This window comes from Monodon monoceros, unplaced genomic scaffold, assembly GCF_005190385.1.
Source record: "Monodon monoceros isolate NGI ecotype Baffin Bay Population unplaced genomic scaffold, NGI_Narwhal_1 Super_Scaffold_12, whole genome shotgun sequence".
Taxonomy (NCBI): Eukaryota; Metazoa; Chordata; class Mammalia; order Artiodactyla; family Monodontidae; genus Monodon; species Monodon monoceros.
This window is the reverse complement of record NW_021703768.1, coordinates 156,033,201-156,092,085: the sequence shown is the minus strand read 5'-3', so window position 1 is coordinate 156,092,085 and position 58,885 is coordinate 156,033,201. Positions and strand designations below refer to the sequence as shown.

Genomic DNA, 58,885 nt, shown 5'->3' with positions numbered 1-58,885 from the left:
TAATCACTAGTGATCTTTTCATGTGCCTGTTGACCATCTGTATTGCCGAAGTGTTTTTAAGTCACACATCAGCCCAGTCACTCGGGAAAGGCCGCCGGGTGTCTGGGACTCTGCAGCCCTGGGTGTGGCCCTGACATGTCTCCACAGAAACCCGGGGCTGCTGTGCCTTTTGCTTTCAGAACTGGTTTTTCTCGTTTGACAAGAACATCTCTTCGGACTGGCACTGTCCGGTCCAGCGGGGCAGGCTGCTTGGTGCCTCGGTTTCCCCACGTGTACAATGGGGTGATCATAGTAATAGTCCCTCCCCCAGGGCGACAGCAGGAGGATTGGATAAGTTAGAGTATTGGAGTGTGTGGGCGCGCAGTGAAGTGAGGTGAGCACAGGTGCCAGCCCTGTCGCTGCCACCCCACCACTCCCTTCCTTTTTCTGCTGTGCTTCTCCCCGTCTCAGCCCATCCTCTCGGCGGCTGGGCCGGGTCAGCACGTGCCTCTCTCAGATCCAGGCTCTTCTGGGGGCAGACGCGGGGCGAGTACACCCCAGGGTCTGGAGTCCCTCGCCTTGGTTCACATTCTGCTGTGCTTTGTGATTCTGGGCTAGAAACGCCACCTCTCTGGGCCTCGGTTTCCCCATCTGTTAATGATGGGGAGTCATGAGAACAACCCCACCTCAGGGGCTGACTTCCCTAATACAGTTAAGAGCTTGATGAAAGGGGATACACACAGGGGAGCATCACTCAGCCCTGAAAAGGAGAGAGACACTGACACTCGCTACAGCGTGGATGGACCCTGAGAACACGATGCTCAGTGAGAGAAGCCAGACACAGAAGGACACACAGGGTGTGATTCCATTGATGGGAAACGTCCAGAACAGGCAGAGGGTTCCTGGTTGTCAGGGGCTGGGGGAGAGCATGAGGGTGAGTGCTCATGGGGACAGGGCTTCTTTTCAGGGTGGTGAGAATGTTCTGGAATTAGAGGTGGTGGTTGCACAACCCCGTGACTGTACTAAACGCCGCTGAATTGTTAAGCTGGTGGGTTGTATGGTAGGAGAAGTACATTTCGATAAAGCTTTAACTGAAAAAGAAAAAGAAACACACACACACAACCTTGCTAGGTAACTGCCCACGGGGTCCTGGCCGAAAGCTCTCACTCCCCAGGGAGCCTCCCGGTGGGTGGGGTGGGGCGTGGGGGGGAGGGGAGTCACAGCATCAGACAAGACAGGGGGATGGCCCGGGGTCCTCCTCTCTGCTCCAGGCCTGGGGTGGGGGCAGGCAGGTGAGTGCAGGGCTGGGGGGCTGCCTGAAGGCAGAGGCTTAGGAAGGCATGGGACTGGGTGGGGAGCTGGGGCCACCGGGAGCCCTGGGGGTTGTAACTGGGAGGGAGGGAACCATCGGGGGCCTCTGGGGGTCGGGCCGGCAGGTGGAGGGGAAGTGGGGCTGGAAGCTGTGGCCTCGGCCCCTTCCCGCTCCAACTGTGGCTGGTGCAACAGGCAACGGCCTCGCCGGGAACGCGGGCTGGGGCGGGGTGAGGGGGCAAGCGGACCCGAGCCGACCCACCCAGGATCGAGGGAAGGAGGGCGGGAGAGGCTCAGCCTCTGTGTCTCTGCCTCTTTTTCCTCTTCTCTCCTGAAAAAGGAAAAACACTCCTTTCTTGAGGGGGCCAGTGTTGGGGGCTCCAAGCTGAGACCATATGCTCTTGGACCCCAACACCCTAGGGCCTCAGTTTCCCCATCTGAACAATCAGCAGGTGGGACCCCTGAGACCATTCTGGGCTCCTGAGCCGCTGACATTCCTCTCTGGGCCTCAGTTTCCCCTTCTATAAAGCAGGGCCCATTGTGAACCCCCAATTCCACTCCTGGGTACAAATCCATAGCATTGAAAATCAATGTTCAAACAAAACATGTACACAAATGTCCACAGCGACGTGATTCACATTAGCCAGGGTGGAACCAACCCAGAGACCATCGACGGACGATGGATATACATCCCTCCACACCCAGGAACATCACTCAGCCGTGAAAAAGTGTGAAGCACTGACACTCACTACAGCGTGGATGGACCCTGAGAACACGATGCTCAGTGAGAGAAGCCGGACACAGAAGGACACACAGGGTGTGATTCCTTTGATGGGAAACGTCCAGAGCAGGCCGATCCACAGACACAGAGAGTTAGTGGTTAGTGGTTGTCAGGGGCTGGGGGAGGGGGAGGAGAGGTGACTGCCGATGGGGACGGAGCTTCTTTTGGGGGTGATGGAAAGCGGTGAGGGTTGCACAACCTAGTGAAATACACTAAAAACCACTGAATTGTTCCCTTTAAAAGAGTGAATTTTATGTTATGTGAATTTCACTGCAATAAATTATGAAAAACAAATAAACAGACCCAGGTCCCACAGACCAGGCCTGTAGGATGGGATGAAGGCCTGGCACACAGCTGGTGCCCAATAAGCGTCAGCAACGCCAGTGGTGATAGGAGCTCCCTGGGCCTCGGGCTCCCCATCTGTAAAACGGCTTAATGGCGACACAACTAACCTTGGTGGCCGGTGAGTGTGGGCCATCGCTGGGGGCTTCTGGGGCAGTGAGGGGGTGGAGGGCACGCGGTCAGGGCAGGGGGCTCGGGACCGCACAGACCCCAACACCACCCGGCTCGGGGCACAGCGCCGCCCCTTCGAGCCCCTCCCCTCCCCTGCGTGTTGGGGCATCAGCAGTGCCTCCAGGAGAAGGGAAGAGCTGGGCATCTCCATTTCGGCCCCGACGCCGGCTGGGCTGAGCCCCTTCCACAGCTGTGTGCTACCCGCCCGCCCCGGCCTTCTGTGGTCTCCCCACCGCCAGCCCGGAACACTGGATCCTTTGCAGCCTCTTTCCCTCGAGCCACGTGGCAGGACCTGTCCCCGTCTGTGCAAGGTGACACGTGGGCAGCCCCCAGGGCGGCACCTGGTTCGGATGCCCGACCCGTCCCTGCCACCCCGTCCCCCCCACCCCAGACGAGACACCGCAGACGGCAGGCTTCGTGATCAACCCCCTGGGTGAAAAGCCCACCTCCCAGAAGGCCAGCAGGCATTTCTCACGCACTGGGTGAGGGGCAGTGTTTCCACATCGTCAAGAGCCTTCTGTGTTTCTTTGCTGTGAACTGCTTACATCCGTGACCCACTTTTTTACTACTGGGCTCTAATTTTTTTCCTTACTGATTTTAGGTGCACATTATATATATTATATTATAAATATATAAGATAAATATATTATAAATATAAATATTAATGTACAATATTTACACAATGGATTTGTTATATTTTATTATGAGTTATTAAGTATATATATATATATATATATATATTATTTTTTTTTTGCAGTACGCGGGCCTCTCACCGTTGTGACCTCTCCTGTTGCGGAGCACAGGCCCCAGACGCGCAGGCTCAGTGGCCATGGCTCACGGGCCCAGCCGCTCCGCGGCATGTGGGATCTTCCCGGACCGGGGCACGAACCCGTGTCCCCTGCATCGGCAGGCGGACTCTCAACCACTGAGCCACCAGGGAAGCCCCTGTGTATTATGTTTTATATATCATTTATATAATTATTTTTATTATGTTTTGTATGTTATTTATACGATTATGTTTGTCACGTTTTATATATCATTTATATAAATATATAAATACATATATATATATAGTTTGGCTGCACTGTGGGGCATGGGGGATCTTATTTCCCCAACTAGGGATCCAACCCGTGCCCCTTGCAGTGGAAGCGTGGAGTCTTAACCCCTGGACCTCCGGGGAAGTCCCTATAAAATTATATTTATTATTTAACATTTATATTTTAGTTTCTTTCACATAAGGCTCTTTAACCGATTCAAGTGGCAAGTAGTCTAAAGCCAGTTTCTCGGATTCAACCAACCGCAGATCAAAAATATTTGGGAAGGGCTTCCCTGGTGGCGCAGTGGTTGAGAGTCTGCCTGCCAATGCAGGGGACACGGGCTCGTGCCCTGGTCCGGGAAGATCCCACATGCCGCGGAGCGGCTAGACCTATGGCCGCTGAGCCTGCGCGTCCGGAGCCTGTGCTCCGCAACGGGAGAGGCCACAACAGCGAGAGGCCCGCGTACCGCAAAAAAAAAAAAAAAAAAGTGGGAAAAAATTTTCCAGAAAGTTCTAAAAAGCGAAACTTGAATTTGCTGTAGGCGGGCAACTATATTTACACAGCATTTACATTTTATTAGGTATTTTAAGTCATCTAGAGATGATTTTAAGTGCACTGAAGGATGTGCGTAGGTTACTTGCAAATATTACGGCGTTTGATATAAGGGACTTGAACATCCGCGGGTTTGGGTATCCACCGGCGTCCTGGAGCCAAGCCCCTGCAGATACTATGGGTGACTGTATTCTCGACCAAAATGAGAGACGGTTAAGGGGGTCTGGAATCTCATAGATGTGGGTTCAGAGCCCACTCTGGCTGTGTGGCCTCAGGGTAGTCACCCAACCTCTCTGAGCCTTGGCGCCACCGCCGTCAGGTGGAGATAACAAGAGTCCCTGGTCCTCAGGGCTGTGAGCGGATTCCGTGAGTGGAGGCCCCTGGGGTGGATGCCACTCTTGCCGGAAGATGTCCCTGCGCTCGGCCCCCAGCCCCTTCCCGCCCCCGCAAAGCAGAAATCAGGTACCGTGGACAGAACGGGAACAGATCCTTTATTAGAGTCACGACTGCGCGGGCCAGGGTGGGGCTGCGGGATGGGACAGAGGCGTGGGGGACTGGCTCCGTGGCGGCTCACGCGCCCCCCACCGGCTGGGCTGGGGGTCCGTCAGGCTGGCGCACATCCGACTGGCTGGTTTATAACCGAGTCGATCCAGTCTCTGAAGAGTGCCACGCGGGCGAAGAAGTCGGGGCCCCTGCCGCAGGGCCCCCGGGACCAGGAGGCCACGCCGTGCGCCAGGCCGTTGCAGACGAGGGGCGTGCCCCCATCCCCCTGCAGGGCGGCAGGAGAGTCAGGGCATCCCAGGCCCAGCCCCCCTACTCTGCTCCCACCCAGAACCACTGCTCACGCCACCCACAACTCCTGTCCCCGCCCCTGGCCCTTGGCACGCGCCGTCCCGCTGCCTGCACGCTTTTCCCTCAACTTTGCTGGGTTAACTCCTACCTGCAACTCAGGTCTCACATGCCCCCAGGAACTCCCTGCTGCCGGGGGCTGGGCCTGTCCCGTGCACGCCCTTGTCTTGACACCTGACTTCCCCACCCACAAGGTCTGGGAGCCCCTGGCTCCAAACGGGCAGACCCTACCCTGTCCTGTTCCCTGTCGTGTTTCCAGCCCCCAGCCCAGAGCTTGGCACTTGTCCTTGCTTTTCCCACCACCTGGAGCCCACCCCAGCTCACACCCAGCCCGTACCTGGCAGATGCCTCCCCGGCGGGTAAGGACGCCGGTGCACACATTGTTGGGGCGACACTGGTCCGACGGGGTCACAGTGACGTTCACGACCCTTGGGACTCGGGAGAGATGCCCCCTATGATGTTGGGCGCCCCAGCCTGCGACCTGACAGTTGGTGCCAGCTTCCACCGTGGCATTCTGTGGGGGCAGTGGTACCACTGCCACGGTGCTGCTGGTGAGGTTGGCCTGACGGTCCAGCTGGGGAGGGAAACTGAGTCAGGACAGGGCGGAGCTGGGGACCAGAGCCTCACGGGGCCCAGCTGGGAGCCAGGGCGGCAGCTACACGAGTTTTGGTCTGTAAAGTGGTTTGGGTCCTGGCCAAGTGACTTTACCTCGCTGGGCCTCTTGTTCCTCCAGAGAAGGAATCAATCGTTCTTATCGCAAAGGTGGTTGAGAGACCCTGAAGGTGAAGAGCTTGCCCAGGAAATGCAGATAAAACAAGGCACCATCCCCCGTCACAACTGACAGAAAATTTTTAAAAATCATATCATGCAGTGTCAGTAATGATGTAGAGAAATGGGCAGTTTTAAATTCTGCTGGTGGGAGGGTAAGTGGGCCCAGCTACTGTGTCCAGGATCCAGAGGATAGCTAAATGGATTGTGCACTTGGCTGTACGATTTAACCACAGGCTCCGTACACGTGGCTCATCCCTCCTGAGCCCCCCAGGCCATCGTCAGCCCCCCCACCCCTCTCCCCACCTGCAGCAGCAGCACGTCGTTCAGGTTCTCTTGGGGGTCATAGCCATTCTCACTGATGCTCCTGATGGAGAAAGTCTGCCGGGACCTCTCCCGCCGCCTCAGGTTGTAGGCCCCCAGCACCACAGTGGCAGTCCCGGTGTTGCTAAGGGCAGGTGGGGGCAGACACCAGGCTGGGGCAGTCCTGGGGGCTTGTGGGGAAGTCCCTAACCTTCCACACCCACCCCAGGGCCCGGGCATTGATGGAGAGCAGGTTTGCAAATAAGGCAGGGAATTACTAGCCCGCTGAACCACAGCCCGGGAGCCAAAGGAAGGACAGCAGTGATGGTCAAGCCTCCTTCCTCCCTTCTGCAGCCGTATCTCCCCTCTGTTTCCAGATCGAGACCCTCCTGGGCCCCCTTTCTATCCTGGGTCCCCCCATTTCCCTCTCCAAGCCCCTCAACCCTTCCTAAGACCCCTCCCCCTCGCCAAGACCCTCTCCTTCTCACCTACCAGGCACCGCTCCCCCAGGAATCCCCCGAGCTCTCTCCCTCTCCGGGTCCCCCTCCCCACCCTGTGGCTCCCTCCTCACCGGCTTTGGAAGCAGCTGGCGGCTGTCAGGATGAAGCCGGGGTGGATCAGGGCGCCCCCGCAGAAGTGCCGCCCTTGGGTCTGAATGGAGGCCAGGAATGGGAATTCCTGCCTCCGGGCCTTCCTGCCACCCACGATGTCCACCAGGGGGGCCGAGCCTGGGGAGAGGGTGCATTGCAGCTCCCCCGGTTTCAGCCCGATCCCTGGGGAGACCCTGGCCTCCCGCCCCCCTGTTCCCTAAAAGGACAGGGGCCCACCCTCCCAGGGCTGGTCAGGGCCAGCCTGGCTGTGCGGCCTGGGCCAGGTCGCTTTCCCTCCCTGAGCCTTGAGTCCAGGGAAGCAGGGGCTGACGCCCGCTGGTCCCTCCCACCAGAGCCTGTCCCCTGCAGCTGGACCCCTGCATGGATGGGGATGTCTGGCCTGGGGCAGGCACTCACCAGCCCTGGAGGTCGCCAGCAGGCCGGCCAGCAGGCCCAGCAGTCTGAGTGCCGTCATGACGGGGGGCCGATGGGGGTGGCTGGGATGGTGGCGCCCTTATACCTGGGGCCTTGGCCATCGGCACACCCCCGACCCAGGGCCCGGCCCCTCCCGTCAGGAACAGGGGAAGTTGCCCAAGGCCTCCAGAGCCAACCGCTCCTGGGGTCTGCCTGGGCCCTCCAACTGCCCACCCTGTGCCCCGTTCTCCCTTCTGTACGGTGGGCGACCCGTCAGATGTGGGTGAGGCTGACACCCAGCCGTGCCACTCACAATGGGGGCTCCGCTTGGCTTTGCAGCCTGAGTGCTGGGGGTTCCACCACTGCCCACCTGTCCTGCTGGCTTTTGCATGTGTGTGTGTTTTACTGCTTTTTATTTTTTTTAAACAGCTTTATTGAGATATAATTCGAGTACCACACAATTCATCTGTTTAAAGCGTGCAATTCCATCGTTTTTAGTATCTTCGCAGAGTTACGCGGCCACCACCCCAATTTTAGAACATTCCATCACCTCAGAAGAAGCCCCGTCCCCATCAGCAGTCACTCCCCCTCCCATCCCCCAGCCCCTGACAATCAGGAACCCACTCTCCATCTGTGGATTTGCCTGTTCTGGACATTTCCCATCAATGGAATCACACACTGTGTGTCTTCTGTGTCCAGCTTTTCACTTACAGGGTTTTTATCTGTGGGCACCTGGCCGGGTCACTCTCCCGCCCTCAGTCTGTGCATCTCTAAAGTGGGCAGGTGCGGCCATGGAGCCCCCAGAGCCAGGTGGTCCTGGAGAGGTTGTCTCCCCTTCTGAAGCAGGGTCTGCAGAGGTTTCAGGCACTCAGAGCCTGGGCAAGAGATGAGGCCAAGGGGAGAGAAAGACAGGGTTGAGTATCCAGAATATATAAAGAACTCTCACAACTCAACAACAAAAAGACAAAGAATCCACTTAAAAATGGACAAAGGATTTGGATAGACATTTCTCCCAAGATACACAAATGGCCAACATGCCGTGAAAAGATGCTCAAAATTATTAGTCATCAGGGAAGTGCACAAATCAAAACCACAGCGAGACACCACTTCACACACCCACTAGGATGGCTGGAATGAAAAGGGCAGAAAAAAATACAGTGTTGGTGAGGAGGTGGGAAATTGGAACCTCAGACAGGCTGGCAGGGATGTAAAGTAGTGCCGCGGCCGGGGAAGGCCTGGCGGCTCCTCAAAACGTTAATCACCGAATTATCGTATTACCCAGCAGTTCCACGCCTAGGTGCGTGCCCAAGAGAACGAAAGACAGGGCCTCAGAAACCTGCACACGTGTGTTCACAGTGGCCAAATGGTGGACGCAACACAAATGCCCTTCAACAGACAGACGTGTCCCTCCACACATGGGAGCATCACTCAGCCGTGAGAAGGGGTGAAGCCCTGACACTCGCTACCACGTGGACGGACCCCGAGAACACGATGCTCAGTGAGAGAAGCCAGACACAGAAGGACACCCAGGGTGCGACTCCATTGACGGGAAGCGTCCAGAACAGGTAGATCCACAGAGTCAGAGAGTGGGTTCCTGGTTGTCAGGGGCCGGGGGGGTTAGGGGGTTAGGGGAATAATAGCTGAAGGAAATGGGGTTTCTTTGGGGGAGATGGAATGTTCTAGAATTAGCTGGCTGTACAACTCTGTGAATGTTCCTTCCAAAAACCAGCGGATGTGATACTTTAAGATGGCTGAACTTATGTCATGTGAATTTCACCTCAATTTTTTATTTTTATTTTTACTTTTACTTATTTTTGACAGCTCAATTTGAAAAAAAAATAGGATTTATTTCCAAGGAGACACCAAGAGGTTGGGGCTGGTGGTGGACCCCACGTCTCAGGACACTAGGACACCAGTTCCTGTCTGGGGCCTTGGGGGGGCTCTTGCAAGGCAGGACTGGGGAGGGTGGCGGGAACGGGGGTCAGGGCGGACTTGCGGTCCTCCACCCAGCCTGAATGGTGGGGTTCTGGGGCTCAGGCCTGGTCCCTGCCGAGTCTCACGGTCCCACCGCCCAGCCGTGTCCCCCGCATGGCCTCTGCCTCAGACCAGTGTCCCCCCAAGTTTGCCTCCCGTCTCCACTCTCCCTGGATCCCACCTGTGCATCCTCCCTCCTGAGGGCCCAACTTGCCACCCACCCTGTCCTTGCCCGTGGACCAGGCTGCTGTCTTGCACAGAGCACAGCCAGAGAGATGGGTGACTCCAGAGCCCACAGGTCCATCCCTTCCTACTTGGGTGACCTCAAGGGCCCCTCTCTGGCCCTGTTTCCCTGTCTGGGTACCAGGACGTGAACAGTTCCTGCCGCACCCCCAGTAGAGCTGTGGTGAGCATCGAGTGGGTTAATACGTGCAAGAGCCTTTGAGCAGCACCTAGCGTGCTCAATACCTCTTCCCTGCTCTAAACTCCACCATGGCTCCCTAGTGCCCCAGAAGCAAGTCCAGGCCCCACTGCTGGGCCATGTGCCATCACAGCCGGGCCTGGCTGCTCCACCACTGGGGATCGACAGGAAGAATACCCCCACCTCCGTTCCTGATACTCCCCCAGACCCTCTCCTGTTGCCCTGAGCTGTCAGGAGGGTCTCCCAGGACACCCCTTCCTGCTCCTGCCCCCCCCCCAGGAGGCCCCCAAGAGCGATTGCCCCATTTTCCCCTCCTCCTGCCTCCTGAGGGCTGTTTGTGGTCACCTTTCAACACCGGGATTCCCAACGGCTGCCCAGCCCAGGCTCCGCCCCTGGCTGGCAGGGAAACCGAGGCCCAGTGGGCATCAGGCCTGGGGAGGCAGGACAGAGAACTCCGGTGTGCCCCATGCGCAAAGCGGCCTTGTTATGCCCATTTCCAGGTGAGCAATGGAGGCCCCGGTGGGATTCAAACCCTCTGGGCCCCACCCTTAACCGCGCATACAGTCGTCTTTGAAGACACATGCAGCTGAGTCTCTTAAAACAAGAAGGGCCACGGCCAGGGCCAGGTTGGAGTGTGAACAGCCGCGTGCGAATAAAGCCCAATGGCTGCACACACCGGGTTAGCCATCCGTGCAGCCCTCACCCCCGACCTTAACTGGACGCTTAACTGCGGGATTGATTTTGGGGGTCTGGTCCAGTTCTCAGCGGGGCCTGGGGACCGTGGACAGAGATTTAAGTTCCCGGAGGCCTCAGCTTCCCCACCTGTCAAATGAAGGTCAGCTGGTCCCACCACGCATGGCTGTGTGTGGAGAAGAGGAAACACCTGCAAAGAGCAAGCGCTGCCTAAGTGAGCCTCACGTGAATTCACCACGAGGGCCCTGCCGCCGCCCGCGCATCCCGGGGCATCCAGGGCCGTGCGTCCTGGATGCTGTGGGCCCGGCGAGGGGCCGGGTTTGGACGAGCGGAGAGAGGACCCCGTCGGGGCGCAGGGGACAGGTGGGCGGTGCGCGGTGCGGGGGCCCGGGAGTGAGGGCGGCCCCCCACCCCCAGCTTCTTTTGTCTCCCGAAGGCTCGGGCGCCCGGGAGCTCGCCATGGAAACGCGCGCCGGGAAAGGGGGGCAGAGAGGCGAGAAACCCGGAGACCAGGACAGTCTCCCAGCGCCCGGCCTCGATAGGGCTCCCCGGGCCCATCCGAGAGGTCCGGGAGGGGAGGAGCCCGCAAACCCCGGCCCATGCCCGCCCCCGCGGGAGACCGAGACCCCGGAGACCCAGAGACTAAGGGCGCGGGAGCAGGGGGCGCGGGGACGGCGACGGACGCGCGCGGCGCCCCCGACGCGTCGAGACAAAGAGCCCCCGCCCCTAGCGCCGCCTCTAGGCCGCCGGGCGCGGGGTCTCGGGCCGGGCGGGGCCCCTCCCTCCCCGCCTCCCCTCCGCCCCCGCGGGGGAGGGGCCGGCTTTGTGCTAGCCGCGCCGCAGCCCCCGTCGCCGCCAGCTCCGCCCACAGAACGCCGGCGCGCCAGGTGAGGGGCCTTCGGGCTGAGCGAGGACCCCACCGCTCCTCGGGTCCCGAAGGCCCCCGCCCTGACGCGCGGGACGGACCCCGGCCCGGTAGGCCCCTTGGCCAGGCCGTCTCCGCCCTCTCTGCCGAGCCCCCTCCCGGCTCCCCATCCGGAGTGGCAGCCGGAGCGTTGGGCAGGGCCGCAGTGCGCGGGGGAGGCCGCGGGCTCCCCTCTCCCCGGCCTCAGTTTCCCTGGGCGGTTCCTGCGCATCCTGGCCCGCCCCTCCTCCGCGGGCGCCGGGCTCCGCGTCCCCCCAGGGCTCAGTCTGCGCCCCTCCCTCCTCCAGCGCGGCTTCGTCCCCTCCCACCACGGCCTGTGGCGCCCCCGGCACCATGATCTCGACCAAGGAGAAGAATAAAAGCCCGAAGGACAGCATGACGCTTCTGCCCTGCTTCTACTTCGTAGAGGTGAGTGGGGGGGGGGGGGGGGTCGCGCTGGTGGGGGAGGGGCAGAGGCCTCAGTTCCGCCGGTCCTCGGGGACCCCCACGCCGAGGGACGGGCACAGCTAGGGTGCCTGGGGGTGGGGGTGCGTCAGAACACTTGGGCTCTGTAGGACGAGTAGGCGTTGCAGAGACGCAGAAGGCTGTCCTGCAGGAGCTGGGCAGATGCTGGGAGGCGGGGCCTGCAGTCTGGGGGTACGGGTCAGCAGCGCAAATGAAGGGGCTGGAGCAAGGTGCTGGGGGCCATGGGTGGCGGGGCGCGGGGTATGGATGCGGTGTCTTCCTCCAGCGTGAGGGCCGGAGGCCTGAAGGTCTGAGTTGAAATCCCTCCTCTGCTAATGATGGAGGCTCCTGCACTTCGCCAAGCTCTGATAGAACAGGCTGGGCACATAGTGAAGGCCTCGTGAGTGTTTAAAAAATAAAAGACGGTAAATGCAGCCACCTGGCACATACTAAGCGCTAATGACCAGACAACGTGTAGCCACACTTAGATGGTTAGCACCTGGGTTACCCACAGTGCACCCTGCTTGCCGTGCCGGGAAACCCAGCTCCAGCGAGGGGCCCAGACAAGGTGTGGGTGGAGGGGGGGGCGGGCCACCAGACCTGAGCAAACAGCATCCCCTGCCACGCTGTGCAGGGTCACCCAGGCTGGTGGGTACCTCCCCAACGGGCAGGAAATCCGATGATTCTTCGGATTTGCATTTGAATCCTCATTACAGTAGGTTGTACCTTCTCAGTGTTCTCCAGGCATCACGGAGACAGCACCCCTACCCCCCAGGCGCCTACCCCCTCCACTTCCCACTACTCTCTCCTGTGTCCCCTCCCAGAAAACCTTTCACACCCATTTAAGTCCACCAGATATGCAACCTCCCCCCACCACCTTTGCAAACACAAGTTCCTGCGCTTGGCTTTTTTCTAGCGGAGATCTTTGCTTACCATCGTCCCAGGAAATGGTGCCCCATCCTTTTTCACTGCCATGTAGTACTCCAGTGCTGGGCCCCAGCCCCAGGGAGTTGGGCACTCGGGTGTTTCCTAGCCTTTGTGTCTCACAGACGTTCCTAGAAGGAGACTCTTTAAGCCCTTTGGCCTGTGTCACCCCACACAAGTGTGCAGAGCTTATCTGCAGGGTACCTCCCTGGGGAGCAGGGTGTGGTCACTCGGGAAAGACCCCAAAGTCCTCCCACGGAGGCGCCCACGTGCGTGCCTGTTTTCCCGCAGTTGCGTCTGCCCCGAGCGTTAGCGGCGTCTGGATTTTGACCGACCCAGTGGGTGAAGAACCATATCCCAGTCCCGGTCTGCATTTCCTTTACGGCCAGTGTTCCATTCCTTTTTTTTTTTTTTTTCTTCTTTGTTTTTAAACACACACGCCCCCAAAGCAAGCAAGTTGGCTCGACATCGTGGGTGTGTGTGAGTGATCTTCCTTTGGTGCAGAGATATGCGCTGAGGGGTTCCTGGTTTTCAGCCGAGGGTCTTGGGAAGCGGTGAGAGGCGGGTGGTGGGATTCCGGAGGCACTTACAGGCCCTCAGGTGGTGGCGGGCTCTGATGGGGGCACCTGCCACGAGGGGCCGCCGGTTCTCCCTCCAGTCTGGTCCGGCGGGCAGATGCGGGCAGAGGCTGGAGGAGAAGCAGGGGAGCCGGCCAGGCGTTATAGCCACACCGCTTGGGACTTGGAAGGTCGTGGGGGGTCTTCAGCACGACCCTGTCGCGGAGAGATTTGGTGATTTTAAGGCGCGTCCCAGTCCCCACGTAAACCCTCTTTGTGGCTTGACGCTGCCTGCCCACCGCGCCAGGTGACCCTGACCGTGATCACGGAGGCAGCCGCTAACTGCTGCTCATACCACTACAGGCTCCACGTGTGCCAGACTCTCAGCGCTTTCAGTGTATTTGCTTATCCAGTCCTGCATTGAAGCCCTGGGTGGTGGCCACTTTATTGGTCCTGTTTTCAGCTGGGGAAACTGAGGCATCGGGAAGAGGTGGAGCCAGGATGCAAGCCCAGGCAGGTGGCTTCATTTAACTGCTTTGGGCCTCATGCCTACATGCAGCAGGCACTCAATAAACGCTCCTTGCACACCAGCCCAGCTCCTGCAATCCCACCTTTGGCACTTCCCCTCTGGGAGCCCCCGGCCAGGGCTGCATGGAGGGCCGAGGCCCCTCTCAAGGCGCCGTACAAATCGAGTGGAGGTGGGGGCTTCCCAAGGCAGCTGGGCGCCGTTAGGGGCCCGCCTACCAGCCCCACCTGGCCCTGGTGGGGGTTTGAGTTTGAGGTCCTTGGACCAGAAGGGGAGGCAGAGGACACCGGGAGGTTCTGCTTCCATAAGAAGGTTCCACTGGAATCTGCTCAGTAGCTTTGCAGCACGAGTGGGTGAGTGAGTGAGGTGTAGATCCTGCCCCCCTGCCCTCCTCGGGCGCCATGTCTGCGACTTGGTCAGACGCAGCTCAGTTTTCCTGAACCTCAGCCTCCTTCCCGTTCATCACGGCTGCTGTGAGCAGGAGTGTCATGTGTGCTGTGTGCCTATCACCTGAGGACACGTGATCAGGGTGTGCAGAAGGACAGTTGCACAAATGAATGGTTCAAAGAATTCGTTCATTTATTCAGCACCTGCCATGGACCAGATGCCCATCTTCTCAGGGCTGAGTGTGAAGTTGCCACATAGAGGTACAGGGTGCAGAGGAGATAAAGCAGTGCAAGGGATGGAGAGGCTGGTGCCAGGAAGGGGGTCTCCGAGGAGGGCCAGACACCCCAGGGGAGTGTCTAAGTGCGTCCTTCTATCCCTGAGAGGAAAGACCCAGAGGCAGGAACCTGTCTGTTGTTTCTAGGTTGTTCAAGACAGCAAGGGTAGCTGGAGGAGAGAGATGAATGAAGTGGTGAGTGGGTGGATGGATGGACTGATGGATGGGTGGGTGGTATGATGGGTGGGTGGGTGGATGGATGGATGGAAGAAAGGAAGGAGGCAAGCATGAGTGGGTGGATGGATGGACTGATGGATGGGTGGGTGGATGATGGAAGATGCTGTATGGAGGATGTATGGAGGATGGGTGCTTGGATGGATGGATGGAAGGAAGGGAGGACGGATGGATGGATGATAGTTGGATGGGGGAAATGGGTGGGTTGATGGATGGATGGGTGGGTGGAAGAAAATGAAGGAAGTATAGGTGGATGGATGGATGATGGGTGGGTAGATAGATGGATGGGTGGGTGGGTGGGTGGGTGGGTGCACTGATGGATGGCTGGATGAATGGAAGGAAGGGTGGGTGGATGAACGGATGGATGGGTGGATGTTGGATGAATGGATTCTTGATGGACGAGTGGATGGGTGGGTTAATGGATGGATGAGTAAGTGGATGGATGGATGGTGGATTTATGGATGGATGATGGCTGGCTGGCTGGGTGGTCGGCTGGATGGGAAATGAATAAATGGATAGAAGCATATTGGAAGTTGATGGACAGAGGGATGGGTGTTTGAATGAATGGATGATTGATGGATGAGTGGATGCTTGGGTTGATAGATGGGTAAGTGGATGGATAGTTGATTTATGGATGGATGGATGGGGGGGTGGATGGAAGGAAGGCTGGGTGGATGGATGAATGGTTGGGTGGAAAGACGAATGGATGCATGGGTGGGTGAGTGGATGGAAGGAAGGAAGGAAACATGAATTGGTGGATAGATGGATAGATGATGGATGGATAGAGGTGGATTGATTGATGGATGATGGAAATTAATGGAGGGATGGATGATGGATGGGTGGATGGAGGAACAGATGGGTGGGTGGGCGAGTGGTCAGATGGATGTAAAATGAATGAATGGTTACATAGATGTTGGAAGTTGATGGATGGAGGGATGGGTGTTTGGATGCATGAATGATTGATGGATGAGTGGATGAATAGATGATCGATGGATAGTGGATTTATGGATGGATGATGGTTGGGAGGAAGGATGGATGAGTGGATGCATGAATGGTGGATTGATGGATGGATAGGTGGGTGGAAGAAAGGAAGGGGGAAAGGAAGGAAGGGTAGATGGATGGATGGATGAATAGGTGATGGATGGATGGGTCGATGGGGGTGTGGGTGGGTGGATTAAAGGATGAAAGGAAGGAAGGATAGGTGAATAGATGGATGGATGGGTGTTGATGGATGGGTGGGTTGATGGATGGATGATGGAAGATGGATCAATGGGTGGTAGATGGATGGGAAAATGGATAGGTGGGGGGGTGGATGGATGGATGATGGGAGGATGGGTGGATGGGTGGACAGATGGGTGGTTGGTTGGATGGATGGAAAAAGAATAAATGGATAGATGGATATTGAAGTTGACGATGGATGGGTGTTTGGATGAATGGATGATTGATGAGTGGATGGCTGATAGACGGATGAGTAAGTGGATGGATGGTGGACTTATGGATGGATAATGGATGAGTGGGTTGATGGATGGATGGATGAATAGGTATGTTGATAGGTGGCTGCAAAGATAGATGGGTGGATGGGAGAGTGGATGGGTGGATGGGTGGGTTGATGGACGGATGGGTGAGTAAGTGAATGGATGTATGGGTAGATAGGTGGAAGGAAGCAAGCAAGCAGGAGTGGATGGATGAATGGATGGATGATGGAAAATGATGGATGGGTGAATTATGAAATGGAAGGAAAGGAGAGGTGGATGGATGGTGGATTGATGGATGGATGATGGAAGATGATGGATAGATGACAGATGGGTGGGTGGATGGATGGAAAGAAGGACGGAAGCAAGCAAACAAGGGTTCATGGATGGGTGGGTGAAAGAGAGGAAGAAGGGAAGGGAGGAAGGAAGTGGAGGTGGGTGGATGGTTGGGTAGGTGGGTGGATGGATGGATAGAAGGAAGGATGGATGAGTGGATGGTAGTTTGATGGATGGATGATGGAAGGTGATAGTTGGATGGTTGATATATGAATGGGTGGGTGGATGGGTGGGTGGGTGAGTGGAAGTAGGAAGTATGGATGAATGGATGATGGAATGGTTAGGTGAGTGGATGGAGGTGGATTGATAGCTGATGGAAGATGACGGAAGGATGGATGAATGGGTGGGTGAGTGATGGACAGATGGGTGGTTGGGTGGATGGACGGGTGGGTGAATCTGTGGATGGGTTGATGGATGGATGAAGGGGAAAAAGGAAGCAAGCATGGGTGGATGGTTGGATGTTGGATAGAAGATTGGGTAGATGGATGGATGGGTGGGTGGATAGATTGTGGATTCATGTATGGATGATGGGAGATGATGGATTGATGGATGACAGATGAATGGTTGGGTAATGAGTGAAAGGAAGGAAAGAAGGAGTGAAGGAAGGAGGGGTAGGTGGATGGATGTATCTATGGGTGGGTGGGTTGTAGGATGGAATGATGGATGGAAGGAAGGAAGGATGCGTGGGCTGGATGGAAGGAAGGAAGCATAAGTAGGTGAATGAATGGTCAGTGGATTGATGAATGAATGATGGAAGAGGATGGATGGATGGATGGAAGGAAGGATGAGTGGATGGATGGATGGTGGTTTGATGTATGGATGATAATGGAAGATGATGGACAGATGATAGATGCGTGGGTAGACGGAAGGAAGCAAGCAAGCATGGGTGGAAAGATTGGTGGGTGGAAGAAAGGAAGAAGGGAAGGGTGGAAGGAAGCGTAGGTGGGTGGACAGGTGATGGATGGGTAGGTGGAGGGAAGGATAGGTAGATGGGTGGGTGGGTGGATGCACAGGTGGATGGGTGGGTTGGAGGAAGAATGAGTAGATGGATGGATGGTGGATTGATGGGTGGATGATGGGAGAGGACGGATGAATGACAAATGAATAGATGGATGAACAAGTGGATGGGAGGGTAGTGTATGGATGGATGGAAGGAAGGAATCAAGCAGCATGAATGGGTGGGTGGACGGATGGGTAGTGTATGGATGGATGGAAGGAAGGAAGCAGCATGAATGGGTGGGTGGATGGATGGGTAGTGTATGGATGGATGGAAGGAAGGAATCAAGCAGCATGAATGGGTGGGTGGGTGGATGTAGGATTGATGCATGATGGATGGGAGGATGGATGCGTGAATAGATGGGTGGGCTGATGGAGGGATGGGCGGATGGTTTGATGGGGGTGTGGGTGGGTGGACGGATGGGTGTGTGGGTGGGTGGATTGATGGCAGGATGGATGTATGATGGGTGGATGGAAGGAAGGGAGGATGGGTGGATGGATGGACAGATGAGTAGGAGGGTGGTCTGATGGAAAATAATAACTGGATAGATGGATGTTGCAAGTTGATGGACGGGATAGGTGTTTGGATGAATGGATGGTTTGATGGGTGTGTGGGTGAGTGGATGGATGGCAGGATGGATGTATGATGGGTGGATGGAAGGAAGGGAGGATGGGTGGATGGATGGTGGATTGATGGATGGATGATGGAAGATGATGGATGGGTGGCTGGAAGGGTGGGTGGAATATGGATAAGTGGGTGGATGTATGATTGATGGGAGGAAAGGTGGGTGGTCAGATGTATAATGAGCAAATGGATGGTTAGATTTTGGAAGGTGATGGACAGAGGGATGGGTGTTTGGATGAAAGGATGATTGATGGATGAGTGGGTGGGTGGGTGGGTGGATGGATGAGTGGGAGGGTGGGCTGGTGGATGAATGGGTAAGTGGATGGATACACAGATAGATGGATGGGTCGATGGAAGGAAGGAAGCAAGCATGAGTAGATGGGTGAATGGATGGTGGATTGATGGGTGGATGTGCATGGATGGATGGATGGATGGGAGAAAGGAAGGACAAGAGGATGGATGGATGGTGTATTGATAGATACTGGAAGATGATGGGTGAATGGAGGGATGATGGGTGGGTGCGTTGCTGAATGGATGGATAGGTGGGTGGAAGGAAGGAAGGAAGTGTAGATGGATGGATGATGGGTGGGTGGGTGGGTGGAGGGGGGATTGATGGGTGGATGATGGATGGGAGGCTGAATGGGTGGGTGGATGGGTGTTCAGATAGATGGATAATGAATAAATGAATGGGTAGATGTTGGAAGCTGATGGATGGGTGTTTGTGGATGAATGGATGATGGGTGGATGAATGGATGGATGGGTGGACGGGTTGATGGGTGTGTGGGTGGGTAGATTGATGGATGGAAGGAAGGATGAAGGGATGGATGGGCGGATCAAAGGAAGGAAGCATGAGTGGATGGATAGATGGATAGAGGTGGATGGATGGATGATGGATGGGTGGGTGGGTAGGTGGATTGATGGATGGATGAGTGGGTTGATGGATAGATGGTTGGGTGGACTGGTGGGTAGATGTATGGATGGGTGAGTAAATGGATGGCTAGATGGATGGAAGGAAGGAAGGAAGCATAAGTGGATGAATGAATGGATGGTTGATTGATGAATTGATTTTGGAAGATGGATGGATGGAAGGAAGAATGAGTGGGTGTATGGATGGTGGATTGATGTATGGATGATGGAAGATGATGGATGCATGGGTGTGTGGGGTTATGGACGGATGGATGGGTGAGTAGGTGGATGGATGTATGAATAAATGGATGGAAGGAAGAAAGGAAGCAAGCAAGCATGAATAGATGTATGGACGGTAGACCGATGGATGGCGGCTAGATGGAAGGATGAGTGGATGGATGGGTGGATGCTGGATGGATGGATGATGGGTGGATGGATGAATGGAAGGAAGGATGAGTTGATGGATGGTTGGTGGATTGATGGAAGATGATGGGTGGTTGATGGATGGGTGGGTTGGTTGATGGTTGTCTGAATAGATGGATGAAAGGAAGGAGGAAAGCAAGGAAACAAGCATGAGTAGATGGATGAGTGGATGGTGGATTGATGGATGGATGAATTGGTTAATGGATAGATGGAAGAAGGAAGGAAGGATAAGTGGATGGATGGATGGTGAATTCATGGCTACATTATGGATGAATGGATGGATGAATGATGGATGGGAGGGATGAATGGATGAATGATGGATGGGGGTGATGGATGGGTATGTGGGTTGATGAATAGATGGGTAAGTGGATGGATGGGTGGGGGGATTGGTAAGTGGAGGGTAGTAAGTGTGGGTGGATGGATGGATGATGGATGGAAGGAAACATGAGTGAATGGATGGATGAATGGAGGTGGATTGATGGATGGATGATGGAAGATAATTGAAGGATCGATGATGAATGGATGGATAATGGATGAATGGGTGGATGGATTATGGATGGATACATGGGTGGGTGGGTGGATGCGTGGTGAGTGAAGCAAGCATGAATGGATAGATGAATGGATGGTGGATTGATGGATGGATAATTGAAGATGATGGATTGATGGATGGGAGGATGGGTGGATGGATGGAAGGGTGGGTTCGGTAGGTGGGTGGGTGGCCAGATAGATTGAAACTGAGTAAATGGATAGATGGATGTTGTAAGTTGATGGATGGAGGGATGGGTGTTTGGATGAATGGATGATTGATGGATGGATGGATGGGAGGATGGATTGGTGGGTGGGTAGGATGGTTAGGTGGAAGGAAGGAAGGGTGGATCAATGTGTGGGTGGATGGGTGGGTGGTTGGGTGGAAGCATGAATGGATGATGGATGAATGGGGGGGTGGGTGGTGGATAGATGGATGGGTGGTTGGGTTGATGGATCGATGGCTGATGGGTAGGTGTGTTGATGGATGGGTGAAAGGAAAAAAGGATGCAAGCATGGGTTGATGGATGATGAATAGATGGGTGGTTGGATTGATGGTGGATTGATGGATGGATGATGGATGGATGGATGGGTGGGTAGGTGAGTGGAAGGGAAGAAGGAGGGAAGGATGGAAATGTAGGTGGATGGACATACCTATGGATGGATGGGTGGGTGGGTGGATGGATGGATGAATGGAAGGAAGGAAGGAAGCATGAGTGGGTGGGTGGTCGGATGGATAATAAATAAATGGATGAATGGATGTTGGAAGTTGGATGGATGGATGGATGGGTGTTTGGATAAATGAATGATGGATGGATGGGGGGATGGGTGGGTGGATGGATGGATGGTTAGATGTATGGATGGGTGAGTAAATGGATGGATAGGTGGATGGAAGGAAGGAAGCTTAAGTGGATGAATGGATGGTGGATTGATGACTGGATGATGGAAGATGATGGATGGATGGATGGGTGGGTGGATGGGTGTGTGGGTTGATTGATGGATGGATGGATGATGGAAGGAAGGAAGGAAGCATGCGTGAACAGATGGATGACGGATGGATGCATGGAAGGAATGTTGACGGATGGGCTGATTAGTGGATCGGTGAGTGAGTTAGGGGTGCAGGAATGGCTGTTGGATGGATGGATCTGTGGATGTTACCCAGATGGGTGGTGGGTCACTGGATTGCTGAATGAGCTGATCCGCGGGTGAACGGCAGCAGCACAGACATGTGGATAGGTGGATGAATCAGTGAAGGGACTGAATTCATGGGCGGATGACTCCGTCAGCGAGTGTGGCGTGACCCTGGCCAGTCCCATTCCTGCAGCTGCCCATAGTGGCGTCCTCTGTCGTGTCTCTCTACTTCCTGGAGCTGACCGACCTCTTCAAGCCGGCCAAGGTGGGCTTCCAGTGCTACGACCGCGCGCTCTCCATGCCCTACGTGGAGACCAGCGAGGAGCTCATCCCACTACTCATGCTCCTCAGCCTGGCCTTCGCTGCGCCTGCGGCCTCGGTGAGTCCTGGTGCGGGGCGGGGCCAGCTGTGGGCACCGCGGCCGGGAGCCCAACTGAGCACCTTCCCCGTCTGGCAGATCATGGTGGGCGAGGGCCTGCTGTACTGCATGCAGTCCCGGCTGTGGGGCCGCAGTGGGGGCCCGGGCGGGCCCGAGGGCAGCATCCACGCCGGCGGCTGCAACTTCAACTCCTTCCTTCGGCGGACGGTGCGCTTTGTAGGTGAGTCCCCCACAGCGTCCGCACGCTGAGGGTGGCGGGTCTGGCCCCAGCTCCCGCGCCCGGCCCTAACCCTCCCACCCCGCAGGCGTCCACGTGTTCGGCCTGTGTGCCACAGCCCTGGTGACCGACGTCATCCAGCTGGCCACGGGCTACCACGCACCCTTCTTCCTGACGGTCTGCAAACCCAACTACACCCTGCTGGGCACATCGTGTGAGGCCAACCCCTACATCACGCAGGACATCTGCTCCGGCCACGACACCCACGCCATCCTGTCTGCACGGTGAGCGTGTCCGGCCCCCGTCCCGTGGAGCATGCAGGGAAACTGAGGCAGGGGCCCAGAGCTGGCGGGGCTCACCGGGGTGCCTCTTGCAGGAAGACCTTCCCATCCCAGCACGCCACTCTGTCCGCCTTCGCTGCTGTCTACGTGTCGGTGAGTCCCGGCCGGCCCAGCCCCATGCCCTGGACACACCCCACCAGGACCGGCTGCCCTGACCACCCGGCCTGCCCCCCTGCAGATGTACTTCAACTCGGTCATCTCGGACGCCACCAAGCTTCTGAAGCCCATTCTGGTGTTCTCCTTCACCATCGCGGCGGGCGTCTGCGGCCTCACCCAGATCACGCAGTACCGCAGCCACCCGGCGGACGTCTACGCCGGCTTCCTCATTGGTGCTGGCATCGCTGCCTACCTGGTGAGGGGCTGAGGGCAGAGGTCCGGGTGCCCAGGGGGAGGTCTGAGGGGGGAGGCCAGCCCCACCCTGGGGGACTCTGCTGAGTTTTGTCCCTTGGTAGCTAGAGGCAGGATATCACGGGCCCAGACCTGCCCCATGTGCAGAGTGAGCGACCTGAGGCTAGAATTTGTCCCATTGGGAGAAAGGCAGACTTCCCCTCTCGGACCCCCAGGGCAAGTCTGTGGCTTGCTGGGGACCCTGGTCTCTGGCTGCCGGCCCCACGCCCAGCCCGTGTCTCATCCTTAGGCCTGCCACGCTGTGGGCAACTTCCAGGCCCTGCCGGCAGAGAGACCAGCGGCCCCGGCACCTGCCAAGGATGCGCTGCGGGCGCTGACCCAGCGGGGCCACGACTCGGTGTACCAGCAGAACAAGTCCGTGAGCACCGACGAGCTGGGCCCCCCCGGGCGGCTGGAGGGCGTGCCCCGGCCTGTGGCCCGCGACAAGACCTCACTGGGCAGCCTGAAGCGGGCCAGCGTGGACGTGGACCTGTTGGCCCCACGCAGCCCCATGGGCAAGGAGAACATGGTGACCTTCAGCCACACGCTGCCCCGCGTCAGCACGCCCTCGCTCGATGACCCCGCCCGCCGCCACATGACCATCCACGTGCCTCTGGACGCCTCGCGATCCAAGCAGCTCATCAGCGAGTGGAAGCAGAAGTCGCTGGAGGGCCGCGGCCTGGGGCTGCCGGACGAGGCCAGCCCTGTGCACCTGCGGGCGCCAGCGGAGCCCATGGCCGAGGAGGAAGAAGAGGAGGAGGATGAGGACGCGGACGCGGACGAGGACGAGGAGGGGGAAGAAGGGGGTCCAGCCCCGCCTTCACTGTACCCCACAGTCCAGGCACGGCCGGGGCTCGGGCCGCGGGTCATCCTCCCGCCGCGGGCTGGCCCGCAGCCACTGGTGCACATCCCCGAGGAGGGGGTCCAGGCTGCGGCAGGCCTGTCCCCCAAGAGCAGCGCAGCCGTGCGGGCCAAGTGGCTCATGATGGCAGAGAAGAGCGGCGCCGTGGTGGCCGCGGCCTCCACGCAGCCCCGCGTGGCCAACCCGCCACGGCTGCTGCAGGTCATCGCCATGTCCAAGGCCTCAGGCGGGCCGGGCCCCAAGGCGGCCGAGACGGCCTCGTCCTCTAGCGCCAGCTCCGACTCCTCCCAGTACAGGTCGCCGTCAGACCGTGACTCCGCCAGCATCGTCACCATCGACGCCCATGCGCCCCACCACCCTGTGGTCCACCTGTCTGCGGGTAACGGGCCCTGGGAGTGGAAGGCGGCGGGCGGCGGGGCCAAGGGGGCTGAGGGGGAGGGCGGCTATGAGCTGGGGGACCTGGCTCGCGGCTTCCGTGGGGGACCGAAGCCCCCGGGCGTGTCCCCAGGCTCCTCTGTTGGTGACGTGGACCAGGAGGAGCCGCGCTTTGGGGCCGTGGCCACCGTCAACCTGGCCACAGGCGAGGGGCTGCCACCGTTGGGTGTGGCCGACGGGGCCCTGGGGCCGGCCAGCCGAGAGTCGACACTGCGGCGCAAAGCGGGCGGCCTGGTGCTGTGCGAGCGGGAGGCCGCGGAGGCAGAGGCGGAGAGCTACTACCGCAAGATGCAGGCGGCCCGCAGGTTCAAGGACTGAGGGCGGGGGCGGGGCCGCGCGGCAGGGGGCGGGGTGGGGGTGGGGTCTGGCCAAACTCAGACGTGGGGCCCCATCAGACAATAAAAGGCGATCGTTGAGCGGCTTTTTGGAGTGTCATTTTGGTCACAGGGCCAAGCAGGCAGACCCGGCCTCCGGGGGCCCTGTGCGCCCAACTGGGGGCGGGGATCTGTCTGGTGGAGTGCAGATGTGGGGCCCCATCTCCAGGCCCCCTGAAACCCCCAAGCGAGAAGTGAGGGGAACAACACGGCTGAGTTCACACAGAGGAGGAAACAGCAGTGAAACAAACAGGCCCAATAAAGAGGGAAATCAAGTGCAGGATACAGAGAATTTATTCAGAGTCCAGTACAGACCGGCCAGACCACCTCCTACATGTGGACAGGAAAAAAGAGCCTACAGAAAAGGTAGGAGTTGTTATAAAATTGCTTTAATTCAGTTCTCTCCGCATTACAAGCCGGCAGCGGGCAGTGGCCTGCCATGCTCCTTACAATACTGAGCCTGTAATTGCTGTTATCAAAATATACATCTGTGTCACCATAAAAAAACCGCAATTGCTGCCCCTCACGTCTTACAACAGGTATAAAAAATTATAAATATTTACACCCTTGTTCCACCCCGACATGGAAACTTGAGGCCCAGGCCCTGAAGGAGGGCCGGCCAGCACAGGGCCTGCGCGGGGAGCCCCTTGGACCCGTGAGTGCAGGACAAGGCTGTAAAGACCAGAAGGTTAGGGCTGCTGTCCCACCTCCTGGGGTCCCAGCATTAGAGGCAGACAAAAAAACAGAAACAAAACTTTGGTCCAAAATTTGCAGGAAAAAAGAAACCCTGAAAGTTTAAGAGCACTTGTCCTCCGGGACAGAGGACAGTTGTGAGTAAGGCATCGGCAGGTCGCAGACGTGCCGGCCCCATTGTGTCTGCCCTGGAAATCAGATCCTGCCCTGCGACTCAATGACAAGGAATAAAATAAAAGTACAGTATACAAAGTCATACCACGAGGAGAAAATTTAGGTTACACTCATACCATTTTTATCATCTTGCTATATAAAACGTTATTTAAAACTATTTTTTGCATATAAATGAAAAAGATTAGAATATTTGGTCAACTGGAAATATTGCTAGGCACAGGTGTCTGCAGCTGCATCGAAGCATAATACAGAGATTACGGTGGAAACAAAGCTGAAGAAGCGACGGGGAGGGGCCCTGGGGCCGGGGGGCAAATGATACAAGGATTGGGGGGCGGCCACACCTGGCCACCCACGGTCTCCCACCGCAGCAGGCACACGATCCCATGGGAGGCTGACCCCCCCCCCCACGAGGCCCCCAAACCCCTACACGTCTGCTACCCCAAGATAGGCCCTGCCAGAGCAGCGGGTTTAAGGCACGAGAAAGCCGAGTGGAGGTTTGGGAGCGCCCGCCACACAGACTACAGAAGGCACGGGCAAGGGGCCGGGCTGGGCCTCCACGGTCACCAAGAGCCTGAGGTTGGCACCCCACCTCCCCCAGGTGAGCAAGTGAATTCGATTTAATTTCTTTTAAAAACAGGTAAACTGATTTCTCTTTAAAAAAATAAAATCTCTGGTCTTTTTTTAAGGTCACTTCAGCTGCTTTTTAAAGTGGCTTTTTTTCTGGAATGATGGAAGTTGTCGCCGGGTGCCCGGCAGGCTGGTCCTTGGTGGCGGCCTAGATGGTGGACTTGGAGAAGGACACCCGCAGGTGGTGGTTCTCACCCAGGTCGTGGTTGTGCAGGTCGATGAGCGCCTGGATGGCCTCCTCCACAGAGCCCATCTGGATCAGCGCCATTTTGCGGTCCTTCCTGCAGGGAAAACGGGGTCGGGGGGGGGGGGGGACACAAGGAGGCGGGAGGGGCCGGCGGGGGCGGGGCAGGCCCGGGGGCGGCGGGGCGAGGGGGTGGGGCTGGGCTCACTGGAAGAACTTGAACCCTTTCACGATCCCGCCGTTGCTGGAGAAGAGAATCTTGAGGTCATCCTCAGAGATGGAAGGCCTGCAGGGAGAGAGAGGGACCTGAGCCACTCCGTGGAAGGTCAAGGCCATTCCCTCAAGACAGCAGCTGAGTGTCCAGGGAGGGTGGGGCCTCCAGGAGCTTTTCAGGGGCCCCAGAAACAGGCTGGTTAGCAGAAAATGACCGTGAGCACCTGAAAGGTGCACGAGAAGCAGAGAACACCCTCGGCTGGGCCTCCAGCAAGGCCTCCCTACGGCCTGTGGAAGCCCCTGGCAGCGGGAGCATCCCAGGAGACCTCTACAGGCACTCACGGGATGTTGGAGAGGTGCAGGGTGGCCGAGGGCGGGAAGATGTTCTGGAAGTTCTTGGAGCCGGGCTTCTTGAAGCGGTGCAGAGGCGAGTTGCCATAGTCCTTGGTCAGGCCCTGGTCCTCCTGGCCCTCACGGGGCAGCTGCACGTTCTGGTGCTTGGAGAGTGTGATGCGCACCGGCTTCCCGTGCAGCTTGTGCCCGTTGAGGTGGCTCATGGCTGGGGGGGAAGACAACACAGAACCCACGTGACCCAAGGCCCCTGGTCGCCGACCCCGCAGCCCCGCAGCCCGGCGGCCCTGCAGCCCTTACTTACCCAGCTGGGCCTGGCTCCCATCGGCCATCTGCACCAGGGCGTTCTCCTTCTTGTTGAACAGGATCTTCACCCGCTGCACGTCGCCGTACACGCCTTCGAGGGCACAGGGACAGACTGCTGAGCCGCCCGGGCCCCGCGGCCCCTCCCCGCCGGCCCCGCGACCCGCACTCCCGCACAGGGCTGGCTCTCCCCGCAGCTCTGCTATTCTGCCTGAGAAGCTGTCTAGTCACAGGGAGCGTTACCGGGAGGGCTGCCTTCAGCAAAGAAGCCCTGAAATCCAGGAAAGGCCAATTGCCAAGAATCATCCTGCGGCTGCTACCGACACATCTACTCTGCCAATAGCATGCGGGGCCGTAAACCATGCTCTGGAGTCCAAATCAGTAGGCAAAGCGCAGCCCAGACAGCACGCTCGGACGTCTCAGAGCGTGACAACCACCTCAATTACACGAAAACAAGATAATAAAAGTGGGAACGATAACATACCGAAAAGAATAAAGAGGCTTTGGGGTGTGACTCTCTTTAGAGGACAGCAGAGCAAGGCAGCGAGGGACAGGGAAAGGGAGAGGTCAGGGGGCGAGTTGGAATCGTCCACCACGAGGAGGCAGCCCCGCAGGCGTGCAGGTTGATGGATGATGAAGTTGTCAGGATGTTAATATTCAAGGGCAGGTTGGTTTCCGGAGAGCAGGGTTTGAGGGGGAATTTTGTTTTTATTTATTTATGGTTTTGTTTTGTTTCAAGCAACAACAGGAAGCAGAAGTACCGTGCAGTCAGTTGGCAAAGAAATTCCGGATCAGGGCAAGAAAAAAAATTGGGAAAGGGGAAGGGGAGAAAAGAAAAAAAGTAGCAAAAACACAGGTCAGTAAATACATAAGAAAACACGCGGTGTCCCATCAGTCAAGACCACACACACTACGAGCCACGCACCGGGCGGACAGCAGGAGCGCCCCCCGCGGGGAGGAGACAGCGCCCGCCCCCCCCCTCACTCCCCCAACAGGCCCTCCAGGAACTGTCTCCCCGGGGCCCGCACCAGGGCCTCCAGTCAGGCTCACTGGGGTGGCTGTTAGCGGAGAGCTTGGCTAGAGGAGCTGGGACAGGGCTCGAGAGGCCGCAAGTCACACATGCTCAGACAGGCAAGAGAGCAGCTCGTTAAAATAAACAGGAACCCCATCTCTCAAGAATCAAAATATCTTGAGCCTTTATCATTTCATCCCAGCTCCCTGAGCTGAACTTGGCCACCGAGACAAGCAAAGGCCTGGCTGCCACCTCAGGGACCGTGGCTGGTGGCCTTGGCTTGCACCCCCTCCCCAGAGGCGCCCCGCAGGCCCCTGCAGACCGAGGTTGGTTGGGCTCGAAATTGCAAAACTGCTCTCATGAACACCAAATACTTCAACCCTCAGCATCATGGAATTAAGAACGTACATTGAGGTATTAAGGAAAACAGGAGGACTCCAAGCGCTGCGGAAAGGACGCAGCAGTGAGTGACGTCAGTGCAGAGAGGAGAACAGCGTGACACCTGCAGGCACTGGCCAGGCCAGGGGACCCGGCTCCAGGGGCCCCAGTGCCTGGGGGGAGGGGCTCAGTCTGCACTAGGACCTGAGAGCAAACTCCCGACTCCTACTTCTGAAGTAGGAGTCCGGAAGGACAGCCTAGAAGAGCCACATACCTCGGGGTTGAGGTTGCTGACCAGCAGGACAGCATTTCCTGCCCCTGCCAGGCCTGGGATGGCGATCCGGCCCGCCGCTGCCGCTGCCGCCGCCGCCGACGGGATGGCCAAAGGAGCCAGGGCCCCGTGCACGTTAGGGACGGAGAGGCCTGGAGGGAAGAGGCGGTCAGATAAGCAGCGGCGCCCACCTTGTCTGAGACAGAAACGCGGGTCCTGCCCATCCTCATGCAAACGGAGACACGTAGGGGGTGGGGTGGGGTGGGGTGGGAGCGGCTGGCCCAGCGGCACGCCTGCGGCTCCTCCACGCTTCTCGTGGCACAGACCGTGCTGGCTTGACCGTCTACATGCGCCAAATAGCACAGAAAGCTCCAGCTCCTCGGATGCAGGATCGAGCCCAGCGGCCTCGGCTGTGCTCGCATGCAGGTGCCCGTCACCATGCAAATGGCACGCCGGGCGGGACAACAGGCTCAGGACTGTCACGTAGGTGGGCGCCTGGCCCCCGGGAGGGATGCTCAGGTGTGCCCACCCAGCTCACGCCGCTCCGCTTACCAGGCCACTTAAACGCACCTACTAGGGGCATATCCCTCCAACCACCGTGCGCTGGTCCTCACCGGGCGCTTGAAGGGAACCAGACCAGAGACTGTGGGGTTAGCGGGCTCTCTGCACAGCCCTGCCCTACGACTGCCCTGTCCAGGCTCCGTGGGGAACCTGGAGGCCTGTGCCCAGGAAGGTGGGCTCCCCCCGTGACTGCGCCACGTCGGCTGCCGTGGAAGCAGAGCTACAGGAGAGGTGTGGGCATGCAGAGTCGGTGGTGGGGACGAGCGTTTGAATACCTGCGGCTTGAGGAATTGCAAAGGTGGGAGGGAAACCAGCTCCTGCATACGGAGAGGCTGACATTATACCAGGCGCACCTAGAAACAAATGAGACACTAATCATCGCACCCACGGGTGCGAGCCGGCTGCCAGCGCCCCACCCGGTGGGTTCTGGGCTGGTGCTGTGTGGGCATCCGGGAGACGGGCGCTGACCTCCCAGGGTGCAGAGCCGGGCGCCTAGGACCGAGCTACACGTCCTGCCCCCCGCCCCGCCCCGCCGCCATCCCACCACCGGGCATCTTACCGAAGGCTGCGGCCATGGTCTGGTCTAGCGAGGGCTGGCTGTCGCCGGATGGCAGATCGGGGCGCGTGTAGTCACGGCTCTTGTCGTTGTTGTACTTGACGTTGAGGCTGGTGAGCTTGGAAAAGTCGATGCGCAGGGTGCAGCAGGCGTTGTAGATGTTCTGGCCGTCCAGCGACTGCGGGGGCAGCAAAAGGGCTGTGAGTGGGGGCCGGCAACCGGCGGCGCGGCTGCCCCGGGGCCACTCACCAGCTTGGCGTGCTGGGCGCTCGCGGGCTCGGCGAACTGCAGCAGCGCCTGGAACTGACTGTTCTTGGTGAAAGTGATGATCTTCAGGACGGTGCCGAACTTGGAGAAGATCTACGGGAAGAGCACGGCGGAGGGATTGGCCTCAGCCCGGAACCAGCCCCTCCCGCAGGCCGGCGCCGCCCCGCCACCCCCCTGCCTCACCTGATGAAGCACGTCCAGGGTCACCGGGTAGAAGAGGTTCTCCACGATGATCCTGAGCACCGGGCTCTGGCCAGCCATTGCCATCCCCGCGTCCACCGCCGCGGCCGACGCAGCTAGGGCCAGGTTTCCCGACTGGACTGAGTTCACCGCCTGCAGGGCCGCCTGGGCCCTCTGTGGGGGCAGAGCCGTGAGTCCCACCAGCCCCAAGGCCACCGCCCACCCCACCCCCCTCCACCCGCAGCCCAGGGCGCGCACTGCCTGGTTGGGCGAGCTGTCCGTCTTGAGCTCCTTGTGGTTGGAGAACTGGATGTAGATGGGCTGGCCGCGCAGTACGGGCGTCACCGACGTATAGTAGTTCACCATGGTGTTGGCAGCCTCCTCCGTGTTCATCTCGATGAAGGCCTGGGGGCGGGGGTCGTGTGTGAGCCAGGCCTGGACCCGGGAGGCCCAGCGACCACCCCAGAGAAGGCCTAGGCCTTGTACCTGGTTCTTCCCTTTCAACATCAGGAGATTGGTGACCTTCCCGAAGGGCAGCCCCAAGGAGATGACCTCCCCCTCAGTGACGTCACTGGGCAGCTTTCGGATGTGGATCACCCTGGAGGGCACGCCTGTGCTCCTGTTGTCCCCTTTGAACTTCTTGCTGTCGTTTCCATTTGCTGCAAAAGGATGGTGTGCATGGCACGAGGCACTTCCCGGCTCCCCTAGAGCAAGGGACCCCTCTCCTGGTATCGGCTTCCTCCCAGCTCTGGGAGGCTGCTGGGACAGGGAGGTCTCCACACCTGGCTCCCGGGGAAGTGAGGCTCAAGGTCACCAAGGCCAGGACCAACCAACCCCAAGTGCGCTCCTCAGAGACACAGAGGAAGTGCTCCCAGGTAGGGCCGCAGTTGGGGTTACCTGTGGAGGCCGAGTTACTGCTCATGATAAAGGGTCCGTTAGTGACACAGGCAGAGAAGAGCTCGTCAGATCCCCGCTGGAAGAGAGGGGCAGGTTGGAACCGAGCCGCACCTTCACCGCAGCGCCCCCCAACCCTCCCTACGGGGGCCCAATAGTTCTGCACCTAAGACACAGCTCCTTTCCCCACCTGCGGAGCCCCCGGGGGGGTCTTTCCCCAAGCAGGGCCAGCGTCTCGTCCCCTACAGGGGCTCTGCGCGGCCCGTCCCCCCACCCCCCACGCCTGGGGTCTGCACGGGCTCAGGCTGGCTACCCCGAGGCTCGGCCGTCGTGCTCTCAATCACGGCAGAGCCACTCAAGGCCCACGAGGACAAAGCCCCCTTGTCACACACACTGCAGCCACCCGCTCAGCCACAGGAGTCTGTCCTACTTTCCAGTCTGAGGAAACCGGAGCCCGATGACCAGAAAGGCCACCTCTCCAGGCGGCGGGCACCTTGGTGACAAACAAGAAGCTCCCAAAGTGCCCAGCCCATTCTCTCTCCAGAAACGACTAGTTGACTCATTAATCTCAATCTAATTGAATCAACTCCCAGAACCAGGTAAGATCGAGCCTCGGGTGAAGAAGCAGACAGGGGGCCCTCCTGCCGGGCGAGCACAAAACCCCACCCGAGGGGCAAGGAGACCCCACTGGGTCTGGCTCCCCTCTAACAACTTCCGGACACGAAACCGGTGCCCCGTGGCCTCCCGGCAGAACAGCAAAAACCAGCCTTTCTCAGGGCCAGACCCTCCAACTGCCATTTTCGCCAGCTCGTCCCTCCTCAAGAACACCGTATCTCTGCCCTTCCCTCAGGCCAGCTTAACTGCCACTTACAAACAAAGATGCCAAACACCCAGGGTCCTTCCCACCTTCCCGTGGTCTAGCACCAAAGTTGAGTGGGACACTCACACCCCACCCTGCCCCTCGAGACAAGCCAAAGGAAGCCAGGGAGGTTCAAGGTCTGCCCCTCAGGACAGGAATCGGGCACATGGCAACACTGCTGGCAGCAAACAGGATGCTCTGGGCCGCTCTGGCTGCTAGGCCACCTGTTACGGGCATGACCCCACGCCGGGCGGGCATCTGCAGGGGCCTCCCCACCCCCTGGCTCCCCAGGGCTCAGGGCTGAGATGGATGCGCAGAGGGCCAGCACCTGAGCCCCTGGCCCGTGGAGAGGCCGCAAAGGCTCAGACCCCTGCCTGGTCTTAGAGTCCAGAAAAGGACCCAGAACCACAGACCACTTACGAGCTAGAATTTGTTATAATGAAGCAAAATGTTAAAAACCCCAAGCACTCCAGGCTGACCTGACCCGTCACGCCCCAGCTCACTTTCACCAAGTGGACCTGGGCGCTTCCAAGGCTCAGAGCAGTAGACCAGCCCCAGCCGTGAATGAAGGGCCACATGAGAACCCAGGCAGAATGCCCCTGAGCCAGCGAGGACAGAGTTTCCCCTGCCTAAGTGGTAGGAATGTGGACTTGGAGCCCTGACCTGCCCCCCCTCCCCGACACACAAAGGGCCCCCGTCCAGAGCTGGACAGGGACGGTGCACCCAGGCAGATCCCACACACCGGCTGCACAACCTTAAAAAGAGCATCTCAGCTCCTGTCTCTGACAGGTGACAAGCAGGGCCGGGATTCCCTCAGGAGTGGGGTGTTCTTGGCCCCAACCATGTTCTCACAGCAGAGGGCCTGGCACGCCTACATCTGCAGGGTCTGTGGGGCAAGCACCGCCCACTTGGCTGCCCATCTCCCCCAGGCCTCCCTCCCAGACACCGCCCCCTCCCCCAGCACGGGGTGGGGGGTGGGGGGGGTGGGCGCGCAGGCGGGCGGCTGCACGTGGTGACCAGTGGCTCCACAGGGACAGCCCACTGGGGCACAGCCACTCTGCAGGGTAGAAGCCTGGGGGTACGTGGGCCAGTCCACGCTGCGGGGGAGTTCTTCCCAGCTGCTGCCACAGGGCCCCTGCCCTGAAGTCAATTCAGCACCAACAGCAAACGACCACCGCGCCAGGGACAGTGCCGGAGTCCACTTGCTTCTTCATTGATAGCTTACACACCAACACCCCTGGCATCTCACTTGGGGCCCAGCTTATCCTGAACCTGAGAGAGAGGACCAGGCTGCCCTCCCGGTGGGTCCCCCAGTGCACGCCCCCTACAGGCTCAGGGCCTCTGTCCTGTGCAGCCAAGACCCCCGGGGCACTGGACAGAGGAAACAGCCCCTGGAAGAGGTACTCCGGCTGAAGTGGCCCTCAGAGAAGCAGGGGGAGGGTCCCCGTGCCAATCACAGCACTCCGGATGAAGTCCCTCTCCCTCCTCCCGCCACCAATCAGGTTTTATCTGCAGGAAGATCGGGACAGGCGGTGTGCAAAGACAGGCCGCCTGGGAAAACCGAAACCAGCCCAGGCACAACGGCCACCAGAAACCAGCTGCTACCTGCTCCTCAGGACACCTGGCCACCTCTGGGGCTCAGGACACACGGCCCGAGGGGGGACACTCTGCCCCCGCCATCCCGTTTCTCTGAGCAAAAATTATCTGAACAAGGACAGCCTCAGAAGCAGCCTGGAGCTGCCCCAGAGTCCCCTGAGATTCTCTGGTCCCGCCCCCCACCCGACTAGCTGCTTGAGGTGCAAACAGACTTCAACTTTACCCACACGAAACCGAGGGCAGAAATCCAGTCACCCTGCCACGCATCCGCGCATCCCACCTCCAACCGCAAGCCGTTCTGAGCTTGAGGGCAGGGCAGGGGATCCCGAAATCAGACTGCTGAGGGGCCGCCCACCCCCCGCCCGAGGCAGGCTGTCCACCCCAGGAGCAGCAAGCCGGGCAGCCCATGGTGGGAGCGGGCGGAAGGAGGAAGCAACGTCACAAGCGCCTACCTTTGTACCAACTGCTATGTCTGGGACGATGCTGCGAAGAGAAAAAAGGAAACGTCAGCCAGGACGCCCGCCACATCCCGGCGCACGACCCCGCTCGAGGCCTTCGTCAGCTAGAAGGCCGGAGCAGGGAAGCAAGCCGTCCGCCCTTTAATCGCCACTTGAAAAGGAGCCATCATTGTCCTCCGGCTCCCTCCCAGCAGGACCCCGGCCCCGCCTCCCGACCCGTCCAAAGACAAAGACACCCCCCTCCACAGGCCCTAGGAGAGACACTTGATGCTGGTTAAGGTTCAGGTGCTGCTGTTTGCTTTCTAGAAACTGGCAGTGCTTGGGGGACGTTTCCAGCAGAAGGCAGGCCGGTAAAAAGGCAACTCAAGGGCCCGAGATCAGAGCTCCGGGCCCCACGGGGCCGAGAAGGGGGCACCTCGGTGGAAAGGATCAGATAGAACTGACACGAGTTACTCATCAACCGGGCTCCACGTGAGCGGACTTTCTCCCCCGCCCCCCCAGAGCAGGCCCCGCTACGAAAGGCGGGGCCGGGGGAGAGCACAGCTGCCCCGGACTCCTGGGTCCTGCAGCCCAAGCCCCACCCCCCCACCCCCCGGACAGCAGAACCCTCCGAGGGCGTCTATGTAGTGAACAGAAACTGACAACAAACTAACGACTCCCGAAATATCAGTTCAGGAGAGAACTTAGCCAGCAACGCCCCTCACAAGGTCACCTGGCCTCCAAGGCCTGGCGGTCCCGTGACCAGAGCCTCTCATGATGTCACACAACATGTCCCCCGGCCCAGCCTCGGGCCCGGCAGAGGGCTCCGGGGCCGCCGGCTGCAGGATTCCCCTCGGGCTCTCAGGGAGGGGGCTCCCACCACAGCCTCGGCTCGGGCCCTGCCCCATCCTCACCCTCCACCTCTTGCGCTCAAAAACCTCACGGGCCAGCGACGACGACTTTTAAAAATTTTAATGAGTCAAGAAAAAACTTCCCAGAAAAACAAATAATGAAAAGTACGCAGTTTCCCAACTGCTAACCCAGGCCGCCTGGCGGCTTCCTACTCCCAGCGAGGGCTTCGGTCACAGCAAGTGTTTTACGTAAAACGGCCTTTCTGGGAAAGATTTTCCGACCTTCCAAAAAGACGGCAGGCCAGTGCTCGCTTCGGCAGCACATATACAAAAAGACGGCAGACCAAAAAGGAGCTGCACCCGGAGACCAGGCCCGGCTGCCTAGGTAACACCACCACCGACAAGAGACTGCAGATGCGCCCCCAAACCAGATTACGGGGGGGCGATGGAAGAGACAAAACTCGAGAATTTGACCAGACGGCCAAGAAAACCGAGCACACGGCCTGCTGGCTCGGTAAAGGGTTCTCTGGGCAAGTCCACCCCAGCCAAAGCGGAAGGCAGACCACGAGGAGATCAAGTTCCTCTTGCTGCAGCAATTTTTCTAAAAGGTTGGCCTCAATTCAGGTTGAAACCTATCATTTCAAACCCGAGACACCGAAGGCACGTGACCCTCCGGGCACTTTTAACCGCCCGCCCCGCCCGGTCGGGCCCGAGAGAGAAAGGAGAGCTGGTTCGAAGCACCCCACCACAAAATACCCGCAACTGCCCCTGAACGCTTCCCACGGGGTGCCAGACAGGAGAGCGCAGTTCCACCAGGTTCCACCCCTTCCCGAGAACAGAGCCCCGGCCGCCGCGCGGCCCGGTCCCCCCCCTGCCCCGACACCTCGGCACGCGGGGAGCGGGCTCGGGTCCCGAGCCGCCCCGCCCCCACCGCGCCCGGGGCGCTACCCCGAGACGCCGGGCTGGAACAAAGGGGGCGTCGGAGGGCCCGCGCCCTTCCGGGCGGGAGGGCGGCGTCTCCGGCCGCGCCCGGGCCCGCGGCGGGCGGGGCAGGCCGGGGCAGTCCGCGCGGCGGGAAAGCCCGCGCACGCGCGCCAGAGCTGCCGGGAACGCGCGAGGCCGCGCACGCGCGCGGATACCATACGGGGCGCGCGGATACCATACGGGGCGCCGGAAGGGCCACAAGACTCTCCAAGGGCGGCGCGTGCGCGCAGAACCCGGACGGGAAGCGAGAAGGGCCGCGCGGCCGCCGCGTGCGCACGGGACAGGCCTCGTTGGCACCGGAAGCGGGCAGGGCTCCCCCGGACCCCCGCCGCCTCGCGCCCCTGGCGGCCCCCTCCAGGGCCGCACCCGCGCCCCAGGCCGGGGGGAAGGGAAGGAACCGGGCGGCGCCCCGGGGCCCGGGGTGGAGGCGGAGCGGCGCGCCAGGACCGTCGCCCCGAGGAGGCCGGGGCGGCGACGAGAAAGAGACTGGAGCGCGAGAAGGACAGGGGGTAGAGCGAATGAGTACTACTCACCCGTCCATTGCACACACAGGAGACCCGCGGGGGACGGAGTGGAGGCACCGGAATAGCAGGAACCGACCCAACGGCTCTGAGTTATAGACTCACAAAATGGCGGAGACGCCCGAACACGTCCCCCGCGCGCTCTGCCCATTGGCTCCTGCCGCGCAGATGGGCGGGGCGAGCGCCGCGGGACCCCGCCAGCGCCTCCCAATGGCTAGGAAGTCGCTCGAGGGGTGGGGCCACAAACAGTGGCAGGCGGCCATTGGGGAAGATGGCCGTCCGTCAGGGCTCGAGGCGGAAACGGCCCGTGGAGTCGGGGGAGGGGCGAAGAGGTGAGGCCACGTGATTGCGCCAGAGCCAGTGAGCGAGCTGCCCTCCTGCGTGGGGCTTTGCTGGAGAAGCCATCTTAGGAGTGGGTACGTGGCGGGTCAGGCGGTGGGAAGCGTGCTTCCCCCAGGCTGCCGCCATCTTGCAAACGGGCAGAGTCCACCTCCACCTCGGGCGTGAGAGCAAAGGGAGGCGCGTCGCCATCTTGAAGTAGGGCAGGAAACCTCCAGGGCGCCACCTTGCTTGTGGGCACCTGGCCGAAGTCCATTTCGAACTTAGACGTTACCCTTAGGTTAGCACGCGAAGTGGCGGCGGCCTAACGCGTCCCAGAGGCGCCGGGGTTGTTTCCACTGCTGGCCACCAATCCTGTGGCACGATGTGGCCACGGGTCGCCCCTGACTGTCCTTTGTTTGCCCCAGAGCAGCGAAGCCCGACCACGGTCTCCTCGCCTGACTGCAGGAATGGGAAAATTGAAGCCCGGGGGGCACGGCGGACGCCGCCCTGCCTGCCTGCAATGGAAGGAACATGAGGCCGGGGGCGCACGGACAACACCGCCGTGCCTGCCTGCAATGGGGGGGGAACTGAGGCCCGAGGCGCACAGATCAGACTCCGCCGTCAAAGGACGTTCAGGACTGGACGGGCCTCCATCCCAGCAGCAGAACACTCCAAACTTATCTCGGAGAATGCTGATTCCAAAAAGAGTTGAACAGGGTTGTGGGTGATAGGGGAACCCCGGGAAAGGTGCCGGAAAACAGGGCCAGCTGGGTGGGGCGAGTGAGGGGAGGGGCAGGCGGAGTCAGGGAGGCCGCGGCAGTCCGGTACCCCAGGCTTTTGGAAGCATCCAGGAGATGATGGGCATGCCGGGCTTGCTTGTTCCCAGCGTGGAGCAGACGTTCAATAAATAGAAGAAATTATCCTGAATATTGTTTGCTATACGTCTCGTGCAGAAAAAAGGATTTTTAATTGGCACAAGCCTAAAGAGGGAGAATGACATTTGTTGTTTCCCTAAGTCGAGGTCAGGCCTTTGCTCCCGCCTCTCCGGTCGGTTTTAGCTTGGGCGGAGTCATGGCAACAGCGTCCATTTTAGGGCCGGGCGGGCCTGGACGGAGCCCAGAGACCGGGACTCCCGAGCCAGAGAGCTTTCTCGGATTAGGGGCGGCCGCCGAGGAGGCCTCCGCCTTGCAGTCCTTGGCCCCTTCTTTCGCCGAAGGCCATCTGAAGCCCAGGAATGGCTAATCAGGAGTGTCCCGGTGGATTTAGGAGAATCCCCAACGCATTCCTGTGGATTTGCTCCCTCCAGGACTCCTGTCGCGCTCCGCTCTGGGTACCACCAGGGGCTGTTGCTCATCTTTGTTGCCTCGGTTACTGGTGCCAGGGATGGGCCCTCTTGACAGCAGGGAGGATGGTTGGAGACATGGGAGTGTCACAGCCCAGAGGGAGAATGTTGGTGGACCCTCCACCAGGTTCCTAGCACGGATCTAAATGGTCGCAATCTATTAAAAGCCATTTCTGCTCACCGCCCTCCAGGCTTTGCTTAGAGTCAAAGCCCAAGTCGACCTCGTGGCCCCACAGACCTCTCACCCGCAGCCGCCTTTCTGGTTTCTGACGGCATTTACACAGGTCTCCTTTACGAGGTTGTTCCCTTCTGGAAGGTTCCTCCCTAAACCCACTCCCTCCTTTTACTCCCTGCCCTGGGGCCTTCGCGCAGAGGCCCCCTCATCAGTACAGTCTCCCCGACCTCTCCCTTAAAACGGTTGAGGATTTCTTTCTCGCCTTCCACTGGAACACGAGGGAGAGAAGACAGCCCCTGCCCGGATCGGAATCCACGCTGTTACCACCCTTACAAGGGCCACAAACCAGGCGTGAAACAACACAGATTTATTCTCGCTCCGTTCTGGAGGCCAGAAGTCAGAAATTGAGGTGTCAACAAGGCCGAGCTCCCTCCAGAGGCTCCAGGGGAGGGTCCTTCCTGCCTCTTCCGGCTCTGGGGGCCCAGGTGTCCTTGGCTTGTAGACAGGTCCCTCCAGTCCCTGCCTCTGTTGTCACATGGTTCTCTTCTCCCTGTTTCTCTGTCTCTCCTGTTTGTGTCTCTAAAAAGGACGCTTGCCCTTGGATTTAGAGACCACCGGGATAATCTCATCTCAAGGCCCTTAATCTCACCTGCAAACACCCTTTTCCCAAACAAAGTCATGCTCACGGGATGCAGACACACCGTTTTGGGAGCTGTTCGTCAGCCCAGGACCCCACCTGGACCCTGGACCAGCCACGAAAGGCAGGCCTTCCATGTCTGCGGGGGGGGGGGTGTCCAGGGAGCCCCCAGGCCCTGCATCTCAGTTGGATGGATGCCCTGGTTTATTGGAGAAACCCGGCTCCCCTGTCTGTCTGCTCCCTGCTCAACCCTTCTGCCCGCCGGCCAGCTGGCTCCCTCATCAATGATTTAGGATGAACGTGGGTGTGTGATCCCCTTGCAATTGAGAATTTTGAAAAAGATATCTTCTGTGGCAGGGGCAAGGGAGGTGGGTGGCAGCCAGATGGGGGTGGAGGGCCAGCATCCCAGGCCCTGGCGGGGGCGGGTGGGGGGAAAGGCTGCTGGGTTTTATTTCTCTTTACAGATCTGATGGGGCTGCCTCAGTTTACCCCTTTGTCAAAATAAGGGGCAGGGTTAGGCCAGTGCCCCCTTCCTTCCCACGGGCTTTCACTAGTGTTTCAAATGGAAATGGATTAATAGTCTCGGAATATTTGTTCCCTGTGTTTGTTTATTCATTGCCTTGATTACAACAGCCGTAGGGCCTGGGTCCAGGGTGGGTGGGGGCCTGGGTTCCACATCTCCCCTCCCCTCAGAGGCCTCCTAGCCTCTTTGACCCATTTTCCAGATATCTGTGGGACTGAGCTGGGGGTAGGGGGTGCCAAAGAGGCTACCCTGCAGCCCCTCCAAGCTGGAGCCCCCCACCCCAGTCCCCAGCTGAGGGGCAGAACAAAACGGTTGGCTCGGGCCTGGGAATATTCACGTCGGAATCTGTCTCCCGCCCCTTGACGGGGGTCCTTGGGCAACAGCTGACTCCACAGCCCCAGGCCCTCAGGCCAAGAAGCAAAACTTATCTGCCCAAACCAGCAAGCCAGCCTCTCCCCGAAGGACCCACTGTGTCCCCAGGCCCTGCCCGGAGAGGGAGCTGTCTCTCTTCCCTAAGTGCCTCCACACCCACCGCCCAGTCCACACCCTTGGGAGCTCAGCCTGGGCTGGGTACCTCCCTCCGGGCTCCAGTTTTAAGTCTTGGATCCTCTGAGTAGGAAATACTATGTTTCCTTTTCCCAAGCCCAGAGAGGCTGGGTGAGCTGCCTGGGCCTCTCAGCCAGGAAGCGGCCCCCCTGTGGTTTACCCAGGCTGCTCTGCCTTTACGGGGGCACCAAGGAGGGTGAGCAACAGTGTGGCCGGTCCTCAAATGGTCAATGTAGAGTTACCACCTGACCCAGCAATTCTCCTCCTTGGTATCTGCCCAGCAGAAATGAAAACACACGTTCATACAAAACCTGAACATGCACGTCCACAACGGCACGATTCACAACAGCCCAAAAGCAGAAACAACCCAGGTGACCATCGACAGGTGAAGGATAAACACCACGTGTCCCTCCACACAAGGAAAAGTCACTCAGCCACGCAAAGGGGCGAAACACCGACACTCGCTGCAACGTGGACGGACCCTGAGAACACGATGCTCAGTGAGAGAAGCCAGACACAGAAGGACACACAGTGCGTGATTCCATTGATGGGAAACGTCCAGCACAGGCAGATCCACAGGGACAGATAGTGGATTCCTGGTTGTCAGGGGCTGGGAAGTGGTTGCCAACGGCTGGCGTTTCTTCCCCCGTGATGAAATGTTCTAAAATTGATCGTGATGATGGTTGCACAACTCTGTGAATAAACTGAAAAACCACTGAACTGTGCGCTTTAAAAATGGATGGGCAGTGCGGTTAAGTGAATTGTATCTAATAAAGCTGTTTTTAAGAAATCATTAGGATGAAGACCGGAAATGCCAGCTTTGGCAAGGATGGGGCAGGGGGAACTCCAAACGCCGCTGGGGAGGGGGAAGCAGTGCAGCTGCTTTGCAAAACAGCTTGACAGTTTCTTGAAAAGTTGCCTGTATGCCTCCCCTAAGGCCAGGCACTCACGCTCCTGCGTGTTTACACAAGAGAAACGTGTAGAAATAGTCAACAAAAGCCTGAACAAGAATCTCCATAGCAGCTTTTAAAAAAGTACGGAACAGACAAACACTGGAAAGAACGGAAGTGAGCAGTGCGCAAAGGATGGAGACGTGCTGTGCGGAGGGTCTCCGGCACGGGGGAATCCACGCGGCAATGGAGAAGCACAGAGACCAGCCGGGTAGACCTCTGTTCCAAGTATACAAATGTAGTCCAACAGCAGGCAAAATGCACCGACAGTGCCAGAAGTTGGGATAGGGCGCTCTTGGGGGTCAGTGGCTGAGAAGGGCAGGTGGGGGGACCTGGGGACTCACGGGAGTTCAGTTCGCAAAATGCTTTGTGATTGGGGCGCTTTCCTGCATGTAAATTGCAGCTCAGTAGAAAGTCTGCTTAGAAAATCCTGTTGATTCTCATCATTCTCACACTCAGGGTCTGTGAAGTCACAGCAAATACTGGGTTGGGAAGCACGGAACCCCGGCTCCTGGGGGAAATGCGGGTGAGAGTCCTGCCAGCCTTTGGTCACAACAGTGTCACCAACCCGTCACACATACCTTGTGTCCCGCGAGTTTCTGTTTGCAGCCTCCTTATTTAACATGTATTGATTCAGTAGCCAGCAGGGCTGTAGAACAACTTACGGCAAATACTCGTATTTTATCCAAAAGGCACCTCACGGCCTTCTTGTGCTCAGGGACACTTGGGGGCCAAAATCACCCACAAAAAGCACTAAATGTAAAAACTTTTAGTGCCCACCTGCTCACCGGCCAGAGGACATCTCTGTGGTCACAGGAGGGGCCAGTGGGCCAGCCCGGGGGACAGCTGTCTCTGGGCACTTCTTTCTGCTGCACCCCTTTGCAGGGCCAGAGCCCCCCCTTCCCAAATGCCCCTCGCGGCTTCTCAAGCCCCACACATGCTGTGACCGGCGCTGGGCACAGAGCTGAGATCCAGCCACACTGCGGGTCATCCCCCCGCTTCTGGACGTGCGTGTCGGGAGAGGTAGTGGAGGACGGAGCAGGGCCCTGCAGGGACCGGAGGGGGATCCAGGAGGGCTTCCTGGGGGAGGTGTGGCAGATGTGGTGAGCAGAGGGAATGGCACTGACGGAGTAGAGGGTCTTAGGGTGAGGCGGGGGCTGGCTGGGCTGCACATGGATTTGGGGTGGGCAGCCACGCAGCGGGGGTGAAGCACCCAGACACAAACTTACAACTTGGCAACAGACAGTAAAACTGTGGAGCCACCCTGTGTCCCCGTCGTGTACCCCTGACCGAGGGAGTGTCCCGGGGGGTCGCCAGGCACTGAAGCTGCCCCAGTGCAGGAACAGGTGGGGATGGGGCCTGGACCACCCTCCCAGGCTCTCTACCTCTGCAGAGCAGCCAGGAAAGCCGCAAACATTAAAATTTTTTTTTTTTTTTTTGCGGTACACGGGCCTCTCACTGTTGTGGCCTCTCCCGTTGCGGAGCACAGGCTCCGGATGCGCAGGCTCAGCGGCCATGGCTCACGGGCCCAGCCGCTCCGCGGCATGTGGGATCTTCCCGGACCGGGGCACGAACCCGTGTCCCCTGCATCGGCAGGCGGACTCTCAACCACTGCACCACCAGGGAAGCCCAAAACAAATTTTTAATTGAGATAAAATTCATACTATAAAACTGTATATTTGAAGAGTCCAATTCAGTGGCATTGAGTGGCCACTGAACGGCCATTGTTGTCTAACCATCACCTCTATCTAATTCCAGAACATTCCGTCGCCCCAAAAAGAATCCCACCCCCATCAGCAGTCATCCCCACCCCCTCCTCCAGCCCCTGACAACAAGGAGCCCACTGTCTGGGCTCTCAAGGAGTCTCTTTGGACTTGCCTGTTCTGGACGTTTCCATCAGTGGAATCACACCCTGTGTGTCCTTATGTGTCTGGCTTCTCTCACTGAGCATCGTGTTCTCAGGGTCCGTCCACGTTGCAGCAAGTGTCAGTGCTTCACCCCTTTTCACAGCTGAGTAATATTCCTGTGTGTGCATATGTGTATACACCACATTTAGTATTCATACGTCAATGGAGAGTCATTTTCCCCCCCACTTTTCTGCAGTTGTGAGCGTGTGTGTACAGGTTTTTGCATGGACGTACGTTTTCGTTTCTCTTGGATAAATCTGTGCTAGTTTCCAGCAGCTGCCGTAATGAATGATGCAGATGGGGGCCTGAAACAACCAAAGTTTATCCCCCTGCAGTTCTGGAGGCCAAAAGTCGAAGATCAAGGATTCAGCAGGGCTGGTTCCCCAGGTCTCTCTCCTGGGTCTGTCAATGGCCATCCTCTCCCTGTGTCCTCACGTGGTTGTCCCTAATCTCCCCTTTTTATAAGGGCACCAGGGATTAGGTATCATGTTGGATTAGGACCCATGCTAATAATCTCATTTTAATTCAATCACCTCTGTAAAGACCCTGTTTCCAATAAGATCTCATTTACAGGTACTGGAGGTTAGGGCCCCAGGATATCTTATTTTGGGGAGGGGGTGGAGGGCATGACACAATCAGCCAACTAAAGACCCTCCGGAGTGGAGTTGCTGGGTCATATGTATGATGATTCTGAACTTAACCTTTGGAATAAGCATCAGACTGTCCAGAGTGGCTGCCCCAGCCTACGTGTCCAGGGCTCTGATTTCCCACGTTCTCTCCATGTCTGTCTTTATTGGTGAATTTCCTCAGTTTGTCTCCACGTCGTCTCTGCCCAGGCCCCCTGTGGTACCAGGCCCTCCAGGCTGTGCCGGTCTCACGAGCTCTCTTGGAGGGGGCCCCTGAGCAGTCGTGGGGAGCCCGGGCTGGGAGTCGTGCAGGATGTCCCCAGTCTGGGTTTGTGCAGTTTTCTTGTGGTTGCATCGGGGCCATGGGTTCCCCGGGGGGAGACTTCGGAAGGGAGGTGCCCTTCTCACCCATCACCCCAGGGGCCCCTGCTGTCGACCTTGACCTGACCTCCTGGCTGCTCTACGGAGGGGAGGGGGGGTTCCTTCCCCTGCACGCTGTCCTCCTGGGAAGTGTCTCTGTGTGCAGCCCTCACACAGGGCGGGCCTGGGGTCTCTCTATCAAGCCACAGCCCAAAAGGCCCGCGGACTGCTGCCGGGCACCAGGTGTGCCGAAAGCCCGGGCCTCCGGGAAGGTGAATGACAACCCCATGACTGAGGGCAGCAGCAGGAAACGGGGGCGGGTGTGTGGGGGTGGCGCAGGAAGGGGCTGGGACCTCACTCAGGGGCCACATCTAACCCGGGGGGGTGCAGGGGGGGCGACACTTGGAGGGTTGGGCCCAAGTGTGGAGGAGGGACCCACAGAGACCCCATCAGATGCTGAATCGTGGTCCCCAAAAGCTGTCCACATCCTGACTGCCAGCACCCGTGAACACGACCTTATTTGGAACCAGGGTGGCCAGCTGCCGCAGGAAGATGGTCCGTCATAGCCTGCAGAGGAGCCGGCCCGCCCGCACCTTGACCTCACACTTCCGGCCCCCAAACTGTGAGAGAAGAAATGTGCGCTGTTGTAGGTCACCCGCTGTGGCTCTTGGTGGCGGCAGCCACGGGAAACTCACTCTGCCTCAGGGAGGTGGGGACTGGGCGGGCAGGGAGGGCGGCTGGCTTCCACGGGCTTGCAAAATTCATGACGAGGACGATGTCTCGATACGGAGGGAACGTGAGCCGGGCTGTAAGCGATCCCGAGGCCACCTGTTCACCCGCTGCCCGCCTGTCCTCGGGGTCATGGAGCCGCAGGCACCGGCTGGGTCAGGGCTGCCCGGGGGGTCCCGGCCAGGTGCGGGCACAGGGGGTGCTGCAGGAGCACCCAGGAGCAGAGACCCTAGACCAAGCCTGGCAACCCCTGGGGCTGCCTCGTCTGGAGCCTGTTCTGGGAGGGTCCGTCCCCGCCTTGTCCAGACCTTGGCCTCTGACCCTGGGCAGGTGTGAGGCGGCTCAAAAGGCCAAACCAAGTTGAAGTCCAGAATTAACTACAGGAAAGCAGCTGCTCTCACCTGCGGAGTTTCTGCCCCAGGGGACACTGGGCCACATCTTTGGGACATCTGTGGTCATCACCATGGGGGGCTCCCGGCATCGCGTGGGTGGGGGCAGGGAGGCCGCTCCACACCCCACAGAGCCCGGGACGTCCCACAGAGGATGCTCGGAGCCGAGGAGACTGGCCCAGACCCTTTGGTGCCTTTGCATGTTTTCTGGGACAACGGGGACCTGCAGAGGGATGTCAGCTCAGATAAACGAAACGCTCTGGGGTCTCTGCAGTCCTGCTCCCTGGGGGCAGGGGGTATTCTGGTAAGAAGTTAATTCTGGAAGGATCCAGGAGGGGGGAAGGACCGTGCCCCCCCCCCCAGGCAGGCCGTGGGACTCCAGGACAGAGGAGCAGCAGCCCTCGGGTTTCACGGTAGGTAACACATGAGACCCGTGAACCTCGCGGGAGTGACATCAGTGGCATCAATAGTTTATAGCGGGAAACGGACACTTGATCCCGTGTTGTGGCCAGCTGGCTCAGGTGCCTCAGGGCCGCCTGCCGGGGAGGCCCCTGATGACCCACCCGGGGGACAGGATGGGCCCCTTCTCAGTCTGAACACACCAGCCGGCGTTTGGTGTCATGGTTTTCAAAGAACGCTCCCCTTCCTGGAGTGGAGACGTTATGTCACCAATTTGTTCTCGTTTTGACAGGCCACGGGGTGGGGGCTGCTTGGTGCTCACCCAAAGGGGACGGAGCCAGAGCACTGGCTCCGAATTCCTCTGCATCTCTGCGTGGACATTTCTGCAAAGACGGACAACCAACCAACACGCACATGAAAAGATGCTCAACCTCATGAGGAAAACGCAAGTCAGACCACAGTGACACGGCACCTCCCGTCCATGAGGGTGGCCACTGTCCACACGGCGGTCACCTCCGGCCCACAAGGGCGGCCAATATCCCCACGGCAGTTACAAGTGTGGGCCAGGGTGTGGGGAGGCTGGAACCCGTGTCCACGGCTGGTGGGAGGTGAAACGGCACAGCTGCTGTGGATGACAGTGGCCGTTCCTCCAAAGGGTAAAAATAGAGTTACTGTGCGGCCAGCAATCCCATCGTAGGAATTCCACTCCAGGAAAATGAAAACAAGTCCGCATAAATACTGTACACAAATGTTCACGGGAACGAGGTGAACGGCGGACAAAAGGTGGACCCAACCCGAGTGTCCATCGAGGGACAGATGTGTCCCTCCACACACGGAAACATCACTCAGCCATGCACGGAAAGGGGTGAAGCTCTGACACTCCCTACCGTGTGGACGGACCCTGAGAACACGATGCTCAGTGAGAGAAGCCAGACACAGAAGGACACACAGGGTGTGATTCCAGTGATGGGAAACGTCCAGAACAGGCAAGTCCACAAAGAGTTAGTGGTGGTCAGGGGCTGGCGAGGGGATGGGGTGACTGCTGATGGGCACGGGGCTTCTTTTGGTTCCTGAGCATTTTGTACGTATTTTTTCTGACTTTAAAATGTATGTATGTTAAATACTTTCTACACAATTAGACAACCAAACAGAAGAAAACTAAAAATCGTCCGTAACAGCCGGCCCCCGCCCCCGCCCAAGTCAACAATAATTGCCTTTAACGTCAGAGGTTTTCCCTTCAGAATATTTCCTGGATCTATTTATGCTGTACGGGAAACGTGTACGTGTGTAAACACAGATGTGCAGATATTCACACATCTGTACACATGTATGTATATATACAATACATATACACCGTATACATATTTTTATATATATGCATACATATATGTATATATAAAATTGGGATCACGCTAATATTCTCCAAACCTTGCCTAAAAATCACTAAGTGTCATTGTAGCAAGTTCACACAACCCTGGAAGAATAAAAGATAAGCGTGCAAAGCTCTTCTTCTCTCCTGGTCCTGGCAGATTCCTGCTGCTCCAAGCCCACGCTGCTCATTTCCAGGCATTTTCCACATCCCAGGATCTGAGGGAATCATACGATCGTTTTTCTATTTTATAAGGTGGCACCATGTTCCTGGCTGGTAGGCAGTTTCTCTCCTGTGGTTTTTAAATGGTCCTCAAGTCTTTTGTATCCATTTCTCATTGATACATTTAAAAACCAGCTCAGGGAGGGGGTCTCCCAAGCGTAGGCAGGAAAACATTTAAAAATAGAGTTGCAGGGGACACGGGTTCGTGTCCCGGTCCGGGAAGATCCCACATGCCGCGGAGCGGCTGGGCCCGTGAGCCATGGCCGCTGGGCCTGCGCGTCCGGAGCCTGTGCTCCGCAACGGGAGAGGCCACAACAGTGAGAGGCCCGCGTACCGCAAAATAAATAAATAAATAAATAAATAAATAAAAATAGAGTTGATGCAGAGAGGGAAACAAATATCCCAGGAATCTGGAGGTAAAACTGTTAACTGTTGTTATATGGAGCAGGTTTTTAAATTCTTACTTGGTACTTTTATTCTGTTAACCAAGGAGAGAGATATGTCTCCTTGTTAAGATGGTTCCCCTTCATTTTCCTTTCCACTTATTTGATATCCTGAAACTTTCCGGATGATACTAACATGTCTTCTGAAACATCGTTTTTGTTGTTTTAATGGTGGTAAAAGAGACAGAACATGAAATTCACCATCTGAACCATCGTTAAGCGCACAGTTCAGTGGTACTAAGCATATTCACATTGTCGGGCAGCCATCCCCACCATCCATCCCCAGAACTTTCCGGAAACATCATCTTTTTTTTTTTTTTTTTTTTTTTGCCGCACCCTGTGGCTTGCAGGATCCCCGTTCCCCGACCAGGGATAGAACCCAGGCCATGGCACTGAAAGTGCCGAATCCTAACCACTAGGCTGCCAGGGAATTCCCTGGAAACATCACCTTTAACTAGAGCTGGATCATGGTTGAGATGCCGAACGACCTTGGCCAGCCCCTGCCGAGGCCACGCCCCTCACATCCTTCCCTGGCCCCTCACATGGTGGCTGAGCTGGTTACTCTGAACTCACTCGGGACTTGCGGGTGGGCCCAGGTCTGCACACTCTGGCTCTGTGCTCCCCAGTCCCCCAGCCCTGCTGACCTGGGACCTGCTGCCTCCCCCGGGGTCCTCAGAAGCACCCTGCAGCCAGCCCGCTGCCCCTGGGCCTTCCTATCAGAGCATCAGAGCTGGACAAACAACCAGAAAAACCCAGAAAGCCTGGGGTGATCACCTTTCCTTCCCTACGATCCAACATTCTTAGCTTTTTTTTTTTTTTAAAGAAATTCACATTTTGCAACCCACCCCCACCCCAAGCCTCTCTGTGGAGCCAGCAGGGTTTAAATTCCCGCCCATTATCCTGGAGGAACATTCTAGAAGCAGCTGGGCCAAGGAAAGCCCCACCAGCTTCCATCACCCCTGTTTTCTTGGCGATTTCCTTTTTGCTGAAGATAAAATAGGTCCCAATAATAAAAACAAACGTACCGAGAGGCTTGTATTTATCTCCAAAGCACGGCCTCTGGGCTCCGGAATGTTCTTGTGTCATTTCCAGATATTGTATAGGGTTCCGGCAGAGACACGGGGACACAGCCGGGACAGACCAGGCCAAGGCTCTAATAGAAACACAGCTTTTAAATCTCTGTATGCCACCGACAACCTGCGAAGTTCACGGTTATTTCTCCCTGTGAAAATCTGTCTCTGGAACCTTCCGCGGGGGTTCTCCTACGCCCCAGGCCTTGAAGAATTCAAACCACCAAGGACTCCCCGCCCAGACCCCCAGGTCCCCTTACAGGGAGGCCGGCGGGATCACAGAGATCTTGACCCCAGACAAGGAAGGAAAAGTCCTTTGGTTCCCCAGCACTGTCTTTGATAATTTTCCCCTTTTTACTTCCGGTTGAGGAATGAGGTATTAAGCCAAAGAATGAAAGAAAACCAGGGGGAGGGTTTGCGGCAGTTTTAATTGCTTTTCCAAGGTTGTTAATAATTGTCTTGGTTGCCTCGTGGAGCGCAGAGGCTGGGGGGAGCCGGGGTGGGCCGGGGGTGGCCTCCATCCCTCAGCGGGTCCTGGACTGGAGGCTGCAGGCCCAGGGCCCCACCCGCGAGGGGGAATGGCCGCATTCCTAGCATTCCTTCTCTCCTTCCCACATTGTTTGTTTGTTTGTTTTAAATTAGAAGCCGCCAGGAACTCCTTTTGCCTTTTGGATTCTGCTGTCCTAGAACCACCGCCTGGCCGAGCCACAGAACCTTCCAGCACCCTCCCAGGCCCCCCCCCCCCCCCCAGAGACACCCACGCTGTGGGTTATCCTGCATCTCAGTGTGTGCGCGGACCCGCAGGACCTCAGGCCCACGGAGCAAGCTGCCTCCCCCGCCCGCCCCGATCTCCCCGTCAGGACCTCAGCGCTCCAGCCTGGACTGCTCTGCCGCCTTCCCCCCCCACCTTACGCCCCCCACGTGGCTGTGGGCGGGAGGAGGATGGAAAGGAGATTCTGCCGCTTGCAGAGCAGGCTGGGTCACGGAGGACACCGAGGCCTGGACAAAGGGAGGGGGCAGAATTTCAGACGCCAGGTAGTCAGCTGACATCCAGCTTGCCGGCGAGGAAACCGAGGCAGGGGTTACCACCTTCAGTCCGGCGGCCCCTGCAGCCCCTCCACTGAGTCCAGGCTCTATCCCCAGCACCCAGTGGGTACCTAAAGAGGGCCAGGCTGACGGCGGTGGGGCCGTGGGGCCGGCGGGCGGTTTGGGGAGCTGTTTCACTGCCCTGAGCCTCAGTGGTGTCACCTCTAAAACGGGGGCAAAGTTCGCCCCTCGTGGGGCTGCGGTGCTCTTGTCTGCAGACCCCGGCCCGTGCAGTGAGCAGAAGCCCCGCCTGTGTGACCCTGACCTTCTGACCTCCTCTTGGAAGGAACAGTAAGACCAAACCGGATAACACCTGTCAGGCCTCAGGGGGCTCCGGCCCTCAGGTGGGACACCAGCAGAGTCAGCGACTGCTGTTGTAGAAATGGGATTGTTTCCACGAAACTGGAGAATTCTGGGCAGGTTCACGCGCACAGCAGGTGCTCATGCTTGGGGCCTTTATTATTGCCCCGAGCCTATCACCTCTGCCCAGCACAGGGCGGGCACACAGCCAACGGGACTCTGACACTGAACAAAGGAAACCTCATTTACAGTGGAGGTTTCCCTACCCCTACCCCTCACCCCCACCCCTGCAGACTTCAAACATGAGGAAGGTTATTGCTTCTCACCAGCAGAAGGAGGCATTTCTCCCCGCACGGCAACAGCCCAGCCCAGCCAGCGACAGACTTCACAGCCCAGCCAATGAGAGACCATCACAACTCAGCCAATGAGAGACCACCATAGCCCAGCCAATGAGAGACCATCAGAACTCAGCCAATGAAAAGCCACCACACTCCCAGCTCCGAGTTTCCTCCAATGGGCTCTTTGTTTACAACAGCCCCCCCCCACAACTCCCTATTCTCTATAAAAGTTTCCTCAGGTTTGCTCTCCAGACTAGCCTGTGGCTTCCTGGATCGTGTATCCGGAATTGTACCTGTTTGCCGTTCCCGAATAAACCCGTTCTGCTGTTAAGATATCTGGTTGTTTTAGATTTAAGGTCAAGTTTATGATGATGGAGATCCCATCTGGGAGTAAAGTTGTTTTGAGCATTTTTAGTCTTTTTTTTTTTTTTTTTTTGCCACTCTGTGCTTCTTGTGGGATCCTAGTTCCCTGACCAGGGATCAAACCCAGGCCGTGGCAGTGAAAGCTAACCTAACCACAGGACCTGGCGGTCCTAACCACTGGACCGCCAGGGAATTCCCAGAATTGACCTTTTTTTTTTTTTTTTTTTTCAGAATTGACCATTTTTAAGTGCACAATTCAGTGGCAGTACATTTGCAATGCTGTACAATCATTACCTCTATTTAATTCCAAAACATTCCATCTCCCCAAAAGGAACCTGGTCCCCATCAGCAGTCTCTTTCTACCCCCTCCCCAGCCCCTGACAACCACCAACCCACTCTCTGTGGATTGGCCTGTTCTGGACGTTTCCCATCAGTGGAATCACACCGTGTGTCCTGTCTCTGGCTTCTCTCACTGAGCATCGTGTTCTCAGGGTCCATCCACGTGGGAAGGGGTGTCAGGGTTTCACCCCTTTACATGGCTGAGGGGCGCTCCTGTGTGTGGAGGGACCACATTCGTGAACCTGTTCATCCATCGATGGACACTTGGGTTGTTTTCACTTTGGGGCTGCCGTGAACACATCTTTGTTGGAACACCTGTTTTCAATCATTTGGGGGAAAGGCCTGGGACTGGCGTTACTGGAATGGACGGTAACTTATGTCTTACTTCCGGAGGAAGTGTTTTCCACAGCGGCTGCCCCGCTTTACTTCCTTCCCACCGGTGAGCAGGATTCTTCATCTTGTGGACAGAACATGAGCCCCGGGGATCAAAACAGCAGACTCCGTCTTCTCCCGGTGGCCCCCGAGGCTGCGCTGGGGTGGCGTCAGGACATGGGAAGGTACGTGTCAGACCACATGGGACTTTCCATCATTTGAGGGCTGTGTGCACAGGAGGGAAATTGGGAAATTTGGACAAGTTCAGGCAGCCCGACGGTGAGTTACCACCTTGGACTCCATGGGCCAGAAAAACCTGCTGGGGACGTTTGGTGCCCCACTTTCCCGAGTCTGGAGGCTCCCGTCCCCGAGAAGCAAGGATTCGGGGGGCAGTAGCTGTCCACTGTGGCTGCCCCACTGGCTGCTCCCCAGCATTTTCTGCCTGGAGCAGGGGAAGATGAAGGGGGAGCGGGGAGAGGGAGGGGAGGCCCGTACCGGCAGCCCCCTTTGCGACCTCCCTCCAGGCCTCATGAAGCTGGTCCGGGAGGATCCCACATGCCGCGCAGCAACTAAACCCATGCACCATGGCTGCTGGGCCTGCGCTCTGGAGCCCGCGAGCCACAACTACTGAGCCCACATGCCACAACTACTGAAGCCCATAGTAGTTGGGGAGACTGAGGCTGGGGAGACTGAGGCTCAGGGAAGTCTCTGAGGTCACTCAGCTTCGTGGGACTTGGAGCGGGCTCTGCCCAGCCCCTGCCTCCAGCCGGCCCCAGGCTCAGCTCCGGGACCAGCAAGGGCAGTAGGCCATCGTCCCCGCCCTCACGCGGTTGCTGGTGGCGGTGGACATCGGTCCAGAGCTCCAGAATTCAACGAGACCCTTGCATCGAGTGGCCTGAGCTCTGAAGAGGTAAAAGCAGGTGATGCCATCCACACAGAAACTTGCACACCGGTGTTTATAGCAGCTTCATCCATAACTGCCCAGACAGAAAGCAACAAACATGCCGTCCAGCAGGTGGACGGATGGATAAACGCTGGACGTCCAGACGATGGAATGTGACTTGGCGCTAAGAAGAAATGAGCTCCAAGTCCCACGAAGCTGAGTGACCTCAGAGACTTCCCTGAGCCTCAGTCTCCCCAGCCTCAGTCTCCCCAACTACTATGGGCTTCAGTAGTTGTGGCATGTGGGCTCAGTAGTTGTGGCTCGCGGGCTCCAGAGCGCAGGCCCAGCAGCCATGGTGCATGGGTTTAGTTGCTGCGCGGCATGTGGGATCCTCCCGGACCAGGGCTTGAACCCGTGTCCCCTGCATTGGCAGGAGGACTCCCAACCACTGCGCCACTAGGGAAGCCCCTCACATCTGACCTTTTGAGGAACAGCTGGCCAGCAGTTTTAACGTCCAAGGCCCGTTCAGGGCTTGGAGGGGGTGAGGCGGAGCCTCCTCGCTGCTCCCTGGGGTGGAATCTTCATCCTGGCAACGACTTATTGATGAGAGCAGCTCGGTGAAGCCAGGAGAACTTTCCATGGGTTCCCATTATAAATAGGGCTGGTGTGCCGGCCGGCCACCCTCTCCCGAGGCTCAGAACCAGGTATCCCGCTCAGACCAGCCGCCTGGGTGTGGTCAGGGCCACTTTGGTCCTCAGCCCCCAGCCTCCCCAGTACTAGTCCCTCTGAGGGGCTGGGGCCAGCCACCGGCCTCTGGACAGATGCCCTGTGGGATGCTGCCCACCTGCTCCCCCCCCCCACGCCCCTTCGGGCCCCCCGCCGTCCAGCTCTTCCCTCTTTCCTTGTCCTGAACCATCCGTCCCCAAGCTCAGGGCAGGGCCTCCATCCTGGCAGGGCGTCCCTCACTGGAGCCCCCAGCAGAGCCCTGTCCCTCCCAGCCCCGAGCCCCTGGGGGCTGCGGGCATCCGGGTCCCCCTGGGTCTCCTCCCGGCCTGGGGGACCTGTCCTGTCTGCCTTCCAGGGAGGTTTATAAAGACCAGAGCCCACGGTCAGAGTGTCTGTTCTCTCAGGTCAGACTCTACCTCCGTTCCCCTGTGCCCACCTGGTCCATTCCCTCCTGGCTCCTCAGCAGCGGAGGTGGGACCCCAGCGCAGCTCCGCCCCATCCATTTCACAGGCAGACACACTGAGGCCACGGGGGATGGGGGCGGGATGCTCCTGGGGGGCTGCGTCTGCGGGGAGGGGTCAGGCAGACTGGGGGATGCCCCCCCCGGGGAGACCTTTCCACAACACTCTTAGGCAGCAGCCACGGGGTCTGTGGGGCGACTGGGCAGCCCTGGGGGAGAGGGCAGGGACACGGAGTGGATGCCCCGTGCTCAGGGGTGGGGGGTGGCATGGAGGCCACGAGGCCGGGGGCGCCCGCAGGGACCCATTGAACGCTCGGTGGCCGCTGGCCAGGGGGACCGAGGCCCTGCAGCGACTCTTGCCCACCGGTGACTCTACCACCGTCCAAGGGACCAGACTGTCACCCACGTCCCTACATGGACAGTCTCGTGAGGATTCAGCGCCCTAGGGCGCCCGCTCCCCCTCCTCGGTTTCCCAGGCGCGTCCCCGGGAAGGGCAGGTGGAGGTCCGGTTCCAGCAGGGCTCTGAGCCCCAAGGCAGCCAGCGGAGCCACCAGAACCAAAGCAGGTCATAGCTGCACGTGTGTTACGTCCATCCAAACCCTCGCGTGTGTACGATGCGTAATTACTTCTCGAAGGATCCCGAGGTCTGCGGTGGGTCCTGGGGATGAGGGCCCCGAGGCGGGCGAGGGGTGGGAGACACTGCAGATTCTGGGCTGGTTAAGCCACGTGTGTGGCAGTTTTATCCTATGACGCATTGCAAAATCCCGATTCTAAGCACAGGGACCTATATTCAATACCTTGTGATAATCTAAATGGAAAGTAATCTGCAAAAAGAAAAAAAAAAAAAAAATATATATATATATAACTGAATGACTTTGCTGTACACCTGAAACTAACACAGTATTGTCAATCAACTAAACTTCCAAAAAAAAGAAAGTCCTGATTCTGCTCTGCTCTTGTGACCACGGGCAGGCCCACGGGAACATCGCAGGGCCGCTTCCAATGTGGGCGCCCAGCTGAAATCACTCATACCCGACAAAGCAGCTTAAAAATACATATAAGGGGCCTTCCCTGGTGGCGCAGTGGTTGAGAGTCCGCCTGCCGATGCAGGGGACACGGGTTCGTGCCCCGGTCCGGGAGGATCCCACATGCCGCGGAGCGGCTGGGCCTGTGAGCCATGGCTGCTGAACCTGCGCGTCCGGGGCCTGTGCTCCACAACAGGAGAGGCCACAACAGGAGAAGCCACAACAGTGAAAGGCCCGCGTACCACAAAAAAAAAAAAAAAAAAAATACATATAAGAACTCCAAATAAAAAAGAGAGAGAGAGGGAGAGAAATGAAAGAAGAGGAGGAAAAACCGGTGCCCTGCGTGGGTGTGGGGATGTGTCTGGCTGGGAAGCACCTGGGCTGAGGCTGAGGCTGAGGCTTGGGGTGGGGCCTGGACCGCCCTCCCAGGCTTTCTACACCTCCGGAGTTGACCTGACACTAACACAACCTTCTAAATCAACTATACTCCAATATAAAATTAAAATTAAAAAAATACTAATTGAGATGAAATTCACATAAAATTGTACATTTAAAATTACTATTCAGCGGCATTTAGTGCATTCACACTGTTGTATAACCATCACTTCTATCTGATTCCAGAACATTCCATCACCCCAGAAAGAAGCCCCATCCCCATCAGCAGTCACTCCCCAGCCCCCTCCCCAGCCCCTGACAACCATGAGCCCACTCTCTCTCTCTCTCTCTGTGGATTTGCCTGTTCTGAACGTTTCTCGTAAATGGAATCACACACTATGTGGGCTTTGGTGTCCGGCTTCTCTCACTGAGCATCGTGTTCTCAGGGTCCACCCACGTTGTAGCCAGTGTCAGGGCGTCACACCTTTTCGTGGCTGAGTGATGTTCCCATGTGTGGAGGGACCACATTGTGTTTATCCATCATCTGTGGATGGATATTTGGTTGGTTTCCACCTTTTGGCTGTTGTGAATGGTGCTGCTGTGAACGTTATGTGTACAAGTTTTTCTCTGAGTACCTATTTTCAATTATTTTGGGTATATATATCCAGGAGCAGACTTTCCAGACCCCAAATGTTTAATGCCCAGAAAGGCAGGGCGCCTATCACTCAGTGCCTCCTGGCTGCCCACTCTGGCTCCTCCCAGCAACCCCCCCAGGGGAGGAGCAAAGAGGACCCAGCGCTGGACATGGAGGCCCCGTGTGGGGGATGGGCCCCAGCAGCAGCGTCCAGCTCAGGCCAGGTGACCGAGGTCCTCCGCAACCCCTGCGTGTGGCCACGTCCTCACTCCACACCATGTAGTTACATGACTGACCTATGAGGGTGGCCAGCCGGAGTGGACGAGACATAAACAGTGGCCTCTCCGTCCCCAGCCTTTTCTATTTGCCTTGGCAGGAAATGAGGTTTTGTAACTTGAAATTGAGGGTTTCATGCCAAACCTGCAAATCTGCTCAGAAATACCCTCATGTGGGCCAAGAGGTGTGTCTTCTGGAAACATCCCTCCCAAAGCAAGGGCAGAAGCGGAGAGCTGGGGCTGCTGCCCCAGGTGACCCAGGACGAGTCAGGGTGCTTCTGGGAACCTCCGTCTCTTCATCTGTGAATGAAGCCGATCTCATTCCCTCTGCCCTCTGCGTGGAAAAGCTAATGCTACTGTTGGTAAACTCTCTCCCCCGTGACTCATGAGCTGAGCCTCCTTGCATATAAAATCTATTTCTAATTAAAACATTTAGTCTTTTATTTTAAACAAGTGAGTCTGTCCAAATACACCATTAGGAGAGTCAAAAGGCAAAGTGCAGAGTGGGGGAAGATGCTTGCAGTGTGTAATCCAGCGAAAGACTAGAGTCTACAATACGTAAAGAACTCTTGCAAATCAATGACAAAAACCAAACTATCCAACTGAAGAAAAATGGGCCAAAGACCCCAAAGGTCAGGTCCTGAAGGACACCCCAATGGCCAATGAGCTTGAACCCCATGTGGCCTGCCTGCAGCGTAAGACCTCAGTGAGGGGCCACCTCACTCCATGAGAACCACTGGAACCAAAAATACGGACAATGCCGAGTGTTGGCCAGGACCAAGAGCAATAGGAACTTCCTGATGCCTCCGACAGGAAGGTGAGAGGGGGCAGCCGCTTTTGGAAAAGCTCTGGAAGCGTCTTCTTTTAATTGAGATGTAATCACGTACCATAAAATTCATTATTTTAAAGTGGACCATCCAGGGATGTGTAGTACATTCTGTAGAGTTGTGCGACCATCACCACGGTCTGAGTCCTGAGCACTTTCATCACCTCAGAAGGAAGCCCCGTCCCCATTAGCAGTCACCCCACCCCCTCTCCTGCAGCCCCTGGTGACCGCTATTTACTTTCTTCCTCTGTGAATTTGCCTATTCTAAGGACTTCATATAAATTGACTCATAATATTTGTCCTTCTGTGTCTCGTTTCTTTCACTCAACATTATGTTTTCAAGGTGCACCCACCCTGTAGCAAGAATCAGTGTTTCAATTTTCAACAGCCAAATAGTATTCCATTGTACAGATGGACCACAGTGTGTGTACCCAGTCATCAGCGGATGGATATCTGAGCTGTGTCCACTCTGTTGTGCGCTGTGCTGCCGTGAACACGTGCGCACGAGGGTTTGTCTACATACCTGTTCCAGTTCTTTGGGGCACGTACCCAGGAGTGGAAGTGCTGGACCACATGATCATTTTTTTAAGAACGTCCAGACTGTTTTCCTCTTGTCGCATTTTACAGATGAGAAAACTGCAGCTCAGAGAAGCTAAGCTACAAGCCACACAGCCGGGACCCAGACTCCTCCCTCGCCAGCTCTCCTCCTCTCCATACTAATTCCTGCCTCATCCACGAGACACCAGACATGGGGCAGGCTGATGGTGTGGCCCAGATGTGGAGCCTGAGGGTGAGAGAAGAGACCAGGCCTGGGGACCCACAGTCAGCCTGTGGGGCAGGAAGAGTCCTCACCAGCTCCAGGCCACCTCTTGAGCCACTCACCTCCCCAGCTGGGTGCTTCGTTTTATGAGAAGCTCCCAGTGGGCTTCCCTGGTGGTGCAGTGGTTAAGAATCTGTCAGCCAATGCAGGGGACACGGGTTCAATCCCTGGTCTGGGAAGATCCCACATGTCGTGGAGCAGCTAAGCCCGTGCGTCACAACTACTGAGCCCGTGTGCTGCAACTACTGAAGCCCGTGCTCTGCAACAAAGAGAAGCCACGGCAACGAGAAGCCCGCTCACCGCAACAAAGAGCAGCCCCCGCTCGCCACAACTGGAGAAAGCCCACGTGCAACAACAAAGACCCAACGCGGCCAAAAATAAATAAATTTATTTAAAAAAAGAAGAAGAAGAAGCTCCCTGTGGAGAAATCAGACACTTGTCCATGGCTGGTGGGATGTAAAATGGTGCAACAGCTGTGGAAAATAGGCCGCGGTTCCTCAAAAAGTTAAACATAAAATTACTGTATGATCCAGCACTTCCACTCCTAGGTATATGGCCAAATGTATACATACATACACACACACACACACACAAAACTACACGCATGTCCATAGGCGAACGATTCGTAACAGTCAGAGTGGAAACAGCCCAAATGTCCATCAACAGTTGATGGATACACAAATGTGGTCCCTCCACACACAGGAACATCACTCAGCCATGAAAAGGAGAAAAGCACTGACACTCGCTACAACGTGGACGGACCTTGAGAACACGATGCTCAGTGTGAGAAATCAGACGGAGAAGGACAGTGTGTGATTCCATTGATGGGAAACGTCCAGAACAGGCAAATCCACAGACACAGAGTGGGTTCAGGGTTGTCAGGGGCTGGCGGAAGGGGTGGGTGTGAGTGCTGATGGGGACGGGGGCTCCTTTTGGGGTGATGGAATGTTCTGGAATTAGAGGTGGTGGTTATGCAACCTTGTGAATGCACTAAAAAAACACTGAATTGTATACTTTAAGGTGGTGAGTGGTTAGTTTTATGTTATGTGAATTTTACCTCAAATTTTAAACAATGGGGACAGTGAAAGCGCTTTGCTGATAATTGTCAGGACCCCGAGAGCTGGGGCTTGTACACTGAGAAGCACGGTGCCCAGATCACAGTGAGTCCTTCCCAAGGGCTGGCCCATATCGGCCCGCATCCTATGCGTTATTTTCAGCACCAAAGCTCTGGGAGCCTATGGCACACTGTCACCTCATGACCACCCAACCACTTTCCAAATGAGGAGACTGAGGCACAGAGGGGGTGAGCAAGGTGCCCAAAGTGACCAGCTTAGCAGGAGGGAGTCTGGGCTTGAACCCAAGCCTGGGGGCGGGGTGTCAGAGCGCCTCTCTTTCCCAGCAGCTTCCAGCCTTCCCCTTGGTCTGCCCCTGGAACCAGTGCTGTGTCACCTGGACTCCACATCAGAACCCGCCACCACTGGCCTGTGCCACTGGGGTGCCCCCACTGCCCAGCCCCCCGCTGCGGGCTGGAAACCCGACTCCCATAAACAGACGAGGGGGAGACCCAGGCCAGGCAGGTGGCAGCCCTAGGGAGCCCCCTCCTCCGGGCATCAGCCAGCAGACATTTATTCAGCACCTACTGTGTGCCGGGACCTGGGCACTTGACCAGATGGCCTCATTTCGCCCCGTGAGGTCGGCGCAGGAGGGGACCTGAGCCCAGAGAGGAGCTCTCCCCTCCCCACCCCAGCCCCCGGCCCGTGGCCGCCTGGGGCCCCCCCCCCAGGGGCCTCGGACAGCCAGGCTGCGTGACGGGGTCCTGTCGGCGCTTCCCGCTGGGCCTGGGAGTCCTCGTCTGTTCCTGACTCACAGGCTCAGGGTGCAGCCTCCGTGGGCGCAGTTGTTCACGCAGTATTTACTGAGCAAATAGCACATGGCGGGGGGCAAGACGCGCAGCGGGGAGGAACCGCGTGCAGGGGCATTTGAGGACGAGTGTACCTGGGGGTTCCGGCATGTGCAAAGGCGCCGGGACGGGTGTGTTGGGCACACACCCACAAGGAGGCCCACGCGGCTGGAGCTCAGGGAAGCCCGTGCAGGACCCGGGGGCGCGGAGGGCTCGGCTCTCACCCGGAGGGACGCGCGAGCCCCCAGGGCGGCGGGCAGAGCAGGGACGCGCCCCGCTCGCTTGCTCACAAGCGCCCTCTGGCGGCTTCGGGGAGAACAGGCCGTGGGCGGCACCGGGAGACGGGGGCGGGGGGGGGATGCGGGGGTCCGGGAGGGG

The 58,885-nt window shown here is 57.8% G+C and overlaps 3 protein-coding genes across 3 annotated transcripts; 1 reads left to right on the top strand and 2 right to left on the bottom strand.

The window, feature by feature from the left end:
* Positions 1 to 4,673: 4,673 nt before the first annotated feature.
* On the bottom strand, positions 4,674 to 7,158 carry AZU1 (azurocidin 1). Its single transcript, XM_029216856.1, has 6 exons — positions 7,101 to 7,158; positions 6,665 to 6,821; positions 6,097 to 6,238; positions 5,360 to 5,596; positions 4,792 to 4,942; positions 4,674 to 4,699 (listed from the first exon to the last, which is right to left on the bottom strand). Exons 1-6 carry the CDS (start codon positions 7,156 to 7,158, stop codon positions 4,674 to 4,676), a joined length of 771 nt encoding a protein of 256 aa, XP_029072689.1.
* Positions 7,159 to 10,457: 3,299 nt separating this feature from the next.
* On the top strand, positions 10,458 to 23,809 carry PLPPR3 (phospholipid phosphatase related 3). The gene is made up of 8 exons (XM_029217601.1): positions 10,458 to 10,548; positions 11,398 to 11,518; positions 21,064 to 21,249; positions 21,328 to 21,469; positions 21,555 to 21,750; positions 21,843 to 21,900; positions 21,986 to 22,159; positions 22,445 to 23,809. Exons 1-8 carry the CDS (start codon positions 10,478 to 10,480, stop codon positions 23,807 to 23,809), a joined length of 2,313 nt encoding a protein of 770 aa, XP_029073434.1. The 5' UTR covers positions 10,458 to 10,477.
* Positions 23,810 to 23,977: 168 nt separating this feature from the next.
* Positions 23,978 to 35,891, bottom strand: PTBP1 (polypyrimidine tract binding protein 1). The gene is made up of 15 exons (XM_029217013.1): positions 35,790 to 35,891; positions 33,437 to 33,467; positions 30,533 to 30,608; positions 30,122 to 30,294; positions 29,894 to 30,040; positions 29,639 to 29,809; positions 29,438 to 29,548; positions 29,192 to 29,366; positions 28,908 to 28,985; positions 28,075 to 28,223; positions 26,895 to 26,928; positions 26,412 to 26,504; positions 26,099 to 26,315; positions 25,752 to 25,829; positions 23,978 to 25,640 (listed from the first exon to the last, which is right to left on the bottom strand). The coding sequence occupies exons 1-15, from the start codon at positions 35,795 to 35,797 to the stop codon at positions 25,508 to 25,510; spliced, it is 1,674 nt and encodes a 557-aa protein (XP_029072846.1). The 5' UTR covers positions 35,798 to 35,891; the 3' UTR covers positions 23,978 to 25,507.
* Between the last annotated feature and the right edge of the window lie 22,994 nt (positions 35,892 to 58,885).

Excerpts from the sequence above, each read along its gene's own strand:
- AZU1 (XM_029216856.1), bottom strand. The coding sequence starts at position 7,158 with ATGACGGCACTCAGACTGCTGGGCCTGCTGGCCGGCCTGCTGGCGACC. Across the intron at positions 6,239-6,664 it reads GCCAGCTGCTTCCAAAGCCG|CAACACCGGGACTGCCACTG; the intron begins GTGAGGAGGGAG and ends ACCTGCCCTTAG. Across the intron at positions 5,597-6,096 it reads ACGACGTGCTGCTGCTGCAG|CTGGACCGTCAGGCCAACCT; the intron begins GTGGGGAGAGGG and ends TTCCCTCCCCAG.
- PLPPR3 (XM_029217601.1), top strand. The coding sequence starts at position 10,478 with ATGCTGTGGGCCCGGCGAGGGGCCGGGTTTGGACGAGCGGAGAGAGGA. Across the intron at positions 10,549-11,397 it reads CGTCGGGGCGCAGGGGACAG|CGCGGCTTCGTCCCCTCCCA; the intron begins GTGGGCGGTGCG and ends TCCCTCCTCCAG. Across the intron at positions 21,250-21,327 it reads TCGCTGCGCCTGCGGCCTCG|ATCATGGTGGGCGAGGGCCT; the intron begins GTGAGTCCTGGT and ends CCCGTCTGGCAG.
- PTBP1 (XM_029217013.1), bottom strand. Across the intron at positions 30,609-33,436 it reads ACATAGCAGTTGGTACAAAG|CGGGGATCTGACGAGCTCTT; the intron begins GTAGGCGCTTGT and ends CCTCTCTTCCAG. Across the intron at positions 25,830-26,098 it reads CTGCACCTCTCCAACATCCC|GCCTTCCATCTCTGAGGATG; the intron begins GTGAGTGCCTGT and ends CTCTCCCTGCAG.